Genomic DNA, 72089 nt, shown 5'->3' on the forward strand with positions numbered 1-72089 from the left:
CTGTAGAAAACAAACAAACCAAACATTGAGTTATCCAATAGAAAACACAAGCAAACAGAGAAGGGTGGTCCACATTTTGACTGAGTGGAATGAACCAACCTGTTAAGGATCCACAGACCACTGTCCAGAAAAGGAGGGTGAGGTGATTCATGGTTGCCACGGTTTCTGGGGTGTTGAGTGACAGCTCTGAGTCCTGCAGTGTTGAACTCAGAGGACTTTAAACCCTCTCAGAACCCCAGTTTCAGCTGAGCATGCAAAGCTTCCTCTATATGGAAATGACCTGTTTCCACTCATCAGACTGGGGGTGAGAGTGACTGCAGACATTCTGGGGGGACCGCTGTATCTCTTCTACATTCACACTATTGGAATACAAATTCAGATTTAATGGAAACTATTGGGATTCATAATGTATAACATTTTATCTGGTTGAGGTCGATCTTGGTTTATATGAAATCCATTTGTTTGAAAGAAATTGTAGTTACATTATAACCTTAACCCAGAATAATAGATAAAAACATATTGTTCTGTATATGATAAATGCATGGATATAACATTGGCTTGAAGGTTTTTTATTAAGTCAAATTAATAGACTTGTTTTAAAACTATAAACCGTTTGTAAGTGAGCCTTTAAAAATGTTATGAAAATAAAGTAATGATGAATATATTTCATTAAATTACTATACATTCATACAATTAATGTATATTAATTATAATATTTCCAATGAATCAAATATCGACTAATTCATCCATTTTAGTGAAAACCCAGTGTTTGTGTGTCAGTGAGATGAGTCTTTAATGGGCTGGAGGTTTTTGTACAGCCTCTTAATGAGTTTGTATCACTGTGGTACACTTTTGGTGGAGGCACCAAACTCATCGTTGACTGTAAGTACAAGGACACTTTTCTTTACCTGGCGTATTTAACTTTCTCTAAATATAATTAAGCGTGATAATCTTATCTTTTGGAACATTCTATATTTTTAATTTCTTGTCGTTTTTTTAAAGATAAGCTGAGGACAAAGTGTTAATATATTGTGGTACAGAGTTCTGACTTTTAAAATACACTGCATATGTTAGATATGTTCTACAATATGATGTATTTCATGAAAGACCTCATTATTGCTGTGGCATTATTCATTTATTGAATTGGCAAATCAGTCATATTTAAGTTTGAAGAAATTCACACTTGTCGATTAATGTTAACCCAATAAAATGCTAAATTTTGAAGTTCAATCATTTTAAATATAAACATGTTTTTACCGTTTTAATGAAGAGATTTTAAACAAAATGGTTTCCTTCCTCTTTAATGTCACCAACTGCTGGTGAACAGGAAGCTGTCCCTTCCCTCTGTGCTCCTATGAGGCTGATGTTAACTGAGCCTGTTGTCCACTCCTCTCTCTCTCTTCCAGTGGGAGTGGTGCAGCCCACGCTGAGCGTCCTCCCTCCCTCCAGAGTGGAGCTGGAGCAGGGCAGTGCTACACTAGTGTGTGTGGCCAGTGGGGGCTTCCCCTCAGACTGGAAGCTTGGCTGGAAGGTGGGGGGCAGCAGCAGGTCTGGGGGGGTGTCAGATAGCCTGGGGGTCCTGGGGAAAGATGGCCACTACAGCTGGAGCAGCACCTTGACCCTCCCTGCAGACCAATGGAGGAAGGCGGGCTCAGTGAGCTGTGAGGCCAGTAAGAATGGCCAGACGCAGCCTGTCACTCAAACCCTGAATCCTGGAGAGTGTTCAGAGTAGAGAGGCTCCAGCATGGAGGTACTGGAGGATACAGATCTCCTCTGACACGTCTGCTTTATCTCTCTCTGTCCAAGGTGGCACTGTAGCTTTTGTTGAATTACATTAAAACACGTTTTTGATTCATTAACATTATTCTCTCTGGTTTTTACCCCTTGCTTGGATTTGTCACATGTTGAACATTTAATAAAAACGCAAAAAGTACAATATTTCTTTTGATATTTTCCAATCGTGTAACTGCTGTGTCTGCGATTAATCCTTACACCAATGAGTATATCCAATAAAGGTTATCTTTATTAGACAAGCTTCATCACAATTTTGAATGAAGGCTTAATATGGTGTGTATCTCTGAATGAGCAAAGTGTTGGTTGTGTGGATGTTGTAAATGTGTTCAGTGTATCCAGTGGACCAGTGTCAGTCATAGAGCCACTGCTGCTGAAATGACCCATGTGTGTCAGACTGACTTTATGTCACTTCATAAAATAGAAGTTCAGGGGGATGTCCAGGTTTCTGCAGATACCAATTTAGAAACTTGTAAAGGTACGTCTCAAATTACATTCAGTTTCTCCCAACAAGATACAAGAACCCTATCTTCTGAGTGGTGGAAACAGTAACATATTCATAATGTTCCGTCTATGAGTCAAAGACCAAACCGACAACGTTAAAAGATGTGTTTCTTTAAACGTATTCTGTGAGCAGTGAGCTGTGGCTATTCAAATGATGTCCAGTTTAGTTCAGCAGATGTGCACCTGTGTCTCTTGAGTGACAGAAAGTCAGAGGAAATGTAGGGCTGAGACTTTCAGAAGAGTCTCTGGAGATTCCAGGGAAAGCAGCCTGTGTGCATGTCTCCATACCAGCTTAATTGCGCCCTCTAGCGCCCAACCAACGCCATTGCAATAAAGACTGATTCAGATTCAGATTCAATACTTTATTGCCCTACAACTCTGTACAAGTTGCTAGGCTTTTTTTTAGTGAGCTCATTACAGTACATAACAAAGACCCACACAAAAGACCCTTAGATACAACACATAGGCAGATTAAAGAAAATGGGACATCCCCTCACATAAGACATATAGCTCTCTTACACCTGGCTGACAGGTCAGGGTAAGTGCTGTATGTTTGATTAAAGTGGCCGGGGCTTATAGGTGCAAGTGATGTGCAAATTGGCATGGATCAAGTGTTGTGCAAATATGCATAAGGTCCAATAAATAAGTACATAGTTAAGAAAACTCCCAGTATATAAAAACAGAGTAGTAATCTGTGCGTATTATACTATACAGGGCCACTGGGTGAGTCTGCATTCCTGATGTACTGGTGTAGGGATGTAGAGTTGTTAAGAGGTGTAATGGTTCTGCAGTATGTGCTGTTGAGGAAGCGGGAGGTTTCAGTGTGGATGGCCCTTAACCTCCTACCTGATGGGAGGGGATTGAAGAGGGAGTTAGCAGGTTGGACAGTACCTCTGCTGGACAGTAGAGTTGTCATACCAGACTGTGATTGAGAACGTAAGGAGGCTCTCAAAGGTGGCTCCGTAGAACTGTTACATCCCCTTACAGGCCACCCCAAACTTGTTTAGTTGGCGGAGGAAAAAGAGCCTCTGGTGGGCTTTTCTAATAATAGCAGTTATGTTATCTTCCCATTTCAGAGAGGAGGAGATTATTGTGCCCAGAAATTTGTAGCTGTCTACCCGTTCCACCACCGCCGCATTGATGGACAGAGGCGGGGTCTACTTCCTCTTCCTTCGGAAGTCCACCACCAGCTCCTTCGTTTTTGCAATATTTCGCTCTAGGTTGTTGTGGGAACAGCATTCAGTTAGGGAAAGGACCTCATTTCTGTAGGCACTGTCATCATCCCCTGAAATCAGCCCTATCAAGGTTGTATCATCAGCAGATGTAAGCATTTTCACTGAGTCACTGTGTGATATGCAGTCATTATGTACAGAGAATATAACATAGGTGATAATACACACTCCTGGGGGGCACCAGTGCTAGTGTGTTTGGCCTGTAACAACTTGTTATTGATTTTGACAACTTGTGTTCTTTGCTGTACTGGAAATCTAAAATCCAGTGACATAAGGAGTTCTGGACACCCATGTTTTGGAGTTTATAGAAAAGTTTGCTGGGTAAAATCATGTTAAAAGCAGAGCTGTAGTCTATAAAAAAGTACCTTTGTGTAGTTGCCTGGGGACTCAAGATGTTGTAGAATAGAGTGGATACCAAGTGACACGGCATTCCTCAACAGACCTATTTGTCCAATATGCAAATTGAAAGGGGTCTAGACAGACAGCTTTGGACGGATGATCACATATGATTTTTTCAAAGATTTTCATTATGACAGATGTAAGAGCTACCGGTCTATAATCATTTAAACCAGTGATGCTGGGCTTCTTGGGCACAGGAATAATAACAGCTGACTTAAAACATGTGGGGACTCTGCATTCCCTCCGAGACCAGTTAAAAATGTCTGTGAGTACTGGGGTCAGTTCATCAGCACAACGTTTGATGGTAGTGGAGGATACGAGGTCAGGGCCTTCACCTTTCCTGCAATTCAGCTTTTTTAGTGGTCGCCTAACCTCATCCTCCTGTATGACAAAAGGTGGTGGTAGGGTTTTGATGCCCGTTGGTTGTATAAGGGCATCATCCCGATCTTTATCAAAGCGGCAATAAAATTCATTAAGACTGTCAGGCAGCATAGGGTCGTCACTGACTACAAGCGCAGTGCAAGAGAAGTTCATGGAAACGCTGACTCCATGAACTCCACTCTGTTCACCTCTTTAACAATAATTTAAAGGGGTCCTATTATGCTTTTCAGTTTTTTCCTTCTCCTATTGCGCTTTACATATATTTTGGGGTATATAAATGGTTGGCAAAGTTACAATACCATAAAAATCCCACAAGGGGGAGTAAATGACTACCGCGAATCACTGTTTGTGAGCTGCCTAGAAACGGCTCGTTGGGATTCTCTGCGGTTATCTTTTACTTCCGGTACATGGTGACGTAAACATGTACTTTTGCAGGGAGTCAATGGGAGAGCGTCATCAACATTTGCTGCGTTCCTGGACACGCTGGGGTCGGGGGGAATGGATCAGATTGCAAAATAGAGTTTGAGTAGAGAAGTAGATGGACAGAAAGACATAATACTATTTATATATTATGTATAAATTATATATATATATATAAATTATCCATAAATTATGTGTATATATATATATATATATATATATATATATATATATATATATATATAATTGGTAAGGTGAGTTATAATATATAATTGGTGAGTTATAATATATCTGTGAGTTATAATATATAATTGGTAAGGTAGCACCGAAGCCATAGTAGACAGAGTGACAGATTTCCTGTATTGACGTCAGCACCAAGATTCTAAATGCCTCAAAATTCTAAGCAACAGGGTGTTTCACATAGGGGTTGTAATACTCATAAAAGTAGGAGAAAAAAAATGCGCTGGACAACCCTTTATTGTGGTAAATCAATTCTATGAGGTCAAACTAATTAAATAATAAACAGTAAAAAATGGCATAATAGGGCCCCTTTAAATATTCCGTTGACCCTATGACCCTTGGTTCATAGATAAATCACATCAACCCACTTTTAAATCTCCTTATTGAATGTGAGCTCTCTGACTGGACAGCATTTATTATTGTTGTACGTATGGTTTGGTGACCCCAGTCAGAGTCTGGTGAAATGTTGGGTATGCTAACCCGGTTTATTATTTATATATTTGTTCATGTCTTGTGGGGGGAGTTGGCTTCGGCTGGGGATCCCCCCCCCCCCCCCCCCCCCCCCCCACCTGGTGTTGGGGGAGGTGGAGTGTGTGTGGTCGATGGCTGGTTGAAGCAGCCTCACCTGGCCTGAGTCAGGCTGATTGGACTCTGGGGCTGAGACAGGCTCACACCTGTGGAGAATCAGTAATCAATGCACGCAGGATAACCCAGCCGTCACCACACGCGCACGCGTGCACGCACAGTGGTCAGAGCTCTCTCACGTCTGTGGTCACCTCCTTCTTGGCTTGTATCGTCTTGAAACTTTCAAATGAAGGGCATTACAACATCTAGCTGTGTGTTGGTGTTGGAGGAGCCCAGCAAAGCAGTAGTAGTTTGTAATTTGATGTAGTTAAGGCAGTAGTTTTATCTAATATGTTGCAGTTGCGGTAGTAGTTTTATCTAATATGTTGTAGATGAGTTAGAAGTTATACGTGCGTCATACGTGGTACTTGAGGTAGTAGTTGTATGTAATATGTGGTAGTTGAGGTAGTAGTGGTATATTATACGGTAGTAGTTGTACATAATACGTGGTAGTTGAGGTAGTATATTATGCGTGGTTGTTGAGGTAGTACTTGTAAATATAATAATACTGAGGAATCTAATGCTGGCTCTTGGTTGAGGCCCCTGGTTAGAGCCAGCTCTGTGCTCAGCGCTCTGTGTCAGAGTCTCTTCCCCCTCAGCAGCTGCAGCAGGTTCCTGCTGTAACAGCTCAGTGTCTACGCAGTAGGACTGAGGGAGGTTTTTGTACGGCTCTCAATCACTGTGTGAACGAATCAACACTGTTTAGTTTGTGGAGACTCTGACAGTGATAAACTGCTGCATCTTCACGCTGGGCGCCGTTGATGGTCAGAGAGAAGTCAGCCATGTGTCCGCTACCACTAAACCGAGCCGGAGTTGGTGATATAAGTTGGTTTATATATTTTATGATGCGCTTGGGTTCTTCTCCAGGTTTCTGTTGGTACCAGAATAGATAATTATTATTAAAAACAGCTGGGTTTGTCTTACAGGTCAGAGTGACTGTGGATCCTGGATTAACGGACACTACTGGTGTCTGAGTCACAGTCACCTGACTGCTGGTTCCTGTAGAAAACAAACAAACCAAACATTGAGTTATCCAATAGAAAACACAAGCAAACAGAGAAGGGTGGTCCACATTTTGACTGAGTGGAATGAACCAACCTGTTAAGGATCCACAGACCACTGTCCAGAAAAGGAGGGTGAGGTGATTCATGGTTGCCACGGTTTCTGAGGTGTTGAGTGACAGCTCTGACTCCTGCAGTGTTGAACTCAGAGGACTTTAAACCCTCTCAGAACCCCAGTTTCAGCTGAGCATGCAAAGCTTCCTCTATATGGAAATGACCTGTTTCCACTCATCAGACTGGGGGTGAGAGTGACTGCAGACGTTCTGGGGGGACCGCTGTATCTCTTCTACATTCACACTTTTGGAATATGTATTCAGATTTACTCTAAACTATTGGAATTTATAATGCATAACATTTTATCTGGTTGAAGCCGATCTTGGTTTGTATGAAATCCTTTAACTTTCCATTTGTTTGAAAGAAATTGTCGTTACATTATTACCTGAACCCAGAATAATAGATTAAAACTTATTTACTTGTATATGATAAATGCATGGATATAACATTGGCTTGAAGGTTTTTTATTAAGTCAAATTAATAGACTTGTTTTAAAACAATAAACCGTTTGTAATTGAGCCTTTAAAAATGTTATGAAAATAAATGAATGATGAATATATTTCATTAAATTGCTATACATTCATACAATTAATATATTTTAATTATAATATTTCCAATGAATCAAATATCGACTAATTCCTCAATTTGAGTGAGAAGCCAGTGTTTGCGTGTCAGTGAGATGAGTCTTTAGTGTGCGGGAGGTTTTTGTACAGCCTCTTAATGAGTTTGTATCACTGTGGTACACTTTTGGTGGAGGCACCAAACTCATCGTTGACTGTAAGTACAAGGACACTTTTCTTTGCCTGGCATATTTAACTTTCTCTAAATATAATTAAGCGTGATAATCTTATCTTTTGGAACTTTCTATATATATATATTTTTTTTTTTAAAGATAAATTGAGGACTAGGTGGAGAGATTATATCTCAACACTGGCCTGGGAATAAGATGAGCACCAAGTGTAAATATATTGTGGTACAGAGTTCTGTCTTTTAAATTACACTGTATATGTAACATATGTTCTACAATATAATGTATTTCATGAAAGACCTCATTATTGCTGTGGCATTATTCATTTAATGAATTGGCAAATCAGTCACATTTAAGTTTGAAGAAATGCACACTTGTCGATTATTGTTAACCCAATAAAATGCTAAATTTTGAAGTTCAATCATTTTAAATATAAACATGTTACCGTTTTAATGAAGAGATTTTAAACACAATGGCTCCCTTCCTCTTTAATGTCACCTACTGCTGGTGAACAGGAAGCTGTCCCTTCCCTCTGTGCTCCTATGAGGCTGATGTTAACTGAGCCTGTTGTCCACTCCTCTCTCTCTCTTCCAGTGGGAGTGGTGCAGCCCACGCTGAGCGTCCTCCCTCCCTCCAGAGTGGAGCTGGAGCAGGGCAGTGCTACACTGCTGTGTGTGGCCAGTGGGGGCTTCCCCTCAGACTGGAAGCTTGGCTGGAAGGTGGGGGGCAGCAGCAGGTCTGTGGGGGTGTCCGATAGCCTGGTGGTCCTGGGGAAAGATGGCCACTACAGCTGGAGCAGCAGCTTGACCCTCCCTGCAGACCAGTGGAGGAAGGCGGGCTCAGTGAGCTGTGAGGCCAGTAAGAATGGCCAGACGCAGCCTGTCACTCAAACCCTGAATCCTGACCAGTGTTCAGAGTAGAGAGGCTCCAGCATGGAAGAATTGGAGGACACAGATCTCTTCTGACACGTCTGCTCAATGACGCTCTGTCTCAGGTGGCCCTGAAGCTTTTGATAATTGACATTAATATAACATGTCTTCTAATCAATAACATGATGCTCTCTGGATTTTACCCCTTGCTTGTGTTGGTCACATGTTGACCATTTAATAAAGATGTAAAGAATAAATCCTTTCTTGTCATCATTTGCTATCATTAATCTTTCGTGTTTCCAAATTAATGTGGATTCCAATGAACATATAAAACCTCTGCCATCTTCATCAAACAAATTTCCCCACGGGGGGAGGCTATGATGTATATCTCTGAATGAGCAAAGTGTTGGTTGTGTGCATTTCCTTGTAAAGTGTGTTCACTGTATTCAGTGGGGCAGTGTCAGTCATAGAGCCACTGCTGCTGAAATGACCCACGTGTCTGACTATCTTTCTGTCACTTCATATAATTGTAGTTCAGAGAGATGTCCAGGTTTCTGCAGATACAATCTCAGAAAGATTGAAAATTACGCCTCAAAATAAATTCAGTATCCCTCACCAAGACATTGGAACCCTAGCATGCTGAGTGGGGGGAACAGTAACATATTCTTAAATGTCTGTCTATGAGTCAAAGACCAAACCGACAAACGCTAAAATATGTGTTTCTTTAAACGTATTCTGTGAGCAGTGGCTATTCAAATGATGTCCAGTTTAGTTCAGCAGATGTGCACCTGTGTCTCTTTAGAGACAGAAAGTCAGAGTGAATGTAGGGCTGAGACTTTCAGAAGAGTCTCTGGAGATTCCAGTGAAAGCGGTGTGTGTGCATGTCTCCATACCTGCCCAATGCCGCCATCTAGTGTCCAACCAACGCCATTGCAATAAAGACTGATTCAGATTCAAATTCAATACTTTATTGCCCTACAACTCTGTACAGGTTGCTAGGTATTTCTTTTTGTGACTTCATGATAGTACATAACAAAGACCCACACAAAAGACCCTTAGATACAACACATAGGCAGATAAAAGAAAATGGGACATGCCCTCACATAAGACATATAGCTCTCTTACACCTGGCTGACAGGCCAGGGTAAGTGCTGCATGTTGGGTTAAAGTGGCAGGGGCTTATAGGTGCAAGTGATGTGAAAATTGGCATGGATCAAGTGATGTGCAAATCTGCATAAGGTCCAATAAATAAGTACATAGTTAAGAAAACTCCCAGTATATAAAAACAGAGTAGAAATCTGTGCGTATTATACTATACAGGGCCACTGGGTGAGTCTGCATTCCTGATATACTGGTGTAGGGATGTAGAGTTGTTAAGAGGTGTAATGGTTCTGCAGTATGTGCTGTTGAGGAAGCGGGAGGTTTCAGTGTGGATGGCCCTCAACCTCCTACCTGATGGGAGGGGATTGAAGAGGGAGTTAGCAGGTTGGACAGTACCTCTGCTGGACAGTAGAGTTGCCGTACCAGACTGTGATTGAGAACGTAAGGACGCTCTCAAAGGTGGCTCGGTAGAACTGCTGCATCCCCTTACAGGCCACCACAAACTTGTTTAAAGGAAAAAGAGCCTCTGGTGGGCTTTTTAAATAATAGCAGTTATGTTATCTTACCATTTCAGAGAGGAGGAGATTATTGTGCCCAGAAATGTGTAGGCCTCACCTGGCCTCACCTGGCCTGAGTCAGGCTGATTGGACTCTGGGGCTGAGACAGGCTCACACCTGTGGAGAATCAGTAATCAAAGCACACAGGGTAAACCAGCCGTCCCACACACACACACACACACCACAGTGGTAACTAAATCAATTTTCAACCGTTTATCTTCGTTCAAACCATTTAACAAATCTACACACTTGAATCTTCCATAATATCTAAACGGAATTTCGATATCATTTAAACTTTCTTCAGAGTCAGTTTTAGTTTCATACCGCTTCGTTTTCAGCTGTTTTTATTGAAGATGTCTTCCCATTCTGATACACCTACTTCTTATGACATGAGAAGACACACACACACACACACACACACACACACACACACACACACACACACACACACACACACACACACACACACACCTGCACACATGCACATATAGTCATTAATTCCCGCTTTGCACCTCCATGCCACGCAATACAAAATACAGTTCATATTGGATTCTGAGCATTTGACAATGTAGTGTAATTTGTTTATTTCATATATATTTGTGTACCAAGCATGATTTACAAGGAAAGGACATATATTTTAATTTCTTCTGTATTCATCTGTATTCATATTCACATAAACTCATACTACAACATTTTAATGCAAACCAGTGTCGGGGAGCCTCTGTCCATCCTGGCCGTACCACCTGGTCAGGAGGGAGGGAGGAACGGAGAGGTGCCAAGAGGTGTCCCCCCACACCTCTTGGTATGACAGCTGCCCAAGGCCGCAAACCAAGCCTACGTCTGACTGCAGGACGACGGGCATCAAGCTACACTGCTGCCATGGTCTCTCCTGACTCTGGTGAACCTCACCACCACCACCACCACCACCAGCTACCAGATAGATGCCTGGTTTTGTATTTCTCATTTGCCAGTTGAGGGGAACATATTTAATTATCATTACTGTTTGGTGCCCCTTCACTGCTTAGACACAGGATCTTTATAACCAGCTCTGCATTACGAGGTGCCGAGGTGCATGTGGGTCACCTGCTTGCCGCTATACAGATACGCCAACACAAGACACTTGTTCACCAGAGTCAGGAAGAAATGATCCCCTGCTGTTTGGTGTGCTGTCCCAGGTACCACCCTCCCCATCGGACTGATCAGACACACCTGCAGCCCCTCAGCAATCACGTGGATTGCTATAAAGCTGCAGGGATGAAAGCAGACGTGGCCAGTAAGAAAAGTAAAAGGCACGGGGGGACGCTAACAGCGCAGTGGGGACTAGTGCTCACCAGCGGCCAGGAGAAGGGGATGCAATGCGGATAGAGGACAAACAGTCACTCCTTGCTTTCATGGTAGATGTGGTGTGGGCAGCAAGAAACATAACCAAGAGGTCTGACGCTATTAAAATTGTGGTGGAGGCGGCCGAAAGGTTTCTTGAGGAGGTAGAAATGGGCCCAGAGGAGTTACAGACATTCATGAGGCAGAAGATTGAGGTGCAGGAGAGAGGGAGGGAGGGAGAGAGAAGGGAGGGAGAGAGAAGGGAGGGGTAAAGGCAGGAGTGAGGGAAATGGTAAAGAAGGGGAAATGGACATGACTGAATATGAGGATACTTAATCTATTGATGTTTTATTTAATGCAATGGAACGCAAGGAGCCTGATCGCAAATGGCCAAGAGTTTAAAAGATTTGTGGATGTTTTTAATGGAGAGTATGAACCAGCTTTACTGTGTATTCAGGAAACTTGGCTCAAACCTTGTTTGGACTTTGTCGTGCCAGGGTATGAAAGTATTAGACGGGACCGAAGTGGGAAAGCAGGAGGAGGGTGTGCAACGTTTGTACGGTTTGATGTGAAGTACCAGAGGGTGAAAATTAAGTCTTCTCTAGAGTGTGTGGTGGTAAAGGTGTGGGGAAATAATAAGTGGGTAAATATAGTTAACTTTTATAATCCCTGCTTGCCAGTCGACATAATCGATTTGGAGGAGATTATGGAACAGATGGGGGCACCGATTATTTGGCTAGGTGACTTTAATGCACATAATCCTTTGTGGGGAAGCAGAATGAAAGATACAAATGGGAGCACAGTGGAGGATTTTATGGACAAACATGGGTTAGTATGTATGAATGATGGCAGGCCAACTAGGTTTGAAATTAAGACAGGGGTAGGTTCATGCATAGATTTAGCACTAGCATCCAGTGAATACGCAAGAGTAGGAGAATGGGACAATATGGACATGCGCTCAATGGGTAGTGATCACTTTCCAACACTTTTGAAGTTTGGGAAAACTTTGCTAACTGATGATCAGACTAGACCAACATATTTTAACTATGGAAAGGCAGACTGGGAGAAGTTCTCTAGTAAATGTGATAGTGGCCTTGATAGTGTGAATGGAGAGGGATCAATAGATGAGAGGAACAATAGTTTCTGTGCAATGATATTAAGTAGTGCATATGAGTGCATCCCTTTAAAGAAAAACCCTAAAACTAGAGTAAGCGTGCCATGGTGGAATAGGGCTTGTGATAAAGCAGTTAGGGATAGAAACTGTGCATATAGACTATTGAGAAAGTGCCCAACAGAGAATAATGCAATAGAGTACAAAAGGCTGAGGGCTAAGGCGAGAAGAGTAATTAAGGTTACAAAAAAAGAGTGTTGGAGAGGTTATTGTGGAGAATTGGGCGTGGATACATCAGTTGGAGACATATGGGCAGCAGTTCATCGTATGTCAGGAGTGGTCAGGAAAAGGAGAATGCCAGTATTGGAGGAAAAGGGAGTTATAGCAAAGAGTGATATAGAGAAAGCAGAAATGTGTGAGAGTAAGTTTAAGGATGTACATAGGGGAGCAAACATTGGGGAGGAAGGTATTAGAAAGAGGAATGAGACGCTAAGACAACATATTTTTAAACTCGGGGTGAATGACGATAATGCTGATTGTGTTCATTTGTACTTTTCAATTGAAGAGCTGCGCAGAGCCATAAATAAAGGGGGGGAAACAGCACCAGGGAAGGACGGCATAAGCTATGAGATATTTAAAAGAATAGGTGATCTGGTGGTGGATGAAATGTTAGCACTTATGAATACTGTTTGGAAGGAAGGAAGGCTTCCATTAGCCTGGAAACAGGCAGTGGTGGTCCCAATGTTAAAGCCAGGGAAGGAAGCAGAGCATCCAGGGTCATATAGACCCATTACACCAACAGCAGTGATGTGTACAATAATGGAAAGAATGGTGACGGATAGGTTAGCATACAAACTGGAGAAGGAGGGGCGGGTCACACTAATGCAAAGTGGGTTTCGCAGAGGAAGAAGCACCGTGGATTCTGTGATCTCCCTGGATTCGGATGTAAAGAAAGCCATGGTTAATCAAGAGATATCATGGATCATGGATATCGAAAAGGCTTATGACATGTTGTGGAAGGAGGGGCTCATCATTAAGCCGTACGATGCAGGGATTAGAGGGCGTATGCTGAACTGGGTACAGGACTTTTTAAAGAGCTTATTCAGGTAAGGGTAATTCAGGTAAGGGTGGTGGTGAACTAATTCACCACCACCACCACCACCACCACCACCACCACCACCAGCTACCAGTAAGTTGCCTTGTTTTGTGTTTCTCATTTGCCAGTTGAGGGGAACATATTTAATTTAGTATTACAGTGTCTACGGAAAAGCAGGCAACATGTTCCCTCTTAGGCCTAACTCATGAGCCACTTCTGCAGCTGCTTCACCAGCTGTATGGACACATGAACTGATCTTCTAAAGGTGTATGCTGAGGTGGCTTCATCAAGAACACTTGGCTCTCATATCACTAAATCCTACTGGAGGGATAAAGGCAGATGCTGTATACTGTGAGGACAGTTCCTTGGTTAAGCAGAAGACTCCACTCATTGGTACACATGTAGACAAATCTAGGATAATAACAATAATTCTATTTCCTCAATGCACATGGCAGCCTTTGCATCTATTTGGCAACCTGTAATAGGCGAGTATGGAAGGCTGGTTAGTCAATGACGGGTAAGATCCCACCTTAAACATTGGGACAACCTAAGGCAGGCACAGTCACGATTACACTGCTTCACTCAAGTCACTAAAAGAATGACAAATGGTTACATGATAACGGTTGCCATGTGAAAAATATGTGCTTTTACGATATATGCCTTGTTATTAAAGAACTAAACTGTGATAAAATGGGAACCCACACTTTGTTGATCAACTTAAATGGGATGATAGGTAGGTAGGACAGGTAAGGAGAGATTACAATGGAGAGAAAATGTCAAAAGAAGATACAATAAAATACTTTTCTTTGACCAGCTCAACAAGAGTATTTGTTTTTTTCTTAAACCAACAGTAGTAATATCTTAGTTGGGCAGTCATTGTTAGATTTTGAGAAAATGGAACATAGAAAATGAGTGACCAGGGTGTTGAGGTTGATGTGCTGGTGAGTGAGCTAGTCGCTGTCCGGTGGTGTGGCCAGGCGTCCAGTCATGATCACAGCAACTAAACCAAAGACGCAGTACGTGAGCAGTGAACTGTAGCGACTCAAATGATGTCCATTTTTAGCTGAGGTGCACCTGTGTCTCTTGAGTGGCAGAAAGTCAGTGGAAATATAGGGCTGAGGTTTTCAAAGGAGTCTCTGGAGGTTCCAGTGAAAGCAGTATGTGTGCATGTCTCCTTAATAGCTCAATGGCGTCATCTTGTGTCCAACCAACGCCATTGCAATAAAGACTGATTCCATGAACTCCACTATCTTCAGCTTTTATTAAATAAATAGCTGGCTTGACTTGATTCATAATAATAATAATAATAAGAAAGTTGTTCCTTTCATAAGGACGCAAGCTGCTTTAACTGTAGGTGACAAAGAACAAAACAACGTGAAAGATTATATTTTGAAACAATCAAAACAATAAATAAACGAATAACTAAGAAAAGATCATGTTCCAAAGTCCAGGCCCAGTAAGTGGGTCTTCAGGCAGCTTGTGAAAACACAGGGGGGGTTTGTAGTTGAGGTTGTAGTTCTATTCAATAGGTTGAAGTTCTGGTTGGATGCAAAGCAATGTAGTTCATGTAGTACTTGTATGTAAAATCTTGTTGTTGAGGTAGTAGTTGTATGTAACGTGTGGTAGTTGAGGTAGTAGTTGTATGTAATATATTGTAGTTGATGTGGTACTTGTATGTAATACGTGGTAGTTGAGGTAGTTGTATGTGATACGTGGTAGTTGAGGTAGTACTTGTATGTTTAATAATGCTGAGGAATCTAATGCTGGCTCTTGGTTGAGGCCCCTGGTTAGAGCCAGCTCTGTGCTCAGCGCTCTGTGTCAGAGTCTCTTCCCCCTCAGCAGCTGCAGCAGGTTCCTGCTGTAACAGCTCAGTGTCTACGCAGTGTGACTGAGGGAGGTTTTTGTACGGCTCTAAATCACTGTGTGAACACCCGGACACTGTTAGGAAAGTGGAAACTCTGACAGTGATAAACTGCTGCATCTTCACGCTGGGCGGCGTTGATGGTCAGAGAGAAGGCAGTGCTGCTTCCACTGCCACTAAACCGAGCTGGTGTTGGTGATACAAGGGTACTTATATAGCGTATGATGAGCTTGGGGGCTTCTCCAGGTTTCTGTTGGTACCAATATATACCCTGTAGTACATCACTCCATCTGTACACCGCTGGGTTTGTTTTACAGGTCAGAGTGACTGTGGTTCCTGGATTAAAGGACACTACTGGTGTCTGAGTCACAGTCACCTGACTGCTGGTTCCTGTAGAAAACAAACAAACCAAACATTGAGTTATCCAATAGAAAACACAAGCAAACAGAGAAGGGTGGTCCACATTTAGACTGAGTGGAATTAACCAACCTGTTAAGGATCCACAGACCACTGTCCAGAAAAGGAGGGTGAGGTGATTCATGGTTGCCACGGTTTCTGGGGTGTTGAGTGACAGCTCCGAGTCCTGCAGTGTTGAACTCAGAGGACTTTAAACCCTCTCAGAACCCCAGTTTCAGCTGAGCATGCAAAGCTTCCTCTATATGGAAATGACCTGTTTCCACTCATCAGACGGGGGGTGAGAGTGACTGCAGACGTTCTGGGGGGACCGCTGTATCTCTTTAACGTCCACACTTTTGGAATATAAATTCAGATTTACTGGAAACTATTGGAATTTAAAATGCATAACATTTTATCTGGTTGAAGCCGATCTTGGTTTGTATGAAATTCTTTAACTTTCTATTTGTTTGAAAGAAATTGTCGTTACATTATTACCTGAACCCAGAATAATAGATAAAAACATATTGTTCTGTATATAATAAATGCACGATTATAACATTGGCTTGAAGGTTTTTTATTAAGTCAAATTAATAGACTTAATAAAAACAATACACCTTTTGTAAAAGAGCCTTTAAAAATGTTATGACAATAAATGAATGATGAATGTATTTCATTCAATTACTATACATTCATAAAATTACTATATATTTATTATAATATTTCCAATGAATCAAATATTGACTAATTCATCCATTTTAATGAAAAGCCAGTGTTTGTGTGTCAGTGAGATGAGTCTTTAGTGTGCGGGAGGTTTTTGTACAGCCTCTTAATGAGTTTGTATCACTGTGGTACACTTTTGGTGGAGGCACCAAACTCATCGTTGACTGTAAGTACAAGGACACTTTTCTTTGCCTGGCATATTTAACGTTCTCTAAATATTATTAAGCGTGATAATGTTATCTTTTGGAACTTTCTGTATTTTTAATTTCTTGTTATTTTTTAAAGATAAGCTGAGGACAAAGTGTAAATATATTGTGGTACAGAGTCCTGTCTTTTAAAATACACTGCATATGATGTTGTTCTACAATATAATGTATTTCATGAAAGACCTCATTATTGCCGTGGCATTATTAATTTTTTGAATTGGCAAATCAGTCACATTTAATTTAGAAGAAATTCACACTTGTCGATTTAATGTTAACCCAATAAAATGCTATATTTTGAAGTTCAATCATTTTAAATATAAACATGTTGTTACCGTTTTAATTAAGAGATTTTAAACACAATGGTTTCCTTCCTCTTTAATGTCACCAACTGCTGGTGAACAGGAAGCTGTCCCTTCCCTCTGTGCTCCTATGAGGCTGATGTTAACTGAGCCTGTTGTCCACTCCTCTCTCTCTCTTCCAGTGGGAGTGGTGCAGCCCACGCTGAGCGTCCTCCCTCCCTCCAGAGTGGAGCTGGAGCAGGGCAGTGCTACAATAGTGTGTGTGGCCAGTGGGGGCTTCCCCTCAGACTGGAAGCTTGGCTGGAAGGTGGGGGGCAGCAGCAGGTCTGGGGGGGTGTCTGATAGCCTGGGGGTCCTGGGGAAAGATGGCCACTACAGCTGGAGCAGCACCTTGACCCTCCCTGCAGACCAGTGGAGGAAGGCGGGCTCAGTGAGCTGTGAGGCCAGTAAGAATGGCCAGACGCAGCCTGTCACTCAAACCCTGAATCCTGGAGAGTGTTCAGAGTAGAGAGGCTCCAGCATGGAGGTACTGGAGAATACAGATCTCCTCTGACACGTCTGCTTTATGTCTCTCTGTCTCAGTTGGCACTGCAGCTTTTGATGATTTACATTAATATAACTCGTGTTTGATTCATTAACGTTATGCTTTCAGATTTTTACCCATTGATTGTGTTGGTCACATGTTGAACATTTAATAAAGATATAAAGAATCAATTCTTTCTCGTCATCATTTATTATCGTTTATCTTCTGTATTTTCGAATTAATGTGGCTTCATAAGCATATAAAACCTCTGCCATCTACATCAAACAAATTTCCCCACGAGGAGAGGCTATGACGTATATCTCTGAATGAGCAAAGTGTTGGTTGTGTGGATGTTGTAAAGTGTGTTTAGTGTGTTCAGTGGACCAGTGTCAGTCATAGAGCCACTGCTGCTGAAATGACCCATGTGTGTCAGACTGACTTTCTGTCACTTCATATAATAGTAGTTCAGAGAGATGTGCAGGTTTCTGCAGATACAAACTCAGACACATGAAAAATTACGGCTCGAAAAACATTCAGTATCCCTCAACAAGACATAAGAACCCTATAATGCTGAGTGGGGGATACAGTAACATATTCATAATGTCTGTCTGAGTCAAAGACCAAACCGACATGGCTAAAATATGTGTTTCTTTGAACGTATTCTGTGAGCGGTGAACCGTAGCTATTCAAATGATGTCCAGTTTTAGCAGATGTGCACCTGTGTCTCTCAAGTGACAGAAAGTCAGTGGAAATGTAGGGCTGAAACTTTCAGAAGAGTCTCTGGAGATTCCAGGGAAAGCAGTATGTGTGCATGTCTCCATACCAGCTCAATGGCGCCCTCTAGTGTCAAACCAACGGTATGCAATAAAGACTGATTACATGAACTAAATTATCTTCAGGTTTTATGAAATATATAGCAGACTATATTCTATTCATAATAATACAAATAAAGTCGTTCCTTTCATCAGGACCCAAGCTGCTTTAAGTGATGTGGACACAGAACAAGAAAATATGAAATATTATATTTTCAAACAATCAAACAATAAATAAATGAATCAATAAGAAAAGATCATGTTCAAAGTCCAGGCCCAGTAAGTGGGTCTTCAGGCAGCTTGTGAAAACGCAGATGGATCCAGCGTTCAGGATCTCCCGGGGAGCGAGTTCCACAGAGTGGGGGCAGCCACCCTAAAGGCTCTGTCCATAGCTGAAGTCCCTAACCCGGGGTGGGGGGGTGGGGGGGTAAAGCAGTCCGTGATCTGAGGAACGGAGATTCTGGGAGGGGGAGTAGGGTCTGAGGAGCTGTGAGAGGAGCGGGGGCTAGAGGGACTGGGGGGTGAGGAGGAGGAGGAGGAGGAGGAGGAGGAGGAGGAGGAGGAGGAGGAGGAGGAGGAGGAGGAGGAGGAGGAGGAGGAGGAGGAGGAGGAGGAGGAGGAGGAGGTGCTACAGGACCTTAATGGGACCCGGTGGAGGTGGATGAGCGGGGGGGGGGGGGGGTGGGATTGGTACACTGGAGCCGATCCAGGGCTCTGTGGGTCACCCCCCAGTGAGGGACGGCCCCAGTCTGGACATGTTTCTGAGGGGGTCCAATGTCTATCTGTTGATGGACTCCATGTGGGGAACCAGTGATAGGGATGAGTCTGGGACCCCCCCAGGTTGGGGACTGGAGAGAAGGGGCAGACGGAGCAGCCGTCCATGGAAGGACCAGATCCCCGACCTTCTGGGGCCTGGGGGCCTCAACCAGGACTCTGTCTTCTTACTGCTGAGGTGTGACTAGGGGGAGGGGGGGGGGGATGTAATATGATGAAGTTGAGGTTGTAGTTGTATTCAACATGTTGAAGTATTAGTTGTATGTAATACGTGGTAGTTGAGGTAGTGGTTGTATGTAATACGTGCTAGTTGAGGTAGTACTTGTATGTTTAATGCTGAGGAATCTAATGCTGGCTCTTGGTTGAGGCCCCTGGTTAGAGCCAGCTCTGTGCTCAGCGCTCTGTGTCAGAGTCTCTTCCCCCTCAGCAGCTGCAGCAGGTTCCTGCTGTAACAGCTCAGTGTCTACGCAGTGTGACCGAGGGAGGTTTTTGTACGGCTCTCAATCACTGTGTGAACACATAGACACTGTTAGGATAGTGGAAACTCTGACAGTGATAAACTGCTGCATCTTCACGCTGGGCGCCGTTGATGGTCAGAGAGAAGTCAGTGCTGCTTCCACTGCCACTAAACCGAGCTGGTGTTGGTGATACACGTGTACTGACACGTGTTATAAGGAGCTTGGGTTCTTCTCCAGGCTTCTGTTGATACCAGTAAAGAAAATCATTATTGTGAACCGCTGTGCTGGTTTTACAGGTCAGAGTGACTGTGGATCCTGGAGTAACGGACACCACTGGTGTCTGAGTCACAGTCACCTGACTGCTGGTTCCTGTAGGAAACAAACAAACCAAACATTGAGTTATCCAATAGAAAACACATCAAACAGAGAAGGGTGGTCCACATTTAGACTGAGTGGAATGAACCAACCTGTTAAGGATCCACAGACCACTGTCCAGAAAAGGAGGGTGAGGTGATTCATGGTTGCCACGGTTTCTGGGGTGTTGAGTGACAGCTCAGAGTCCTGCAGCGTTGAACTCAGAGGACTTTAAACCCTCTCAGAACCCCAGTTTCAGCTGAGCATGCAAAGCTTCCTCTATATGGAAATGACCTGTTTCCACTCATCAGACGGGGGTGAGAGTGACTGCAGACGTTCTGGGAGGACCGCTGTGTTTCTTCTACATTCATTCTTTTGGAATACAAATTCAGATTTACTGGAAACGATTGGAATTTAAAATGCATAACATTTTATCTGGTTAAAGCCAATCCTGGTTTGTATGAAATCCTTTAACTTTCTATTTGTTTGAATCAAACACGAGTTATATTTGGAATACAAATTCAGATTTACTGGAAACGATTGGAATTTAAAATGCATAACATTTTATCTGGTTGAAGCCAATCCTGGTTTGTATGAAATCCTTTAACTTTCCATTTGTTTGAAATAAATTGTCGTTACATTATTACCTGAACCCAGAATAATAGATAAAAACATATTGTTCTGTACATAATAAATGCATGAATATAACATTGGCTTGAAGGTTTTTTATGAAGTCAAATTAATAGACATCTTTTAAAACAATAAACCTTTTGTAAAAGAGTCTTTAAAAATGTTATGACAATAAATGAATGATGAATGTATTTCATTAAATTACTATACATTCATAAAATTACTATATATTAATTATAATATTTCCAATGAATCAAATATTGACTAATTCATCCATTTTAGTGAAAAGCCAGTGTTTGTGTGTCAGTGAGATGAGTCTTTAGTGTGCAGGAGGTTTTTGTACAGCCTCTTAATGAGTTTGTATCACTGTGGTGGACTTTTGGTGGAGGCACCAAACTCATCGTTGACTGTAAGTACAAGGACACTTTTCTTTGACTGGCATATTTAACTTTCTCTAAATATAATTAAGCGTGATAATCTTATCTTTTGGAACTTTCTATATTTTCAATTTCTTGTCGTTTTTTTTTAAAGATAAGCCGAGGACAAAGTGTAAATATATTGTGGTACAGAGTTCTGACTTTTAAAATACACTGCATATGTTAGGTATGTTCTACAATATAATGTATTTCATGAAAGACCTCATTATTGCTGTGGCATTATTCATTTATTGAAATGGCAAATGAGTCATATTTAAGTTTGAAGAAATTCACACTTGCCGATTAATGTTAACCCAATAAAATGCTACATTTTGAAGTTCAATCATTTTAAATATAAACATGTTACCGTTTTAATGAAGAGATTTTAAAAACAATGGTTTCCTTCCTCTTTAATGTCACCAACTGCTGGTGAACAGGAAGCTGTCCCTTCCCTCTGTGCTCCTATGAGGCTGATGTTAACTGAGCCTGTTGTCCACTCCTCTCTCTCTCTTCCAGTGGGAGTGGTGCAGCCCACGCTGAGCGTCCTCCCTCCCTCCAGAGTGGAGCTGGAGCAGGGCAGTGCTACACTAGTGTGTGTGGCCAGTGGGGGCTTCCCCTCAGACTGGAAGCTTGGCTGGAAGGTGGGGGGCAGCAGCAGGTCTGGGGGGGTGTCAGATAGCCTGGGGGTCCAGGGGAAAGATGGCCACTACAGCTGGAGCAGCACCTTGACCCTCCCTGCAGACCAGTGGAGGAAGGCGGGCTCAGTGAGCTGTGAGGCCAGTAAGAATGGCCAGACGCAGCCTGTCACTCAAACCCTGAATCCTGGAGAGTGTTCAGAGTAGAGAGGCTCCAGCATGGAGGTACTGGAGGATACAGATCTCCTCTGACACGTCTGCTTTATGTCTCTCTGTCTCAGGTGGCACCGCAGCTTTAGATGATTTACATTAATATAACATGTCTTTGATTCATTAACATTTCAGATTTTTACCCGTTGCTTGTTGGTCACATCTGGAACATTTAATAAAGATATAAAGAATAAATTCTTTCTTGTCATCATTTACTATCGTTTATCTTCTGTAGTTTCGAATTAATGTGACTTCTAATGAGCATATAAAACCTCTGCCATCTTCATCAAACAAATTTCCCCACGAGGGGAGGCTATGATGTATATCTCTGAATGCGCAAAGTGTTGGTTGTGTGGATGTTGTAAAGTGTGTTCAGTGTATTCAGTGGACCAGTGTCAGTCATAGAGCCACTGCTGCTGAAATGACCCATGTGTGTCAGACTGACTTTCTGTCACTTCATATAATAGTAGTTCAGAGAGATGTCCAGGTTTCTGCAGATACAATCTCAGAAACATAGAAAATTACGTCCCAAAATAAATTCAGTATCCCTCACCAAGACATAAGAACCCCAGCAGGATGAGTGGGGGAAACAGTAACACATTCATAATGTCCGTCTATGAGTCAGACCAAACCGAAGTCGCAAAAAAAGTGTATAATTAAACGTAGGCCTATTCTGTGAGCAGTGAACTGTAGCTATTCAAATGATGTCCATTTTTAGCTGATGTGCACCTGTGTCTCTTGAGCAGCAGAAAGTCAGTGGAAATATAGGGCTGAGGTTTACAAAGGAGTCTCTGGAGATTCCAGTGAAAGCAGTATCAGCTCAATGGCGCCCTCTAGTGTCCGAACAACGCCATTACGATAAAGACTGATTCCATGAACTCCACTATCTTCAGGTTTTATTTAATAAATAGCTGGCTTCAATCCATTCATAATACTAATAATAAGAAACTTTTTCCTTTCATCAGGACGTAAGCTGCTTTAAATGTGGGTGACAAAGAACAAAACAACGTCAAATATTATATTTTGAAACAATCAAAACAATAAATAAACAAATAAATAAGATTAGATCATGTTCCAAATTCAAGGCCAAGTAAGTGAGTCTTCAGGCAGCTCTAAAAAACGCAGATGGATCCAGCGTTGAGGATCTTGAGTTCCACAGAGTGGGGGCAGCCACCCTAAAGGCTCTGTCCATAGCTGAAGTCCCTAACCCGGGGGGGGGGGGGGTGGGGGGGGTAAAGCAGTCCGTGGTCTGAGGACGGAGATTCTGGGAGGGGGAGTAGGGTCTGAGGAGCTGTGAGAGGAGCGGGGGCTAGAGGGACTGGGGGGTGAGGAGGAGGAGGAGGAGGAGGAGGAGGAGGACGAGAGGGAGGAGGAGGACGAGAGGGAGGAGGAGGAGGAGGAGGAGGAGGAGAAGAGGGAGGAGGAGGAGGAGGAGGAGGAGGAGGAGAGGGAGGAGGAGGAGGAGGAGGTGCTACAGGAGCTGACTGAGAGCGGGTAGAGGTGGAAGGGGGGGGGGGGGGCTCTGTGGGGACCCCCCAGTGGGACACCATGACCCCCGTCCAGAGGGGAGGTGATGAAGGCGTGGATGAGGGTCTCTACCACGGGGGCAGTGAGGGACGGCCCCAGTCTGGACATGTTTCTGAGGGGGTCCAATGCCTATCTGTTGATGGACTCCATGTGGGGAACCAGTGATAGGGATGAGTCTGGGACCCCCCCAGGTTGGGGACTGGAGAGAAGGGGCAGACGGAGCAGCCGTCCATGGAAGGACCAGATCCCCGACCTTCTGAGGCCTGGGGGGCCCCAACCAGAGTGACAGGGGGGGGGGGGGGGGATGTAATATATTGAAGTTTAGGTGGTTGTTGTATTCAGTATGTTGAAGCTTTCGCTGTATGTAATAGGTGGAAGTTGAACAGATAGTTGTGTGTAATACGTGGTAGTTGATGTGGTTATATTGTATGTAATACTTGGTAGTTGAGGTAGTGGTTGTATGTAACACGTGGTAGTTGAGGTAGTACTTGTATGTTTAATAATGCTGAGGAATCTAATGCTGGCTCTTGGTTGAGGCCCCTGGTTAGAGCCAGCTCTGTGCTCAGCGCTCTGTGTCAGAGTCTCTTCCCCCTCAGCAGCTGCAGCAGGTTCCTGCTGTAACAGCTCAGTGTCTACGCAGTGTGACTGAGGGAGGTTTTTGTACGGCTCTCAATCACTGTGTGAACACCCAGACACTGTTTAGGACGTGGAAACTCTGACAGTGATAAACTGCTGCATCTTCACGCTGGGCGCCGTTGATGGTCAGAGAGAAGTCAGTGCTGCTTCCACTGCCACTAAACCGAGCTGGTGTTGGTGATACAAGTGTACTTATATATTTTATGATGAACTTGGGGGCTTCTCCAGGTTTCTGTTGGTACCAAAATATACCCTGTTGTACATCACTCCATCTGTAAACGGCTGGTTGTGTTTTACAGTTCAGAGTGACTGTGGATCCTGGAGTAACGGACACTACTGGTGTCTGAGTCACAGTCACCTGACTGCTGGTTCCTGTAGAAAACAAACAAACCAAACATTGAGTTATCCAATAGAAAACACAAGCAAACAGAGAAGGGTGGTCCACATTTTGACTGAGTGGAATGAACCAACCTGTTAAGGATCCACAGACCACTGTCCAGAAAAGGAGGGTGAGGTGATTCATGGTTGCCACGGTTTCTGGGGTGTTGAGTGACAGCTCAGAGTCCTGCAGTGTTGAACTCAGAGGACTTTAAACCCTCTCAGAACCCCAGTTTCAGCTGAGCATGCAAAGCTTCCTCTATATGGAAATGACCTGTTTCCACTCATCAGACTGGGGGTGAGAGTGACTGCAGACGTTCTGGGAGGACCGCTGTATCTCTTCTACATTCACACCATTGGAATACAAATTCAGATTTACTGGAAACTATTGGAATTTTTAATGTATAACATTTTATCTGGTTGAGGTCGATCTTGGTTTGTATGAAATCCTTTAACTTTCTATTTGTTTGAAAGAAATTGTCGTTACATTATTACCTGAACCCAGAATAATAGATAAAAACATATTGTTCTGTATATATTAAATGCACGATTATAACATTGGCTTGAATGTTTTTTATTAAGTCAAATGAATAGACTTGTTTTAAAACAATAAACCGTTTGTAAGTGAGCCTTTAAAAATGTTATGAAAATAAATGAATGATGAATATATTTCATTAAATTACTATACATTCATACAATTAATATATTTTATTTATTATATTTCCAGTGAATCAAATATTGACTAATTCATAGATTCTAGTGAGAAGCCAGTGTTTGTGTGTCAGTGAGATGAGTCTTTAATGTGCGGGAGGTTTTTGTACAGCCTCTTAATGAGTTTGTATCACTGTGGAACACTTTTGGTGGAGGCACCCAACTCATCGTTGACTGTAAGTACAAGGACACTTTTCTTTGCCTGGCATATTCAACTTTCTCTAAATATAATTAAGCGTGATAATCTTATCTTTTGGAACTTTCTATATTTTTGATTTCTTGTCGTTTTTTTAAAGATAAGCTGAGGTCAAAGTGCAAATATATTGTGGTACAGAGTTCTGTCTTTTAAATTACACTGCATATGTTACATATGTTCTACAATATAATGTATTTCATGAAAGTCCTCATTATTGCCGTGGCATTATTCATTTATTGAATTGGCAAATCAGTCACATTTAAGTTTGAAGAAATTCACACTTGTCGATTAATGTTAACCCAATAAAATGCTACATTTTGAAGTTCAATCATTTTAAATATAAACATGTTGTTACCGTTTTAATGAAGAGATTTTAAACACAATGGTTTCCTTCCTCTTTAATGTCACCAACTGCTGGTGAACAGGAAGCTGTCCCTTCCCTCTGTGCTCCTATGAGGCTGATGTTAACTGAGCCTGTTGTCCACTCCTCTCTCTCTCTTCCAGTGGGAGTGGTGCAGCCCACGCTGAGCGTCCTCCCTCCCTCCAGAGTGGAGCTGGAGCAGGGCAGTGCTACACTAGTGTGTGTGGCCAGTGGGGGCTTCCCCTCAGACTGGAAGCTTGGCTGGAAGGTGGGGGGCAGCAGCAGGTCTGGGGGGGTGTCTGATAGCCTGGGGGTCCTGGGGAAAGATGGCCACTACAGCTGGAGCAGCACCTTGACCCTCCCTGCAGACCAGTGGAGGAAGGCGGGCTCAGTGAGCTGTGAGGCCAGTAAGAATGGCCAGACGCAGCCTGTCACTCAAACCCTGAATCCTGGAGAGTGTTCAGAGTAGAGAGGCTCCAGCATGGAAGTACTTGAGAACACAGATCTCCTCTGACAGGTCTGCTTTATGTCTTTCTGTCTGAGGTGGCACTGCAGCTTTTGATGATTTACATTAATATAACTCGTGTTTGCTTCATTGACATTATGCTCTCTGATTTTATCCCCTTGCTTTGTCACATGTTGAATCAAATAAAAATGCAAAAAGTACAATATTTCTTGTAATATTTTCCAATCGTGTAAGATCTGTTTCTCTTTCTACCAATGAGCATATCAAACATATGTAATCTTTATTAGACAAGTTTCATCACCATTGTGAATGAAGACTTAAAGCTATGGCGTGTATCTGAATGAGCAAAGTGTTGGTTGTGTGGATGTTGTTGTAAAGTGTGTTAACTGTATCCAGTGGACCAGTGTCAGTCATAGAGCCACTGCTGCTGTAATGACCCATGTGTGTCAGACTGACTTTATATCAGTTCATCAAATAGAATTTCAGGGCGATGTACAGGATTCTGCAGTTACCAACTTATAAACAGGTAAAAGTACATCTCAAAAGACATTCAGTATCTCTCACCAAGACATAAGAACCCTAGCATGCTGAGTGGGGGAAACAGTCACATATTCATAATGTCTGTCTATGAGTCAAAGACCAAACCGACATGGCTAAAATATGTGTTTCTTTAACCGTATTCTGTAATTAGTGAACCGTAGCTATTCAAATGATGTCCAGTTTTAGCAGATGTGCACCTGTGTCTCTTCAGTGACAGAAAGTCAGTGGAAATTTAGGGCTAAGACTTTCAGAAGAGTCTCTGGAGAATCCAGTGAAAGCAGCATGTGTGCATGTCTCCATACCAGCTCAATGGCGCCCTCTTGTCTCCAACCAACACCATTACAATTAAGACTGATTCCATGAACTCCATTATCTACAGGTTGAATTTAATATAAAGCTGGCTCAAATCTATTCATAATAAGAGGAAGAAAGTCATTCCTTTCATCAGGACGCAAGCTGCTTCATATGTGGGTGACAAAGAAAAAAAAAGAAAAAGGAAACATCATATATTAAAACAGTAAATAAACAAATAAATAAGAAAAGATCATGTTCCAAAGTCCAGGCCCAGTAAGTGAGTCTTCAGGCAGCTTGTGAAAACGCAGATGGATCCAGCGTTGAGGATCTCCCGGGGAGCGAGTTCCACAGAGTGGGGGCAGACACCCTAAAGGCTCTGTCCATAGCTGAAGTCCCTAACCCGGGGTGGGGGGGTGGGGGGGTAAAGCAGTCCGTGGTCTGAGGGACGGAGATTCTGGGAGGGGGAGTAGGGTCTGAGGAGCTGTGAGAGGAGCGGGGGCTAGAGGGACTGGGGGGTGAGGAGGAGGAGGAGGAGGAGGAGGAGGAGAAGGAGGAGGAGGAGGAGGAGGAGGAGGAGGAGGATGAGGAGGTGGAGGTGCTACAGGACCTTAATGGAGCCGATCCAGGGCTCTGTGGGGACCCCCCAGTGGGACTCCATGACCTCCGTCCAGAGGGGAGGTGATGAAGGCGTGGATGAGGGTCTCTACCACGGGGGCAGTGAGGGACGGCCCCAGTCTGGACATGTTTCTGAGGGGGTCCAATGCCTATCAGTTGATGGACTCCATGTGGGGAACCAGTGATAGGGATGAGTCTGGGACCCCCCCAGGTTGGGGACTGGAGAGAAGGGGCAGACGGAGCAGCCGTCCATGGAAGGACCAGATCCCCGACCTTCTGGGGCCTGGGGGGCCCCAACTAGGGGGGGTGGAAGTTGAGGTTGTAGTTGTATTCAATATGTTGACGTTTTTGTTGTATGTAATAGTTCAATTTTTACTTCATGTAATATCTTTTAGTTGAGGTAGTAGTTGTATGTATAACGTGGTAGTTGAGTTAGCGGATGTATTTAGTAGTTGATTTAGTAGTTGCGTTTGTAATACTTGATGGTTGAGGTAGCAATTGTATGTAATATGTGGTAGTTGAGGTATTAGTTCTATGTAATACGTGGTAGTTGAGGTAGTACTCGTATGTTTAATAATGCTGAGGGATATAATGCTGGCTCTTGGTTGAGGCCCCTGGTTAGAGCCAGCTCTGTGCTCAGCGCTCTGTGTCAGAGTCTCTTCCCCCTCAGCAGCTGCAGCAGGTTCCTGCTGTAACAGCTCAGTGTCTACGCAGTGTGACCGAGGGAGGTTTTTGTACGGCTCTCAATCACTGTGTGAACACATAGACACTGTTAGGATAGTGGAAACTCTGACAGTGATAAACTGCTGCATCTTCACGCTGGGCGGCGTTGATGGTCAGAGAGAAGTCAGTGCTGCTTCCACTGCCACTAAACCGAGCTGGTGTCGGTGATACAAGCTGGGTTATGAATTTTATGATGAGCTTGGGGGCTTCTCCAGGTTTCTGTTGGTACCAGTGTAGATACTGACCATTACCATCGCTGTACACCGCTGGGTTTGTTTTACAGGTCAGAGTGACTGTGGTTCCTGGATTAAAGGACACTACTGGTGTCTGAGTCACAGTCACCTGACTGTTGGTTCCTGTAAGAAAACAAACATACCAAACATTGAGTTATCCAATAGAAAACACAAGCAAACAGAGAAGGGTGGTCCACATTTTGACTGAGTGGAATGAACCAACCTGTTAAGGATCCACAGACCACTGTCCAGAAAAGGAGGGTGAGGTGATTCATGGTTGCCACGGTTTCTGGGATGATGAGTGACAGCTCAGAGTCCTGCAGTGTTGAACTCAGAGGACTTTAAAGCCTCTCAGAACCCCAGTTTCAGCTGAGCATGCAAAGCTTCCTCTATATGGAAATGACCTGTTTCCACTCATCAGACGGGGGGTGAGAGTGACTGCAGACGTTCTGGGAGGACCGCTGTATCTCTTCTACATTCACACTTTTGGAATACAAATTCAGATTTAATGGAAACTATTGTAATTTAAAATGCATAACATTTTATCTGGTTGAAGCCGATCTTGGTTGGTATGAAATCCTTTAACTTTCCATTTGTTTGAAAGAAATTGTCGTTACATTATTACCTGAACCCAGAATAATAGATAAAAACACATTGTTCTGTATATATTAAATGCACGATTATAACATTGGCTTGAAGGTTTTTTATTAAGTCAAATGAATAGACTTGTTTTAAAACAATAAACCGTTTGTAAGTGAGCCTTTAAAAATGTTATGAAAATAAATGAATGATGAATATATTTCATTAAATTACTATACATTCATACAATTAATATATTTTATTTATTATATTTCCAGTGAAACAAATATTGACTAATTCATAGATTCTAGTGAGAAGCCAGTGTTTGTGCACTGGAAAAAGTATTCTGTTGAACCAAGTAAAAAAAATATGGGTAATGGTTCACATCTATATTACATAACTTGAGCCAATGACAAATATATAGCTTGCCTCAAACAATATTTCCTATGTTCATAAAAACAAAATAATACAACTTGGCACCAAGTATAATTCTATTCTTTGAATGAAGTTAATACATTTAAATCGTATGTTAAATCCTAAACAAAAAAAGATTGATTCACTCCAACAATTGGTTCTCATTTAAGAAATATCTATCAGAAATAATTTGGTTTATCCAATCAAAAAGATTACAATTTAATCAAACAATTGTTTCTCATTATTGTATACATCATCATCATCAGCTCGGCTCTCGCCGCTTCTGTCTGGATTCGACATCACAGCGCGACATCAGTCAGGGTTAGGTGCTTTGCCAAAGACACCTCGATTCACTGCTTGGTGAAGCCGGGGATTGAACCAACAACCTTCAGATTACCAGCCAACCCGCTCTACCACCTGAGCTACTGCCGCCAGTGGGTCATCGTCACTCTGGTCAACGGTAGTGCTTTCACCTCAAAAAGTCGCCAAAAGTCACCAATAGCAGCTGAAAAAGAAGCTAGATTTGTCGCTTGTCGCTGTTTTGAAAAAAAGTCGCCAAAGGGGTCTGAAAAGTAGCTAAATATAGCGACAAAATCGCTAAGTTGGCAACACTGCGGTTTGGTCCAGTAGTCGTAAGCGTCTTTGTATTTAATGCGCATGCGCAGGCTTGTACGTAACCTTGACATTTTACATTTGTCAAAATCGATATTTCTTAATTGAACTCCTAACTAAAAATATCTATATTTCACAGTATTTTGAAGTAAAAAAAAGTTATTTTAAAAATAAAACAAAAAATGTTTATTTGAATTGAATTACAAAATAATAATCAGATGAAGTGCGGCATAAATCCCTTTTTCCAGTGTGTAACAGTGTTTTAGGAAGAAAACAAAAAAAATTATTTGGATTGAATGACAAAATTATTAATCAGTTGAATACACAACCTTAAAATTTTACATTTGTCAAAATGGATATTTCTTAATTGAGCTCCTAATTAAAAATATCTATATTTCACAGTATTTTGAAATAAAAAAAAGTTATTTTAAAAATAAAACAAAAAATGTTTATTTGAATTGAATTACAAAATAATAATCAGATGAAGTACGGCTTAAAACCCTTTTTCCAGTGTGTGTCAGTGAAATGAGTCTTTAATGTGCGGGAGGTTTTTGTACTGCCTCTCGATGATTTTGTGTCACTGTGGTACACTTTTGGTGGAGGCACCCAACTCATCGTTGACTGTAAGTACAAGGACACTTTTCTTTGCCTGGCATATTCAACTTTCTCTAAATATAATTAAGCGTGATAATCTTATCTTTTGGAACTTTCTATATTTTTAATTTCTGGTCGTTTTTTTAAAGATAAGCTGAGGACAAAGTGTAAATATATTGTGGTACAGAGTTCTGTCTTTTAAATTACACTGCATATGTTACATATGTTCTACAATATAATGTATTTCATGAAAGACCTCATTATTGCTGTGACATTATTCATTTTTTGAATTGGCAAATCAGTCACATTTAAGTTTGAAGAAATTCACACTTGTCAATTAATGTTAACCCAATAAAATGCTACATTTTGAAGTTCAATCATTTAAAATATAATCATGTTACCGTTTTAATGAAGAGATTTTAAACACAATGGTTCCCTTCCTCTTTAATGTCACCAACTGCTGGTGAACAGGAAGCTGTCCCTTCCCTCTGTGCTCCTATGAGGCTGATGTTAACTGAGCCTGTTGTCCACTCCTCTCTCTCTCTTCCAGTGGGAGTGGTGCAGCCCACGCTGAGCGTCCTCCCTCCCTCCAGAGTGGAGCTGGAGCAGGGCAGTGCTACACTAGTGTGTGTGGCCAGTGGGGGCTTCCCCTCAGACTGGAAGCTTGGCTGGAAGGTGGGGGGCAGCAGCAGGTCTGGGGGGGTGTCAGATAGCCTGGGGGTCCAGGGGAAAGATGGCCACTACAGCTGGAGCAGCAGCTTGACCCTCCCTGCAGACCAGTGGAGGAAGGCGGGCTCAGTGAGCTGTGAGGCCAGTAAGAATGGCCAGACGCAGCCTGTCACTCAAACCCTGAATCCTGGAGAGTGTTCAGAATAGAGAGGCTCCAGCATGGAGGTACTGGAGGATACAGATCTCCTCTGGCACGTCTGCTTTATGTCTCTCTGTCTCAGGTGGCACCGCAGCTTTAGATGATTTACATAAATATAACTCGTGTTTGATTCATTAACATGATGCTCTCTGGATTTTACCCCTTGCTTGTGTTGGTCACATGTTGAACATTTAATAAAGATGTTAAGAATAAATCCTTTCTTGTCATCATTTGCTATCATTTATCTTTCGTATTTCCAAATGAATGTGGATTCTAATGAGCATATAAAACCTCTGCCATCTTTATCCAACATATTTCCGTACCATTTTGAAAGAATGGTTAAGGCTATGGTGTGTATCTCTGAAGGAGCATGGTATTGTTTGTGGGGATTTCCTTGGAAGGTGTTTTCACTTTATCCAGTGGACCAGTGTCAGTCATAGAGCCACTGCTGCTGAAATGACCCACGTGTGTCAGAATTACTTTGTCACTTCATATAATAGTAGTTCAGAGGGATGCTCCAGATTTCTGCAGATACAAACTCAGAAACTTGTAAAATTACGTCTCACAAGACATTCAGTATCTCTCAACAGGACATAAGAACCCTAGCATGCTGAGTGGTGGAAACAGTAACATGTTAATAATGTCTGTCTATGAGTTAAAGACCAAACCGACAACGCTAAAAAATTTGTTTCTTTAAACGTATTCTGTGAGCAGTGAGCTGTGACTATTCAAATGATGTCCAGTTTTAGCTGATGTGCATCTGTGTCTCTTGAGTCACAGAAAGTCAGAGTAAATATAGGGCTGAGGTTTTCAGAACAGTCTCTTGAGACTCCAGTGAAAGCAGTATCTGTGCATGTCTCCATACCAGCTCAGTTGCGCACTCTAGTGTATAACCAACACCATTGCAATAAAGACTGATTCCATGACCTCCACTCTGTTCACCTCTTTAACAATAATTAAAATATTCCCGAGTAGCATGCTTTTGTTTCATCAGGATTGACCCTTAGTTCATAGATAAATCACGTCAATCCAATATTAAATCTCCTTATTTCACGTGTGCCCTCTGACTGGACAGCACAAAGACACCGGGGAGCTATGGGGACACGGTGTTTGGATCGTATCTATTATTGTTCTACGTACGGTTTGGTGACCCTGGTCAGAGTCCAGTTTATTATTTTGGATGTTTTTTCGTGTCTGGTGGGGGGGTGGACTTCGGCTGGGGATCCCCCCCCCCTCCCGCTCCCTACCTGGTGTTGGGGGGGTGGAGTGTGTGTGGTCGATGGCTGGTTGAAGCAGCCTCACTGGGACAGGCTGCACACCTGTGGTGAATCAGTAACCAAGGCACAGGATAAACCAGTCGCACACACACACACACACACACACACACACACACACACACACACACACACACACAGGACAGAGCTCTGTCACGTCTGTGTTCACCTCCTTGCGTTGTTTGTAATTTGTTGTTGTTGAGGCAGTAGTTTTATCCAATATGTTGCAGTTGCGGTAGTAGTTGTATGTTATACGTAGTAGTTGAGGTAGTAGTTGTAAGTAATATGAGGAAGTTGAGGTAGTAGTTGTATATAATACGTGGTGGTTGAGGTAGTACTTGTATATTATAGGTGGTACTTGAGGTAGTAGTTGTATGTAATATGTTGTAGTTGAGGTAGTAGTGGTATATTAAACGTGGTAGTTGAGGTAGTACTTGTGTATGTTTAATAATGCTGAGGAATCTAATGCTGGCTCTTGGTTGAGGCCCCTGGTTAGAGCCAGCTCTGTGCTCAGCGCTCTGTGTCAGAGTCTCTTCCCCCTCAGCAGCTGCAGCAGGTTCCTGCTGTAACAGCTCAGTGTCTACGCAGTGTGACTGAGGGAGGTTTTTGTACGGCTCTCAATCACTGTGTGAACACATAGACACTGTTAGGAATGTGGAGACTCTGACAGTGATAAACTGCTGCATCTTCACGCTGGACGCCGGTGATGGTCAGAGAGAAGTCAGTGCTGCGTCCACTGCCACTAAACCGAGCTGGTGTTGGTGATACAAGTTGGTTTACATATTCCATGATGAGCTTGGGTTCTTCTCCAGGTTTCTGTTGGTACCAGAATAAATAGGTATTGCCATGAACCGCTGAGTTTGTTTTACAGGTCAGAGTGACTGTTAATCCTGGAGCAACGGACACTACTGGTGTCTGAGTCACAGTCACCTGACTGCTGGTTCCTGTAGGAAACAAACAAACCAAACATTAAGTTATCCAATAGAAAACACAAGCAAACAGAGAAGGGTGGTCCACATTTAGACTGAGTGGAATGAACCAACCTGTTAAGGATCCACAGACCACTGTCCAGAAAAGGAGGGTGAGGTGATTCATGGTTGCCACGGTTTCTGGAGTGTTGAGTGACAGCTCAGAGTCCTGCAGTGTTGAACTCAGAGGACTTTAAACCCTCTCAGAACCCCAGTTTCAGCTGAGCATGCAAAGCTTCCTCTATATGGAAATGACCTGTTTCCACTCATCAGACGGGGGGTGAGAGTGACTGCATACGTTCTGGGGGGACCGCTGTATCTCTTCTACATTCACACTTTTGGAATACAACTTCAGATTTACAAGAAACTATTGGAATTTATAATGTATAACATTTTATCTGGTTGAGGTCGATCTTGGTTTGTATGAAATCCTTTGACTTTCTAATTGAGGGATATTATTACCTAAAACCAGAATAATAGATAAAAACATATTGTTCTGTTTGTAATAAATGCATGATTATAACATTGGCTTGAAGGTTTTTTATTCGGTCAAATAATTAGACTTGTGTTAAAACAATAAACCTTTTGTCAATGAAAATAAATTACTAAATGTATTTCATTAAATCTATTCAAACAATTAATAAATATTGATTATAATATTTCGAGTGAAGCAAATATCGAATTATTCATCCATTCTAGTGAGAAGCCAGTGTTTGTGTGTCAGTGAAATGAGTCTTTAATGTGCGGGAGGTTTTTGTACAGCCTCTTAATGAGTTTGTATCACTGTGGTGGACTTTTGGTGGAGGCACCAAACTCATCGTTGACTGTAAGTACAAGGAGACTTTTCTTTGCCTGGCATATTTAACGTTCTCTAAATATTATTAAGCGTGATAATCTTATCTTTTGGAACTTTCTATATTTTTAATTTCTTGTTATTTTTTAAAGATAAGCTGAGGACAAAGTGTAAATATATTGTGGTACAGAGTTCTGACTTTTAAAATACACTGCATATGTTACATATGTTGTTCTACAATATAATGTATTTCATGAAAGACCTCATTATTGCTGTGGCATAATTAATTGATTGAATTGGCAAATCAGTCACATTTAATTTAGAAGAAATTCACACTTGTCGATTAATGCTAACCCAATAAAATGCTATATTTTGAAGTTCAATCATTTTAAATATGAACATGTTGTTACCGTTTTAATGAAGAGATTTTAAACACAATGGTTTCCTTCCTCTTTAATGTCACCAACTGCTGGTGAACAGGAAGCTGTCCCTTCCCTCTGTGCTCCTATGAGGCTGATGTTAACTGAGCCTGTTGTCCACTCCTCTCTCTCTCTTCCAGTGGGAGTGGTGCAGCCCACGCTGAGCGTCCTCCCTCCCTCCAGAGTGGAGCTGGAGCAGGGCAGTGCTACACTAGTGTGTGTGGCCAGTGGGGGCTTCCCCTCAGACTGGAAGCTTGGCTGGAAGGTGGGGGGCAGCAGCAGGTCTGGGGGGGTGTCTGATAGCCTGGGGGTCCTGGGGAAAGACGGCCACTACAGCTGGAGCAGCACCTTGACCCTCCCTGCAGACCAGTGGAGGAAGGCGGGCTCAGTGAGCTGTGAGGCCAGTAAGAATGGCCAGACGCAGCCTGTCACTCAAACCCTGAATCCTGGAGAGTGTTCAGAGTAGAGAGGCTCCAGCATGGAGGTACTGGAGGATACAGATCTCCTCTGACACGTCTGCTTTATGTCTCTCTGTCTCAGTTGGCACTGCAGCTTTTGATGATTTACATTAATATAACTCGTGTTTGATTCATTAACGTTATGCTTTCAGATTTTTACCCATTGATTGTGTTGGTCACATGTTGAACATTTAATAAAGATATAAAGAATCAATTCTTTCTCGTCATCATTTATTATCGTTTATCTTCTGTATTTTCGAATTAATGTGGCTTCATAAGCATATAAAACCTCTGCCATCTACATCAAACAAATTTCCCCACGAGGAGAGGCTATGATGTATATCTCTGAATGAGCAAAGTGTTGGTTGTGTGGATGTTGTAAAGTGTGTTTAGTGTGTTCAGTGGACCAGTGTCAGTCATAGAGCCACTGCTGCTGAAATGACCCATGTGTGTCAGACTGACTTTCTGTCACTTCATATAATAGTAGTTCAGAGAGATGTGCAGGTTTCTGCAGATACAAACTCAGACACATGTAAAATTACGGCTCGAAAAACATTCAGTGTCCCTCAACAAGACATAAGAACCCTATAATGCTGAGTGGGGGATACAGTAACATATTCATAATGTCTGTCTGAGTCAAAGACCAAACCGACATGGCTAAAATATGTGTTTCTTTGAACGTATTCTGTGAGCGGTGAACCGTAGCTATTCAAATGATGTCCAGTTTTAGCAGATGTGCACCTGTGTCTCTCAAGTGACAGAAAGTCAGTGGAAATGTAGGGCTGAAACTTTCAGAAGAGTCTCTGGAGATTCCAGGGAAAGCAGTATGTGTGCATGTCTCCATACCAGCTCACTGGCGCCCTCTAGTGTCAAACCAACGGTATGCAATAAAGACTGATTACATGAACTAAATTATCTTCAGGTTTTATGAAATATATAGCAGACTATATTCTATTCATAATAATACAAATAAAGTAGTTCCTTTCATCAGGACCCAAGCTGCTTTAAGTGATGTGGACACAGAACAAGAAAATATGAAATATTATATTTTCAAACAATCAAACAATAAATAAATGAATCAATAAGAAAAGATCATGTTCCAAAGTCCAGGCCCAGTAAGTGGGTCTTCAGGCAGCTTGTGAAAACGCAGATGGATCCAGCGTTGAGGATCTCCCGGGGAGTGGGGGCAGCCACCCTAAAGGCTCTGTCCATAGCTGAAGTCCCTAACCCGGGGTGGGGGGGTGGGGGGGTAAAGCAGTCCGTGGTCTGAGGAACGGAGATTCTGGGAGGGGGAGTCGGGTCTGAGGAGCTGTGAGAGGAGCGGGGGCTCGAGGGACTGGGGGGGGAGGAGGAGGAGGAGGAGGAGGAGGAGGAGGAGGAGGAGGTGCTACAGGACCTTAATGGGACCCGGTGGAGGTGGATGAGCGGGGGGGGGGGGGGTGGGATTGGTACACTGGAGCCGATCCAGGGCTCTGTGGGGACCCCCCAGTGAGGGACGACCCCAGTCTGGACATGTTTCTGAGGGGGTCCAATGCCTATCTGTTGATGGACTCCATGTGGGGAACCAGTGATAGGGATGAGTCTGGGACCCCCCCAGGGTGGGGACTGGAGAGAAGGGGCAGACGGAGCAGCCGTCCATGGAAGGACCAGATCCCCGACCTTCTGGGGCCTTGGGGGCCCCAAAGAGGACTCTGTCTTCTTACTGCTGAGGTGTGACTAGGGGGAGGGGGGGGGGGGCTGATGTAATATGATGAAGTTGAGGTTGTAGTTGTATTCAACATGTTGAAGTATTAGTTGTATGTGATACGTGGTAGTTCAAGTAGTAGTTGTATTTGGCAGTTGGGTTAGAAGTTGTATGTAATACGTGGTAGTCGAGGTAGTACTTGTATGTTTAATAACACTGAGGAATCTAATGCTGGCTCTTGGTTGAGGCCCCTGGTTAGAGCCAGCTCTGTGCTCAGCGCTCTGTGTCAGAGTCTCTTCCCCCTCAGCAGCTGCAGCAGGTTCCTGCTGTAACAGCTCAGTGTCTACGCAGTGTGACTGAGGGAGGTTTTTGTACGGCTCTCAATCACTGTGTGAACACAGCGCCACTATGGAGACTCTGACAGTGATAAACTGCTTCATCTTCACGCTGGGCGCCGTTGATGGTCAGAGAGAAGGCAGTGATGCTTCCACTGCCTCTAAACCGAGGTGTTGGTGATACAAGTTGGTTTACATATTTTATGATGAGCTTGGGGGCTCCTCCAGGTTTCTGTTGGTACCAGTGTAGATACTGACCATTACTATTGCTGAACACCTCTGTGTTGGTTTTACAGGTCAGAGTGACTCTGAATCCTGGAGTAAAGGACACTACTGGTGTCTGAGTCACAGTCACCTGACTGCTGGTTCCTGTAGAAAACAAACCAACCAAACATTGAGTTATCCAATAGAAAACACAAGCAAACAGAGAAGGGTGGTCCACATTTAGACTGAGTGGAATGAACCAACCTGTTAAGGATCCACAGACCACTGTCCAGAAAAGGAGGGTGAGGTGATTCATGGTTGCCACGGTTTCTGGGGTGTTGAGTGACAGCTCTGAGTCCTGCAGTGTTGAACTCAGAGGACTTTAAACCCTCTCAGAACCCCAGTTTCAGCTGAGCATGCAAAGCTTCCTCTATATGGAAATGACCTGTTTCCACTCATCAGACTGGGGGTGAGAGTGACTGCAGACATTCTGGGAGGACCGCTGTATCTCTTCTACATTCGAACCATTGGAATAAAATTTGATTTGGTGTAAACAATTGGAATTGGAATCTATAACATTTTTTCTTGTTAATTCGATCTTGGTTTGTATGAAATTCATTAATTTTCAAAATTGTGTACAAAAAAGTTACTCATTACAGCGTAACCTAAAATGTTATCATAAATAAAAACATATAATTTTTTGGAATTAAATGCATGTTTATTAGATCCATTCTTTCATTTTGAAAGCTCTCACAAGTTCAATTTTTTCAAGTTTGATTGGGAGACTCCAAAGATTGTTTTAAAATGTTATATATTTTTTTTATTCTACTAATTCGTTTGTATCACTGTGGTGGACTTTTGGTGGAGGCACCCAGCTCATCGTTGATTGTAAGTACCAGGACACTTTTCTTTGCTTGGAATATTTAACTTTCTTTCCATTTATTTAAGCTTGAAAATCTTTATATTTTTCACTTTGCTATGGTTTTAATTTCTTGTAGTTTTTTCGGAAAAAAAGCTGAGGACAAAGTGTGAATATATTGTGGTACAGAGTTCTGTCTTTTAAATTACACTGAATATGTTGCATGTGTTCTGCAATATAATGCATTTCATGAGAGACTTAATTATTGCTGTGGCATTATTTAATTTTCACATTTAAGTTAGAAGAAATTTAAACTTGTGCAAAGTCGATAAATGTTATCCCAATAAATTGCTGAATTTTGAAGTTAAATAGGAACATGTAATTACTGGTTTAATGAAGAACGTTTAAGAAAAATGGTTCCCTTCCTCTTTAATATCACCAACTGCTGGTGAACAGGAAGCTGTCCCTTCCCTCTGTGCTCCTATGAGGCTGATGTTAACTGAGCCTGTTGTCCACTCCTCTCTCTCTCTTCCAGTGGGAGTGGTGCAGCCCACGCTGAGCGTCCTCCCTCCCTCCAGAGTGGAGCTGGAGCAGGGCAGTGCTACACTAGTGTGTGTGGCCAGTGGGGGCTTCCCCTCAGACTGGAAGCTTGGCTGGAAGGTGGGGGGCAGCAGCAGGTCTGGGGGGGTGTCTGATAGCCTGGGGGTCCTGGGGAAAGATGGCCACTACAGCTGGACCAGCACCTTGACCCTCCCTGCAGACCAATGGAGGAAGGCGGGCTCAGTGAGCTGTGAGGCCAGTAAGAATGGCCAGACGCAGCCTGTCACTCAAACCCTGAATCCTGGAGAGTGTTCAGAGTAGAGAGGCTCCAGCATGGAGGTACTGGAGGATACAGATCTCCTCTGACACGTCTGCTTTATCTCTCTCTGTCCAAGGTGGCACTGTAGCTTTTGTTGAATTACATTAAAACAGCACGTTTTTGATTCATTAACATTATTCTCTCTGGTTTTTACCCCTTGCTTGGATTTGTCACATGTTGAACATTTAATAAAAACGCAAAAAGTACAATATTTCTTGTGATATTTTCCAATCGTGTAACTGCTGTCTGCGATTAATCCTTACACCAATGAGTATATCCAATAAAAGTTATTTTATTAGACAAGCTTCATCACAATTTTGAATGAAGGCTTAATATGGTGTGTATCTCTGAATGAGCAAAGTGTTGGTTGTGTGGATGTTGTAAATGTGTTCATTGTATCCAGTGGACCAGTGTCAGTCATAGAGCCACTGCTGCTGAAATGACCCATGTGTGTCAGACTGACTTTCTGTCACTTCATAAAATAGAAGTTCAGGGGGATGTCCAGGTTTCTGCAGATACCAATTTAGAAACTTGTAAAGGTATGTCTCAAATTACATTCAGTTTCTCCCAACAAGATACAAGAACCCTAGCATTCTGAGTGGTGGAAACAGTAACATATTCATAATGTCTGTCTATGAGTCAAAGACCAAACCGACAACGTTAAAAGATGTGTTTCTTTAAACGTATTCTGTGAGCAGTGAGCTGTGGCTATTCAAATGATGTCCAGTTTAGTTCAGCAGATGTGCACCCGTGTCTCTTGAGTGACAGAAAGTCAGAGGAAATGTAGGGCTGTGACTTTCAGAAGAGTCTCTGGAGATTCCAGGGAAAGCAGCCTGTGTGCATGTCTCCATACCAGCTTAATGGCGCCCTCTAGCGCCCAACCAACGCCATTGCAATAAAGACTGATTCAGATTCAGATTCAATACTTTATTGCCCTACAACTCTGTACAAGTTGCTAGGCTTTTTTTTAGTGAGCTCATTACAGTACATAACAAAGACCCACACAAAAGACACTTAGATACAACATATAGGCAGATTAAATAAAATGGGACATCCCCTCACATAAGACACATAGCTCTCTTACACCTGGCTGACAGGCCAGGGTAAGTGCTGCATGTTTGATTAAAGTGGCAGGTGCTTATAGGTGCAAGTGATGTGCAAATTGGCATGGATCAAGTCATGTGCAAATCTGCATAAGGTCCAATAAATAAGTACATAGTTAAGAAAACTCCCAGTATATAAAAACAGAGTAGTAATCTGTGCGTATTATACTATACAGGGCCACTGGGTGAGTCTGCATTCCTGATGTACTGGTGTAGGGATGTAGAGTTGTTAAGAGGTGTAATGGTTCTGCAGTATGTGCTGTTGAGGAAGCGGGAGGTTTCAGTGTGGACGGCCCTCAACCTCCTACCTGATGGGAGGGGATTGAAGAGGGAGTTAGCAGGTTGGACAGTACCTCTGCTGGACAGTAGAGTTGCCGTACCAGACTGTGATTGAGAACGTAAGGACGCTCTCAAAGGTGGCTCGGTAGAACTGCTGCATCCCCTTACAGGCCACCACAAACTTCTTTAGTTGGCGGAGGGAAAAGACTAAGAGCCTCTGGTGGGCTTTTTAAATAATAGCAGTGATGTTATCTTCCCATTTCAGAGAGGAGGAGATTAATGTGCCCAGAAATTTGAAGCCGTCTACCCGTTCCACCACCGCCGCATTGATGGACAGAGGCGGGGTCTACTTCCTCTTCCTTCGGAAGTCCACCACCAGCTCCTTCGTTTTTGCAGTATTTAGCTCTAGGTTGTGGTGGGAACAGCATTCAGTTAGGGAAAGGACCTCATTTCTGTAGGCACTGTCATCACCCCCTGAAATCAGCCCTATCAAGGTTGTATCATCAGCAGATGTAAGCATTTTCACTGAGTCACTGTGTGATATGCACTCATTAGTGCACAGAGAGTATAACATAGGTGGTAATACACACTCCTGGGGGGCACCAGTGCTAGTGTGTTTGGCCTGTGACAACTTGTTATTGATTTTGACAACTTATGTTATTTGCTGTACAGGAACTCTAAAATCCAGTGACATAAGGAGTTCTGGACACCCATGTTTTGGAGTTTATAGAAAAGTTTGCTGGGTAAAATCGTGTTAAAAGCAGAGCTGTAGTCTATAAAAAAAGTACCGTTGCGTGGTTGCCTGGGGACTCAAGAGGTTGTAGAATAGAGTGGATACCAAGTGACACGGCATTCCTCAACAGACCTATTTGTCCGATATGCAAACTGAAAGGGGTCTAGACAGACAGCTTTGGACAGATGATCACATATGATTTTTTCGAAGATTTTCATTATGACAGATGTAAGAGCTACCGGTCTATAATCATTTAAACCAGTGATGTTGGGCTTCTGGGGCACAGGAATAATAACAGCTGACTTAAAACATGTGGGGACTCTGCATTCCCTCTGAGACCAGTTAAAAATGTCTGCGAGTACTGGGGTCAGTTCAACAGCACAACGTTTGATGATAGTGGAGGATACGAGGTCATGGCCTTCAGCTTTCCTGCAATTCAACTTTTTTAGTAGTCGCCATCCTCCTGTAGGACAAAAGGCACTGCTCGGGTTTTGATGCCCGTTGGTTGTATAAGGGCATCATCCTGATCTTTATCAATGCGGCAATAAAATTCATTGAGACTGTCAGGCAGCTTAGGGTCGTCACCGACTACTAGCGCAGTGCTAGAGTAGTTCATGGAAACGCTGATTCCATGAACTCCACTCTGTTCACCTCTTTAACAATCGTTAAAATATTCCCTTGACCTTATGACCCTTAGTTCATAGATAAATCACATCAACCCACTTTTAAATCTCCTTATTGAATGTGAGCTCTCTGACTGGACAGCATTTATTATTGTTCTACGTACGGTTTGGTAACCTCGGTCAGAGTCTGGTGAACTGTTGGGTATGCTAACCCGGTTTATTATTTATATATTTGTTCGTGTCTTGCGGAGGGGGGAGTTGGCTTCGGCTGGGTATCCATCCCCCCCCCCCCCCCCCCCCCCTCCCTCTCTGGTGTTGGGGGGGTGGAGTGTGTGTGGTCGATGGTTGGTTGAAGCAGCCTCACCTGGCCTGAGTCAGGCTGATTGGACTCTGGGGCTGAGACAGGCTCACACCTGTGGAGAATCAGTAATCAAAGCACACAGGGTAAACCAGCCGTCCCACACACACACACGCACGCCCACACACACAGGCACACCACAGTGGTAACTAAATCAATTTTCAACCGTTTATCTTCGTTCAAACCATTTAACAAATCTACACACTTGAATCTTCCATAATATCTAAACGGAATTTCGATATCATTTAAACTTTCTTCAGAGTCACAGTTTTAGTTTCATACCGCTTCGTTTTCAGCTGTTTTTATTGACGATGTCTTCCCATTCTGATACACCTACTTCTTATGACATGAGAAGACACACACACACACACACACACACACACACACACACACACACACACACACACACCTGCACACCTGCACATATAGTCATTAATTCCCGCTTTGCACCTCCATGTCGCGCAATACAAAATACAGTTCATATTGGATTCTGAGCATTTGACAATGTAGTGTCATTTGTTTATTTCATATATATTTGTGTACCAAGCATGATTTACAAGGAAAGGACATATATTTTAATTTCTTCTGTATTCATCTGTATTCATATTCACATAAACTAATTCACATAAATTTTTTAATGCAAACCAGTGTCGGGGAGCCTCTGTCCATCCTGGCCGTACCACCTGGTCAGGAGGGAGGGAGGAACGGACAGAGGGTCCCCCCACACCTCTTGGTAATACAGCTGCCCAAGGCCGCAAACCAAGCCTACGTCTGACTGCAGGACGACGGGCATCAAGCTACACTGCTGCCATGGTCTCTCCTGACTCCGGTGAACCTCACCACCACCACCACCACCAGCTACCAGTAAGTTGCCTTGTTTTGTATTTCTCATTTGCCAGTTGAGGGGAACATATTTAATCTAGCATTACTGTTTGGTGCCCCTTCACTGCTTAGACACAGGATCTTTATAACCAGCTCTGCATTACGAGGTGCCGAGGTGCATGTGGGTCACCTGCTTGCCGCTATACAGATACGCCAACACAAGACACTTGTTCACCAGAGTCAGGAATAAATGATCCCCTGCTGTTTGGTGTGCTGTCCCAGGTACCACCCTCCCCATCGGACTGATCAGACACACCTGCAGCCCCTCAGCAATCACATGGATTGCTATAAAGCTGCAGGGATGAAAGCAGACGCGGCCAGTAAGAGAAGTAAAAGGCACGGGGGGACGCTACCAGCCCAGTGGGGACTAGTGCTCACCAGCGGCCAGGAGAAGGGGATGCAATGCGGATAGAGGACAAACAGTCACTCCTTGCTTTCATGGTAGATGTGGTGCGGGCAGCAAGAAACATAACCAAGAGGTCTGACGCTATTAAAATTGTGGTGGAGGCGGCCGAAAGGTTTCTTGAGGATGTAGAAATGGGCCCAGAGGAGTTACATCCATTCATGAGGCAGAAGCTTGAGGTGCAGGAGAGGGGGAGGGAGAGAGAAGGGAGGGAGAGAGAAGGGAGGGGCAAAGGCAGGAGTGAGGGAAACGGTAAAGAAGGGGAAATGGTCATGACTGAATATGAGGATACTTAATCTATTGATGTTTTATTTAATGCAATGGAACGCAAGGAGTCTGATCGCAAATGGCCAAGAGTTTAAAAGATTTGTGGATGTTTTTAATGGAGAGTATGAACCAGCTTTACTGTGTGTTCAGGAAACTTGGCTCAAACCTTGTTTGGACTTTGTCGTGCCAGGGTATGAAAGTATTAGACGGGACCGAAGTGGGAAAGCAGGAGGAGGGTGTGCAACGTTTGTAAGGTTTGATGTGAAGTACCAGAGGGTGCAAATTAAGTCTTCTCTAGAGTGTGTGGTGGTAAAGGTGTGGGGAAATAATAAGTGGGTAAATATAGTTAACTTTTATAATCCCTGCTTGCCAGTCGACATAATCGATTTGGAGGAGATTATGGAACAGATGGGGGCACCGATTATTTGGCTAGGTGACTTTAATGCACATAATCCTTTGTGGGGAAGCAGAATGAAAGATACAAATGGGAGCACAGTGGAGGATTTTATGGACAAACATGGGTTAGTATGTATGAATGATGGCAGGCCAACTAGGTTTGAAATTAAGACAGGGGTAGGTTCATGCATAGATTTAGTACTAGCATCCAGTGAATACGCAAGAGTAGGAGAATGGGACAATATGGACAGGTGCTTAGTGATCACTTTCCAATACTTTTGAAGTTTGGGAAAACTTCAATCAGACTAGACCAACATATTTTAACTATGGAAAGGCCGACTGGGAGAAGTTCTCTAGTAAATGTGATAGTGGCCTTGATAGTGTGAATGGAGAGGGATCAATAGATGAGGGGAACAATAGTTTATGTGCAATGATATTAAGTAGTGCATATGAGTGCATCCCTTTAAAGAAAACCCCTAAAACTAGAGTAAGTGTGCCATGGTGGAATAGGGCTTGTGATAAAGCAGTTAGGGATTAGAAACTGTGCATGTAGACTATTGAGAAAGTGCCCAACAGAGAATAATGCAATAGAGTACAAAAGGCTGAGGGCTAAGGCGAGAAGAGTAATTAAGGTTACAAAAAAAGAGTGTTGGAGAGGTTATTGTGGAGAATTGGGCGTGGATACATCAGTTGGAGACGTATGGGCAGCAGTTCATCGTATGTCAGGAGTGGTCAGGAAAAGGAGAATGCCAGTATTGGAGGAAAAGGGAGTTATAGCAAAGAGTGATATAGAGAAAGCAGAAATGTGTGAGAGTAAGTTTAAGGATGTACATAGGGGAGCAAACATTGGGGAGGAAGGTATTAGAAAGAGGAATGAGACGCTAAGACAACATATTTTTTAAACTCGGGGTGAATGACGATAATGCTGATTGTGTTAATTTGTACTTTTCAATTGAAGAGCTGCGCAGAGCCATAAATAAAGGGGGGGAAACAGCACCAGGGAAGGACGGCATAAGCTATGAGATATTTAAAAGAATAGGTGATCTGGTGGTGGAAGAAATGTTAGCACTTATGAACACTGTTTGGAAGGAAGGAAGGCTTCCATTAGCCTGGAAACAGGCAGTGGTGGTCCCGATGTTAAAGCCAGGGAAGGAGGCAGAGCATCCAGGGTCATATAGACCCATTGCACTAACAGCAGTGATGTGTACAATAATGGAAAGAATGGTGACGGATAGGTTAGTATACACACTGGAGAAGGAGGGGCGGTTCACGCTGATGCAAAGTGGGTTTGGCAGAGGAAGAAGTACCATGGATTCTGTGATCTCCCTGGATTCGGATGTAAAGAAAGCCATGGTTAATCAAGAGATATCATGGATCATGGATATCGAAAAGGCTTATGACATGTTGTGGAAGGAGGGGCTCATCATTAAGCCGTACGATGCAGGGATTCGAGGGCGTATGCTGAACTGGGTACAGGACTTTTTAAAGAGCTTATTCAGGTAAGGGTAATTCAGGTAAGGGTGGTGGTGAACTAATTCACCACCACCACCACCACCAGCTACCAGTAAGTTGCCTTGTTTTGTGTTTCTCATTTGCCAGTTGAGGGGAACATATTTAATTTAGCATTACAGTGTCTACGGAAAAGCAGGCAACATGTTCCCTCTTAGGCCTAACTCATGAGCCACTTCTGCAGCTGCTTCACCAGCTGTATTGACACATGAACTGATCTTCTAAAGATGTATGCTGAGGTGGCTTCATCAAGAACACTTGGCTCTCATATCACTAAATCCTACTGGAGGGATAAAAGCAGATGCTGTATACTGTGAGGACAGTTGCTTGGTTAAGCAGAAGACTCCACTCATTGGTACACATGTAGACAAATCTAGGAAAATAACAATTATTCTATTTCCTCAATGCACATGGCAGCCTTTGCATCTATTTGGCAACCTGTAATAGGCGAGTATGGAAGGCTGGTTAGTCAATGACGGGTAAGATCCCACCTTAAACATTGGGACAACCTAAGGCAGGCACAGTCACGATTACACTGCTTCACTCAAGTCACTAAAAGAATGACAAATGGTTACATGATAACGGTTGCCATGTGAAAAATATGTGCTTTTACGATACATGCCTCGTTATTAAAGAACAGCAGTACATAACTGTGATAAAATGGGAACCCACACTTTGTTGATCAACTTAAATGGTATGATAGGTAGGTAGGACAAGTAAGGAGAGATTACAATGGGGAGAAAATGTCAAAAGAAGATGCAATAAAATACTTTTCTTTGACCAGCTCAACAAGAGTATTTGTTTTTTTCTTAAACCAACAGTAGTGATATCTTAGTTGGGCAGTCATTGTTAGATTTTGAGTAAATGGAACATAGAAAATGAGTGACCAGGGTGTTGAGGTTGATGTGCTGGTGAGTGAGCTAGTCGCTGTCAGGTGGTGTGGCCAGGCGTCCAGTCATGATCACAGCAACTAAACCAAAGACGCAGTATGTGAGCAGTGAACTGTAGCGACTCAAATGATGTCCATTTTTAGATAAGGTGCACCTGTGTCTCTTGAGTGGCAGAAAGTCAGTGGAAATATAGGGCTGAGGTTTTCAAAGGAGTCTCTGGAGGTTCCAGTGAAAGCAGTATGTTTGCATGTCTCCATAATAGCTCAATGGCGTCATCTTGTGTCCAACCAACGCCATTGCAATAAAGACCGATTCCAGGAACTCCACTATCTTCAGCTTTTATTAAAGGCACCCAGTGCAACTTTCGAGGCTTAAAAATAAACATTCAATTTCTAGTCTTTTTTACACGTAGTAAGTTTCAATAACTCCATACCATCACATACCGACATTCAAGCAGCAAAGATGAGACGTCGTCGTGTGGTGAGAACTGATAGAAAATCGAACGTGAAAGATTATATTTTGAAACGAATAAATAAGAAAGGACCATGTTCCAAAGTGCAGGCCCAGTATGTGGGTCTTCAGGCAGCTTGTGAAAACGCAGATGGATCCAGCGTTGAGGATCTCCCGGGGAGCGAGTTCCACAGAGTGGGGGCAGCCACCCTAAAGGCTCTGTCCATAGCTGAAGTCCCTAACCCGGGGTGGGGGGGTGGGGGGGTAAAGCAGTCCGTGGTCTGAGGGACGGAGATTCTGGGAGGGGGAGTAGGGTCTGAGGAGCTGTGAGAGGAGCGGGGACTAGAGGGACTGGGGGGTGAGGAGGAGGAGGAGGAGGAGGAGGAGGAGGAGGAGGAGGAGGAGGAGGTGCTACAGGACCTGACTGGGGGCCTGTGGAGGTGGATGGGCGGGGGGGGGGGATTGGTACACTGGAGCCGATCCAGGGCTCTGTGGGGACCCCCCAGTGAGGGACGGCCCCAGTCTGGACATGTTTCTGAGGGGGTCCAATGCCTATCTGTTGATGGACTCGATGTGGGGAACCAGTGATAGGGATGAGTCTGGGACCCCCCCAGGTTGGGGACTGGAGAGAAGGGGCAGACGGAGCAGCCGTCCATGGAAGGACCAGATCCCGACCTTCTGGGGCCTGGGGGGCCTCAACTAGGGGGGGTGGGGGGGGCGGGGGGGGTTGTAGTTCAGGTTGTAGTTCTATTCAATATGTTGAAGTTTTAGTTGGATGCAAAACAATGTAGTTCATGTAGCCCTTGTATGTAAAATCTTGTTGTTGAGGTAGAAGTTTGATATTATATGCACTAGTTGAGGTAGTAGTTCTATTTAGTAGTTGAGGCAGTATTTGTACGTTATATATTGTAGTTGAGGTAGTAGTTGTTTGTAATATGTGGTAGTTGAGGTGGTACTGGTATGTTATATGTGGTAGTTGAGGTAGTAGTTGTTTGTAATGCATGGTAGTTTAGGTAGTACTTGTATGTTATGTGCACTAGTTGAGGTAGTAGTTCTATTTAGTAGTTGAGGTAGTATTTGTATGTTATATATTGTAGTTGAGGTAGTAGCTGTATGTAATACGTGGTAGTTGAGATAGTTGTATGTGATATATTGTAGTTGAGGTAGTAGTTGTATGTTTAATAATGCTGAGGAATCTAATGCTGGCTCTTGGTTGAGGCCCCTGGTTAGAGCCAGCTCTGTGCTCAGCGCTCTGTGTCAGAGTCTCTGCCCCCTCAGCAGCTGCAGCAGGTTCCTGCTGTAACAGCTCAGTGTCTACGCAGTGTGACTGAGGGAGGTTTTTGTACGGCTCTCAATCACTGTGTGAACACATAGACACTGTTAGGATAGTGGTAACTCTGACAGTGATAAACTGCTGCATCTTCACGCTGGGCGCCGTTGATGGTCAGAGAGAAGTCAGTGCTGCTTCCACTGCCACTAAACCGAGCTGGTGTTGGTGATACAAGGGTATTTGTGTATTTTATGATGAGCTTGGGGGCTTCTCCAGGTTTCTGTTGGTACCAGTGTAGACAATTGCTGTACACCGCAGGGTTTGGTTTACAGGTCAGAGTGACTGTGGATCCTGGAGTAACGGACACTACTGGTGTCTGAGTCACAGTCACCTGACTGCTGGTTCCTGTAGGAAACAAACAAACCAAACATTGAGTTATCCAATAGAAAACACAAGCAAACAGAGAAGGGTGGTCCACATTTAGACTGAGTGGAATGAACCAACCTGTTAAGGATCCACAGACCACTGTCCAGAAAAGGAGGGTAAGAGGATTCATGGTTGCCACGGTTTCTGGGGTGTTGAGTGACAGCTCAGAGTCCTGCAGTGTTGGACTCAGAGGACTTTAAACCCTCTCAGAACCCCAGTTTCAGCTGAGCATGCAAAGCTTCCTCTATATGGAAATGACCTGTTTCCACTCATCAGACTGGGGGTGAGAGTGACTGCAGACGTTCTGGGGGGACCGCTGTGTCTCTTCTAGATTCACACTTTTTGAATACAAATTCAGATTTAATGGAAACTATTGGAATTTAAAATGCATAACATTTTATCTGGTTGAAGCCGATCTTGGTTTGTATAAAATCCTTTAACTTTCCATTTGTTTGAAAGAAGTTGTCGTTACATTATTACCTGAACCCAGAATAATCGATAAAAACATTTTGTTCTGCCTATATTAAATGCATGGATATAACATTGGCTTGAAAGTTTTTTATTAAGTCAAATGAATAGACTTGTTTTAAAACAATAAACCGTTTGTAAGTGAGCCTTTAAAAATGTTATGAAAATAAATGAATGATAAATATATTTCATTAAATTAATATACATTCATACAATTAATGTATATTAATTATAATATTTCCAATGAATCAAATATTGACTAATTCATCCATTTTAGTGAAAAGCCAGTGTTTGTGTGTCAGTGAGATGAGTCTTTAGTGTGCGGGAGGTTTTTGTACAGCCTCTCAATGAGTTTGTATCACTGTGGTGGACTTTTGGTGGAGGCACCAAACTCATCGTTGACTGTAAGTACAAGGACACTTTTCTTTGCCTGGCATATTTAACTTTCTCTAAATATAATTAAGCGTGATAATCTTATCTTTTGGAACTTTCTATATTTTTAATTTCTTGTTTTTTTTTAAAGATAAGCTGAGGACAAAGTGTAAATATATTGTGGTACAGAGTTCTCTCTTTTAAATTACACTGCATATGTTACATATGTTCTATAATATAATGTATTGCATGAAAGACCTCATTATTGCTGTGGCATTATTCATTTATTGAATTGGCAAATCAGTCATATTTAAGTTTGAAGAAATTCACACTTGTCGATTAATGTTAACCCAATAAAATGCTAAATTTTGAAGTTCAATCATTTTAAATACAAACATGATGTTGCTGTTTTTATGAAGAGATTTTGAAACCAAATGGTTTCCTTCCTCTTTAATGTCACCAACTGCTGGTGAACAGGAAGCTGTCCCTTCCCTCTGTGCTCCTATGAGGCTGATGTTAACTGAGCCTGCATGTTGTCCACTCCTCTCTCTCTCTTCCAGTGGGAGTGGTGCAGCCCACGCTGAGCGTCCTCCCTCCCTCCAGAGTGGAGCTGGAGCAGGGCAGTGCTACACTAGTGTGTGTGGCCAGTGGGGGCTTCCCCTCAGACTGGAAGCTTGGCTGGAAGGTGGGGTGCAGCAGCAGGTCTGTGGGGGTGTCCGATAGCCTGGGGGTCCTGGGGAAAGATGGCCACTACAGCTGGAGCAGCACCTTGACCCTCCCTGCCGACCAGTGGAGGAAGGCGGGCTCAGTGAGCTGTGAGGCCAGTAAGAATGGCCAGACGCAGCCTGTCACTCAAACCCTCAATTCTGACCAGTGTTCAGAGTAGAGAGGCTCCAGCATGGAGGTACTGGAGGATACAGATCTCCTCTGACACGTCTGCTTTATGTCTCTCCGTCTCAGGTGGCACAGCAGCTTTTGTTGGTTTCCATTAATATAACACGTGTTTGATTCATTAACATGATGCTCTCTGGATTTTACCCCTTGCTTGTGTTGGTCACATGTTGAACATTTAATAAAGATTTAAAGAATAAATTCTTCATTATCATCATTAATTATTATTTATCTTCTGTATTTGAAATTGAATGCTGCTTCTAATGAGCATATGTCCACCTCTGCTATCTTCATTAAACAAATTTCAACACCATTCTGAATGAAGGCTTAAAGCTATGGTGTGTATCTCTGAATGAGCAAAGTGTTGGCTGTGTGGATTTCCTTGTAAAGTGTGTTCAGTGTATTCAGTGGACCAGTGTCAGTCATAGAGCCACTGCTGCTGCAATGAACCATCTGTGTCAGACTGACTTTCTGTCGATTCATATGATAATAGTTCAGAGAGATGTCCAGGTTTCTGCAGATACCAACTTAGAAACTTGTAAAGGTACGTCTCAAAAGACATTCAGTTTCTCCCACCAAGATATAAGAACCCTAGCATGCTGAGTGGTGGAAACAGTAACATATTTATAATGTCTGGATATGAGTCAAAGAACAAACCGACGTCAAAAAGATGTGTTTCATTAAACGTATTCTGTGAGCAGTGAACTGTAGCTATTCAAATGATGTCCATTTTTAGCTGATGTGCACCTGTGTCTGTTGAGTGGCAGAAAGTCAGTGGAATTGTAGGGCGGAGGTTTTCTAAGGAGTCTCTGGAGATTCCAGTGAAAGCAGTATGTGCGCATTTCTCCATACTAGCTCAATTTCGCTCTCTAGTGTCCGACCAACGCCATTACAATAAAGGCGGATTCCATGAACTCCCCTATCTTCAGGTTTTAGTTAATAAATAGCTGGCTTCAATCGATTCATAATACTAATAATAAGAAAGTCGTTCCTTTCATCAGGACGCAAGATGCTTTATATGTGGGTGACAAAGAACAAAATAATGTCAAATATTATATTTTGAAACAATCAAAACAATAAATAAACAAATAAATAAGAAAAGATCATGTTCCAATGTCCAGGCCAAGTAAGTAAGTATTCAGGCAGCTCTCAAAAACGCAGATGGATCCAGCGTCGAGGATCTCCCGGTGAGCGAGTTCCACAGAGTGGGGGCAGCCACCCTAAAGGCTCTGTCCATAGCTGAAGTCCCTAACCCGGTGGGGGGGTGGGGGGGTAAAGCAGTCCGTGGTCGGAGATTCTGGGAGGGGGAGTAGGGTCTGAGGAGCTGTGAGAGGAGCGGGGGCTAGAGGGACTGGGGGGTGAGGAAGAGGAAGAGGAAGAGGAAGAGGAGGAGGTGCTACAGGACCTTAATGGGAGCCGGTGGAGGTGGATGGGGGGGCACTGTGGGGACCCCCCAGTGGGACTCCATGACCCCCGTCCAGAGGGGAGGTGATGAAGGCGTGGATGAGGGTCTCTACCACGGGGGCAGTGAGGGACGGCCCCAGTCTGGACATGTTTCTGAGGGGGTCCAATGCCTATCTGTTGATGGACTCCATGTGGGGAACCAGTGATAGGGATGAGTCTGGGACCCCCCCAGGGTGGGGACTGGAGAGAAGGGGCAGACGGAGCAGCTGTCCATGGAAGGACCAGATCCCCGACCTTCTGGGGCCTGGGGGGCCCCAACTAGGGGGGGTGGAAGTTGGGGTGGAAGTTGAGGTTGTAGTTGCATTCAATATGTTGAAGTTTTTGTTGTATGTAATATGTGGCAGTTCCATTTTTACTTTATGTAATATCTTGTAGTTGATGTAGAAGTTGTATGTAATATGTGGCAGTTGAGATAGTATTTGTGTGTAATACGTGGTAGTTGAGGTAGTAGTTGTGTGTTTAATAATGCTGAGGAATCTAATGCTGGCTCTTGGTTGAGGCCCCTGGTTAGAGCCAGCTCTGTGCTCAGCGCTCTGTGTCAGAGTCTCTTCCCCCTCAGCAGCTGCAGCAGGTTCCTGCTGTAACAGCTCAGTGTCTACGCAGTGTGACTGAGGGAGGTTTTTGTACGGCTCTCAATCACTGTGTGAACACATAGACATTGTTAGGATAGTGGAAACTCTGACAGTGATAAACTGCTGCATCTTCACGCTGGGCGCCGGTGATGGTCAGAGAGAAGTCAGTGCTGCTTCCACTGCCACTAAACCGAGCTGGTGTTGGTGATACAAGGGTATTTGTTTGTTTTATGATGAGCTTGGGGGCTTCTCCAGGTTTCTGTTGGTACCAGTGTAGACAATTATTATTCGGAACCGCCGGGTTTGTTTTACAGGTCAGAGTGACTGTGGTTCCTGGATTAAAGGACACTACTGGTGTCTGAGTCACAGTCACCTGACTGCTGGTTCCTGTAGAAAACAAACAAACCAAACATTGAGTTATCCAATAGAAAACACAAGCAAACAGAGAAGGGTGGTCCACATTTAGACTGAGTGGAATGAACCAACCTGTTAAGGATCCACAGACCACTGTCCAGAAAAGGAGGGTGAGGTGATTCATGGTTGCCACGGTTTCTGGGGTGTTGAGTGACAGCTCTGAGTCCTGCAGTGTTGAACTCAGAGGACTTTAAACCCTCTCAGAACCCCAGTTTCAGCTGAGCATGCAAAGCTTCCTCTATATGGAAATGACCTGTTTCCACTCATCAGACTGGGGGTGAGAGTGACTGCAGACGTTCTGGGGGGACCGCTGTATCTCTTCTACATTCACACCATTGGAATACTAATTCAGATTTAATGGAAACTATTGGAATTTAAAATGCATAACATTTTATCTGGTTGAAGCCAATCCTGGTTTGTATGAAATCCTTTAACTTTCTATTTGTTTGAAATAAATTGTCGTTACATTATTACCTGAATCCAGAATAATAGATAAAAAAATATTGTTCTGTACATAATAAATGCATGAATATAACATTGGCTTGAAGGTTTTTTATGAAGTCAAATGAATAGACATGTTTTAAAACAATACACTTTTTGTAAAAGAGCCTTTAAAAAGGTTATGACAATAAATGAATGATGAATGTATTTCATTCAATTACTATACATTCATAAAATTACTATATATTTATTATAATATTTCCAATGAATCAAATATTGACTAATTCATCCATTTTAGTGAAAAGCCAGTGCTTAAAGCTATGGTGTGTATCTCTGAATGAGCAAAGTGTTGGCTGTGTAGATTTCCTTGTAAAGTGTGTTCAATGTATTCAGTGGACCAGTGTCAGTCATGGAGCCCCTGCTGCTGCAATGAACCATGTGTGTCAGACTGACTTTCTGTCGATTCATATGATAATAGTTCAGAGAGATGTCCAGGTTTCTGCAGATACCAACTTAGAAACTTGTAAAGGTACGTCTCAAAAGACATTCAGTTTCTCCCACCAAGATATAAGAACCCTAGCATGCTGAGTGGTGGAAACAGTAACATATTTATAATGTCTGGATATGAGTCAAAGAACAAACCGACGTCAAAAAGATGTGTTTCATTAAACGTATTCTGTGAGCAGTGAACTGTAGCTATTCAAATGATGTCCATTTTTTACTGGAGGATACAGATCTCCTCTGACACGTCTGCTTTATGTCTCTATGTCTCAGGTGGCACAGCAGCTTTTGTTGGTTTCCATTAATATAACACGTGTTTGATTCATTAACATGATGCTCTCTGGATTTTACCCCTTGCTTGTGTTGGTCACATGTTGAACATTTAATAAAGATTTAAAGAATAAATTCTTCATTATCATCATTAATTATTATTTATCTTCTGTATTTGAAATTGAATGCTGCTTCTAATGAGCATATGTCCACCTCTGCTATCTTCATTAAACAAATTTCAACACCATTATGAATGAAGGCTTAAAGCTATGGTGTGTATCTCTGAATGAGCAAAGTGTTGGCTGTGTAGATTTCCTTGTAAAGTGTGTTCAGTGTATTCAGTGGACCAGTGTCAGTCATGGAGCCCCTGCTGCTGAAATGAACCATGTGTGTCAGACTGGCTTTCTGTCGATTCATATGATAATAGTTCAGAGAGATGTCCAGGTTTCTGCAGATACCAACTTAGAAACTTGTAAAGGTACGTCTCAAAAGACATTCAGTTTCTCCCACCAAGATATAAGAACCCTAGCATGCTGAGTGGTGGAAACAGTAACCAGTGGCGATTTTGGTTTGGAAACTCTGGTGGGGCCCATGCAGGAAAATATTATAACGCAATCCAGAAATACCACATATTACTACCATCACAAAAAAAACAGTAGCAAGTGACAGAGGGGACCAAAATTGCAGCTGAATAATGCCATCACTCAAACGCGAATCTGACGACATATATTAGGCTATTATAGCAATAGCACCACCAAATGGCAGCGTTCAAGATCTCACAATATCAAAACTCAAGAAAACAACAACGTGGCAACAATAAAAACACAACGGCGCACACCCTTTACACAGCAATCAATATACAAAGCCACCACTCACAATATACCAAAAAAAGAAGAAGTATGGTTTAAGTTGCATTAAGTTTGCAGGCCACCATACTGTACAATTAACAATGAATCTAGCCTGATAGAGTGGTTGCCTATTCAGACCTGGATAATCCTGGGTGAAAATTTAAGTAAGTTTGGGCTAAGATGTTAATTACCTGTGCTTTAAGGACAGTGCTGTCTGGTCTCCTTTGTGTGGCTGAGGTGAAACACAAGCATTTTTTTCCGCTTGAACCACTCCTGGTTGAACGATCTATTCTTGTCCTTTCCCTCTTGAATAATGATTAAATCCGTCGGGCGATGTGGTCCCAAACGTTTTATCTCCAACTTCTGTTCAAGTGCTAAATCTCACATGAGACAGATCACTCAACACGATTCATCATTTAATGAATGAAACGTCCATTTGTTGTTATTTACTGTAACAGTAACTACGTTAGCCAGCTAGCAAGATCTGATCGGCTCCCGCCGTAAACCCCGCCCTTTCTACAAATCAGCCAATGAGAAGAGCTTTGGGGCACTAAACTTCTGGCCCCACCGCCGAAACAGAAGCGGGCGCTGCGCACGCGCTTGCTCGCGCAACAGCACCAGTTTTCTACACTGCAGCAGACGGGGCCATCTCGGCTGTGCCCCACCGAGCGGAACAGACGAGACGGAGCAATGAACTATTTCACACACAACTACTACACTACAACAATTGCGTTCATCAAATTAAAACTGCGGACATGTAATTAATTATTAACAATTAATGTATTATTAACTTATGCTCAATGACATTTTTGAAAAAAAAAAGAAAAGTATAATCGTGCCCTGCACGGCAGCGTTCTCTGGTGGGGCCGTGCCCCACTGGCCCCTAATGCAAAGACGCCACTGACAGTAACATATTTATAATGTCTGGATATGAGTCAAAGAACTATTATGTTCTTCAAGGAAAGAGGGGTCGAATCCAAAGGAATAGCTTTAAAGATACTTTATTTGTATAAAGTATTTTCGGTATGGTAAACTGATGCTCTGAAGTTAAGAGAGATTGAAGATGTGCCTTAGCACGTGCGAGAGTGTTCTCCTAGCTGGTCCAAGACATTAACCCACCGATGCCCTAGCGCAGCCTGAAGAATTCTACCTGTCTCCACGATGTGGAGGCTTTCTTATGGACTCGGAGGGCCGGAAGACTTGGAGAAAACCGGTGGGACGTAATCCTCGGTTTTCCTCGCTTGTTCTGTGGTGCTGCCCTCTGTGGATAAAGTATCTATTGCAGCCTTCAGTAAGGCTCCCCTTGTGGCTATGTATGGTATTTACGGCTAATATGTTTGGTCTTCATTGGGTCTATGTGTGGGTAGCTTAGATTCTTAAAATACGTAACAGAACAAACCGACGTCAAAAAGATGTGTTTCATTAAACGTATTCTGTGAGCAGTGAACTGTAGCTATTCAAATGATGTCCATTTTTAGCTGATGTGCACCTGTGTCTGTTGAGTGGCAGAAAGTCAGTGGAATTGAGGAGCTGTGAGAGGAGCGGGGGCTAGAGGGACTGGGGGGTGAGGAGGAGGAGGAGGAGGAGGAGGAGGAGGTGGAGGTGGAGGAGGAGGAGGAGGAATGCTACAGGACCTGACTGGGAGGGGGGGGGGGGGTTTAGTTGAGGTTGTAGTTATATTCAATATGTTGAAGTTTTAGTTGGATGCAAAACAATGTAGTTCATGTAGTACTTGTATGTAAAATCTTGTTGTTGAGGTAGAAGTTATATATTATATGCAGTAGTTGAGTTAGTAGTTCTATATTGTAGTTGAGGTAGTAGTTGTCTGTAATATATTGTAGTTGATGTGGTACTTGTATGTAATACGTGGTAGTTGAGGTAGTTGTATGTGATACTTGATAGTTGAGGTAGTACTTGTATGTTTAATAATGCTGAGGAATCTAATGCTGGCTCTTGGTTGAGGCCCCTGGTTAGAGCCAGCTCTGTGCTCAGCGCTCTGTGTCAGAGTCTCTTCCCCCTCAGCAGCTGCAGCAGGTTCCTGCTGTAACAGCTCAGTGTCTACGCAGTGTGACTGAGGGAGGTTTTTGTACGGCTCTCAATCACTGTGTGAACACATAGGAATCAATGTAGCTCTGACAGTGATAAACTGCTGCATCTTCACGCTGGGCGCCGTTGATGGTCAGAGAGAAGTCAGTGCTGCTTCCACTGCCACTAAACCGAGCCGGTGTTGGTGATACAAGTTGGTTTACATATTTCATGATGAGCTTGTGACCTTCTCCAGGTTTCTGTTGGTACCAGAATAAATAATTATTGCCAGCAACGGCTTTGTTTGTTTTACAGGTCAGAGTGACTGTGGATCCTGGAGTAAAGGACACTACTGGTGTTTGAGTCACAGTCACCTGACTGCTGGTTCCTGTAGGAAACAAACAAACCAAACATTGAATTATCCAATAGAAAACACAAGCAAACAGAGAAGGGTGGTCCACATTTAGACTGAGTGGAATGAACCAACCTGTTAAGGATCCACAGACCACTGTCCAGAAAAGGAGGGTGAGGTTATTCATGGTTGCCACGGTTTCTGGGGTGTTGAGTGACAGCTCTGAGTCCTGCAGTGTTGAACTCAGAGGACTTTAAACCCTCTCAGAACCCCAGTTTCAGCTGAGCATGCAAAGCTTCCTCTATATGGAAATGACCTGTTTCCACTCATCAGACTGGGGGTGAGAGTGACTGCAGACATTCTGGGGGGACCGCTGTATCTCTTCTACATTCACACTATTGGAATACAAATTCAGATTTAATGGAAACTATTGGGATTCATAATGTATAACATTTTATCTGGTTGAGGTCGATCTTGGTTTATATGAAATCCATTTGTTTGAAAGAAATTGTAGTTACATTATAACCTTAACCCAGAATAATAGATAAAAACATATTGTTCTGTATATGATAAATGCATGGATATAACATTGGCTTGAAGGTTTTTTATCAAGTCAAATTAATAGACTTGTTTTAAAACTATAAACCGTTTGTAAGTGAGCCTTTAAAAATGTTATGAAAATAAAGTAATGATGAATATATTTCATTAAATTACTATACATTCATACAATTAATGTATATTAATTATAATATTTCCAATGAATCAAATATCGACTAATTCATCCATTTTAGTGAAAACCCAGTGTTTGTGTGTCAGTGAGATGAGTCTTTAATGGGCTGGAGGTTTTTGTACAGCCTCTTAATGAGTTTGTATCACTGTGGTACACTTTTGGTGGAGGCACCAAACTCATCGTTGACTGTAAGTACAAGGACACTTTTCTTTACCTGGCATATTTAACTTTCTCTAAATATAATTAAGCGTGATAATCTTATCTTTTGGAACATTCTATATTTTTAATTTCTTGTCGTTTTTTTAAAGATAAGCTGAGGACAAAGTGTTAATATATTGTGGTACAGAGTTCTGACTTTTAAAATACACTGCATATGTTAGATATGTTCTACAATATGATGTATTTCATGAAAGACCTCATTATTGCTGTGCCATTATTCATTTATTGAATTGGCAAATCAGTCATATTTAAGTTTGAAGAAATTCACACTTGTCGATTAATGTTAACCCAATAAAATGCTAAATTTTGAAGTTCAATCATTTTAAATATAAACATGTTTTTACCGTTTTAATGAAGAGATTTTAAACACAATGGTTTCCTTCCTCTTTAATGTCACCAACTGCTGGTGAACAGGAAGCTGTCCCTTCCCTCTGTGCTCCTATGAGGCTGATGTTAACTGAGCCTGCATGTTGTCCACTCCTCTCTCTCTCTTCCAGTGGGAGTGGTGCAGCCCACGCTGAGCGTCCTCCCTCCCTCCAGAGTGGAGCTGGAGCAGGGCAGTGCTACACTAGTGTGTGTGGCCAGTGGGGGCTTCCCCTCAGACTGGAAGCTTGGCTGGAAGGTGGGGTGCAGCAGCAGGTCTGTGGGGGTGTCAGATAGCCTGGGGGTCCTGGGGAAAGATGGCCACTACAGCTGGAGCAGCACCTTGACCCTCCCTGCAGACCAGTGGAGGAAGGCGGGCTCAGTGAGCTGTCAGGCCAGTAAGAATGGCCAGACGCAGCCTGTCACTCAAACCCTGAATCCGGGAGAGTGTTCAGGGTAGAGAGGCTCCAGCATGGAGATACTGGAGGATACAGATCTCCTCTGACACGTCTGCTTTATCTCTCTCTGTCCAAGCTGGCACTGTAGCTTTTGTTGAATTACATTAAAATAACACGTGTTTGATTCATTAACATTATTCTCTCTGGTTTTTACCCCTTGCTTGGATTTGTCACATGTTGAGCATTTAATAAAAACGCAAAAAATACAATATTTCTTGTGATATTTTCCAATCGTGTAACTGCTGTGTCTGTCGATTAATCCTTACACCAATGAGTAAATCCAATAAAGGTTATCTTTATTAGAGAAGCTCCATCACCATTTTGAATGACGGCTTAAAGCTATGGTATGTATCTCTGAATGAGCGAAGTGTTGGTTGTGTGGACGTTGTTGTCAAGTGTGTTCAGTGTATTCAGTGGACCAGTGTCAGTCATAGAGCCACTGCTGCTGCAATGACCCATGTGTCAGACTGACTTTATGTCACTTCATAGAATAGAAATTCAGAGAAATGTCAAGGTTTCTGCAGATACCAACTTGTAAACATGTAAAAGCATGCCTCAAGAGACAATCAGTATATCCCACACAGACCATAGAACCCCTAGCATGCTGAGTGGTGGAAACAGTAACATATTCATAATGTCTGTCTACGAGTCAAAGAACAAACCGGCATCGCTAAAAGATGTGTTTCTTTAAACGTATTCTGTGAGCAGTGAACCGTAGCTATTCAAATGATGTCCAGTTTTAGCAGATGTGCACCTGTGTCTCTCGAGTGACAGAAAGTCAGTGGAAATGTAGGGCTGAAACTTTCAGAAGAGTCTCTGGAGATTCCAGGGAAAGCACTGTGTGCATGTCTCCATACCAGCTCAATGGCGCCCTCTAGTGTCAAACCAACGCTATACAATAAGGACTGATTACATGAACTAAATTATGTTCAGGTTTTATGAAATATATAGCAGACTATATTCTATTCATAATAATAGAAAAAATGTCGTTCCTTTCATCAGGACCCAAGCTGCTTTAAGTGTTGTGGACACAGAACAAGAAAATATGAAATATTATATTTTCAAACAATCAAACAATAAATAAATGAATCAATAAGAAAAGACCATGTTCCAAAGTCCAGGCCCAGTAAGTGGGTCTTCAGGCAGCTTGTGAAAACGCAGATGGATCCAGCGTTGAGGATCTCCCGGGGAGCGAGTTCCACCGAGTGGGGGCAGCCACCCTAAAGGCTCTGTCCATAGCTGAAGTCCCTAACCCGGGGTGGGGGGGTGGGGGGGTAAAGCAGTCCGTGGTCTGAGGGACGGAGATTCTGGGAGGGGGAGTAGGGTCTGAGGAGCTGTGAGAGGAGCGGGGGCTAGAGGGACTGGGGGGTGAGGAAGAGGAAGAGGAGGAGGAGGAGGAGGAGGAGGAGGAGGTGCTACAGGTGCTACAGGACCTTAATGGGAGCCGGTGGAATACAACATGTTGTATTCAACGTGTTGAAGTATTAGTTGTATGTAATACGTGGTAGTTCAAGTAGTAGTTGTATGTTTAATAATGCTGAGGAATCTAATGCTGGCTCTTGGTTGAGGCCCCTGGTTAGAGCCAGCTCTGTGCTCAGCGCTCTGTGTCAGAGTCTCTTCCCCCTCAGCAGCTGCAGCAGGTTTCTGCTGTAACAGCTCAGTGTCTACGCAGTGTGACTGAGGGAGGTTTTTGTACGGCTCTCAATCACTGTGTGAACACATAGCTACTATGGTAACTCTGACAGTGATAAACTGCTGCATCTTCACGCTGGGCGCCGTTGATGGTCAGAGAGAAGTCAGTGCTGCTTCCACTGCCACTAAACCGAGCTGGTGTTGGTGATACAAGTTGGTTTACTAATTTCATGATGAGCTTGGGTTCTTCTCCAGGTTTCTGTTGGTACCAGAATAGATACTGATTAGTACCATCGCTGTAAACCGCTGGGTTTGTTTTACAGGTCAGAGTGACTGTGGATCCTGGATTAACGGACACTACTGGTGTCTGAGTCACAGTCACCTGACTGCTGGTTCCTGTAGAAAACAAACAAACCAAACATTGAGTTATCCAATAGAAAACACAAGCAAACAGAGAAGGGTGGTCCACATTTAGACTGAGTGGAATGAACCAACCTGTTAAGGATCCACAGACCACTGTCCAGAAAAGGAGGGTGAGGTGATTCATGGTTGCCACGGTTTCTGGGGTATTGAGTGACAGCTCAGAGTCCTGCAGTGTTGAACTCAGAGGACTTTAAACCCTCTCAGAACCCCAGTTTCAGCTGAGCATGCAAAGCTTCCTCTATATGGAAATGACCTGTTTCCACTCATCAGACTGGGGGTGAGAGTGACTGCAGACGTTCTGGGGGGACCGCTGTATCTCTTCTACATTCACCCTTTTGGAATACAAATTCAGATTTAATGGAAACTATTGGAATTTAAAATGCATAACATTTTATCTGGTTGACACCAATCCTGGTTTGTATGAAATCCTTTAACTTTCTATTTGTTTGAAATAAATTGTCGTTACATTATTACCTGAACCCAGAATAATAGATAAAAACATATTGTTCTGTACATAATAAATGCATGAATATAACATTGGCTTGAAGGTTTTTTATGAAGTCAAATGAATAGACATGTTTTAAAACAATACACTTTTTGTAAAAGAGCCTTTAAAAAGGTTATGACAATAAATGAATGATGAATGTATTTCATTAAATTACTATACATTCATAAAATTACTATATATTAATTATAATATTTCCAATGAATCAAATATTGACTAATTCATCCATTTTAGTGAAAAGCCAGTGTTTGTGTCAGTGAGATGAGTCTTTAGTGTGCGGGAGGTTTTTGTACAGCCTCTTAATGAGTTTGTATCACTGTGGTACACTTTTGGTGGAGGCACCAAACTCATCGTTGACTGTAAGTACAAGGACACTTTTCTTTGCCTGGCATATTTAACTTTCTCTAAATATAATTAAGCGTGATAAGGTGGAGGACAAAGTGTAAATATATTGTCGTACAGAGTTCTGACTTTTAAAATACACTGCATATGTTAAATATGTTCTACAATATATTTCATGAAAGACCTCATTATTGCTGTGACATTATTCATTTATTGAATTGGCAAATCAGTCACACTTAAGTTTGAAGAAATTCACACTTGTCGATTAATGTTAACCCAATAAATTGCTACATTTTGAAGTTGAACCGTTTTAAATATAAACATGTTGTTACCGTTTTAATGAAGAGATTTTAAACACAATGGTTTCCTTCCTCTTTAATGTCACCAACTGCTGGTGAACAGGAAGCTGTCCCTTCCCTCTGTGCTCCTATGAGGGCTGATGTTAACTGAGCCTGTTGTCCACTCCTCTCTCTCTCTTCCAGTGGGAGTGGTGCAGCCCACGCTGAGCGTCCTCCCTCCCTCCAGAGTGGAGCTGGAGCAGGGCTTTGCTACACTGCTGTGTGTGGCCAGTGGGGGCTTCCCCTCAGACTGGAAGCTTGGCTGGAAGGTGGGGGGCAGCAGCAGGTCTGGGGGGGTGTCAGATAGCCTGGTGGTCCTGGGGAAAGACGGCCACTACAGCTGGACCAGCACCTTGACCCTCCCTGCAGACCAGTGGAGGAAGGCGGGCTCAGTGAGCTGTGAGGCCAGTAAGAATGGCCAGACGCAGCCTGTCACTCAAACCCTGAATCCTGGAGAGTGTTCAGAGTAGAGAGGCTCCAGCATGGAGGTACTGGAGGATACAGATCTCCTCTGACACGTCTGCTTTATCTCTCTCTGTCCAAGGTGGCACTGTAGCTTTTGTTGAATTACATTAAAACAACACGTTTTTGATTCATTAACATTATTCTCTCTGGTTTTTACCCCTTGCTTGGATTTGTCACATGTTGAACATTTAATAAAAACGCAAAAAGTACAATATTTCTTGTGATATTTTCCAATCGTGTAACTGCTGTGTCTGCGATTAATCCTTACACCAATGAGTATATCCAATAAAGGTTATCTTTATTAGACAAGCTTCATCACAATTTTGAATGAAGGCTTAATATGGTGTGTATCTCTGAATGAGCAAAGTGTTGGTTGTGTGGATGTTGTAAATGTGTTCATTGTATCCAGTGGACCAGTGTCAGTCATAGAGCCACTGCTGCTGAAATGACCCATGTGTGTCAGACTGACTTTATGTCACTTCATAAAATAGAAGTTCAGGGGGATGTCCAGGTTTCTGCAGATACCAATTTAGAAACTTGTAAAGGTACGTCTCAAATTACATTCAGTTTCTCCCAACAAGATACAAGAACCCTATCTTCTGAGTGGTGGAAACAGTAACATATTCATAATGTCTGTCTATGAGTCAAAGACCAAACCGACAACGTTAAAAGATGTGTTTCTTTAAACGTATTCTGTGAGCAGTGAGCAGTGGCTATTCAAATGATGTGCAGTTTAGTTCAGCAGATGTGCACCTGTGTCTCTTGAGTGACAGAAAGTCAGAGGAAATGTAGGGCTGAGACTTTCAGAAGAGTCTCTGGAGATTCCAGGGAAAGCAGCCTGTGTGCATGTCTCCATACCAGCTTAATTGCGCCCTCTAGCGCCCAACCAACGCCATTGCAATAAAGACTGATTCAGATTCAGATTCAATACTTTATTGCCCTACAACTCTGTACAAGTTGCTAGGCTTTTTTTTAGTGAGCTCATTACAGTACATAACAAAGACCCACACAAAAGACACTTAGATACAACATATAGGCAGATTAAAGAAAATGGGACATCCCCTCACATAAGACATATAGCTCTCTTAAACCTGGCTGACAGGCCAGGGTAAGTGCTGTATGTTTGATTAAAGTGGCAGGTGCTTCTAGGTGCAAGTGATGTGAAAATTGGCATGGATCAAGTGATGTGCAAATCTGCACAAGGTCCAATAAATAAGTACATAGTTAAGAAAACTCCCAGTATATAAAAACAGAGTAGTAATCTGTGCGTATTATACTATACAGGGCCACTGGGTGAGTCTGCATTCCTGATGTACTGGTGTAGGGATGTAGAGTTGTTAAGAGGTGTAATGGTTCTGCAGTATGTGCTGTTGAGGAAGCGGGAGGTTTCAGTGTGGACGGCCCTCAACCTCCTACCTGATGGGAGGGGATTGAAGAGGGAGTTAGCAGGTTGGACAGTACCTCTGCTGGACAGTAGAGTTGCCAAACCAGACTGTGATTGAGAACGTAAGGACGCTCTCAAAGGTGGCTCGGTAGAACTGTCGCATCCCCTTACAGGCCACCCCAAACTTCTTTAGTTGGCGGAGGAAAAAGAGCCTCTGGTGGGCTTTTTAAATGATAGAAGTTATGTTATCTTCCCATTTCAGAGAGGAGGAGATTATTGTGCCCAGAAATGTGTAGGCCTCACCTGGCCTGAGTCAGGCTGATTGGACTCTGGGGCTGAGACAGGCTCACACCTGTGGAGAATCAGTAATCAAAGCACACAGGGTAAACCTGCCGTCCCACACACACACACACACACACACACACACACACACACACCACAGTGGTAACTAAATCAATTTTCAACCGTTTATCTTCGTTCAAACCATTTAACAAATCTACACACTTGAATCTTCCATAATATCTAAACGGAATTGCGATATCATTTAAACTTTCTTCAGAGTCACAGTTTTAGTTTCATGCCGCTTCGTTTTCAGCTGCTTTTATTGAAGATGTCTTCCCATTCTGATACACCTACTTCTTATGACATGAGAAGACACACACACACACACACACACCTGCACACATGCACATATAGTCATTCATTCCCGCTTTGCACCTCCATGCCGCGCAATACAAAATACAGTTCATATTGGATTCTGAGCATTTGACAATGTAGTGTCATTTGTTTATTTCATATATATTTGTGTACCAAGCATGATTTACAAGGAAAGGACATATATTTTAATTTCTTCTGTATTCATCTGTATTCATATTCATATAAACTTATACTACAACATCTTAATGCAAACCAGTGTCGAGGAGCCTCTGTCCATCCTGGCCGTACCACCTGGTCAGGAGGGAGGGAGGAACGGACAGAGGGTCCCCCCACACCTCTTGGTATGACAGCTGCCCAAGGCCACAAACCAAGCCTACGTCTGACTGCAGGACGACGGGCATCAAGCTACACTGCTGCCATGGTCTCTCCTGACTCCGGTGAACCTCACCACCACCACCAGCTACCAGTAAGTTGCCTTGTTTTGTGTTTCTCATTTGCCAGTTGAGGGGAACATATTTATTTTAGCATTACTGTTTGGTGCCCCTTCACTGCTTAGACACAGGATCTTTATAACCAGCTCTGCATTACGAGGTGCCGAGGTGCATGTGGGTCACCTGCTTGCCGCTATACAGATACGCCAACACAAGACACTTGTTCACCAGAGTCAGGAAGAAATGATCCCCTGCTGTTTGGTGTGCTGTCCCAGGTACCACCCTCCCCATCGGACTGATCAGACACACCTGCAGCCCCTCAGCAATCACGTGGATTGCTATAAAGCTGCAGGGATGAAAGCAGACGCGGCCAGTAAGAAAAGTAAAAGGCACGGGGGACGCTAACAGCGCAGTGGGGACTAGTGCTCACCAGCGGCCAGGAGAAGGGGATGCAATGCGGATAGAGGACAAACAGTCACTCCTTGCTTTCATGGTAGATGTGGTGCGGGCAGCAAGAAATATAACCAAAAGGTCTGACGCTATTAAAATTGTGGTGGAGGCGGCCGAAAGGTTTCTTGAGGAGGTAGAAATGGGCCCAGAGGAGTTACAGACATTCATGAGGCAGAAGCTTGAGGTGCAGGAGAGAGGGAGGGAGAGAGAAGGGAGGGAGAGAGAAGGGAGGGAGAGAGAAGGGAGGGGCAAAGGCAGGAGTGAGGGAAACGGTAAAGAAGGGGAAATGGACATGACTGAATATGAGGACACTTAATCTATTGATGTTTTATTTAATGCAATGGAACGCAAGGAGCCTCATCGCAAATGGCCAAGAGTTTAAAAGATTTGTGGATGTTTTTAATGGAGAGTATGAACCAGCTTTACTGTGTATTCAGGAAACTTGGCTCAAACCTTGTTTGGACTTTGTCGTGCCAGGGTATGAAAGTATCAGACAGGACCGAAGTGGGACAGCAGGAGGAGGGTGTGCAACGTTTGTAAGGTTTGATGTGAAGTACCAGAGGGTGCACATTAAGTCTTCTCTAGAGTGTGTGGTGGTAAAGGTGTGGGAAAAATAATAAGTGGGTCAATATAGTTAACTTTTATAATCCCTGCTTGCCAGTCGACATAATCGATTTGGAGGAGATTATGGAACAGATAGGGGCACCGATTATTTGGCTAGGTGACTTTAATGCACATAATCCTTTGTGGGGAAGCAGAATGAAAGATGCAAATGGGAGCACAGTGGAGGACAAACATGGGTTAGTATGTATGAATGATGGCAGGCCAACTAGGTTTGAAATTAAGACAGGGGTAGGTTCATGCATAGATTTAGCACTAGCATCCAGTGAATACGCAAGAGTAGGAGAATGGGACAATATGGACAGGTGCTCAATGGGTAGTGATCACTTTCCAATACTTTTGAAGTTTGGGAAAACTTTGCTAACTGATGATCAGACTAGACCAACATATTTTAACTATGGAAAGGCAGACTGGGAGAAGTTCTCTAGTAAATGTGATAGTGGCCTTGATAGTGTGAATGGAGAGGGATCGATAGATGAGTGGAACAATAGTTTATGTGCAATGATATTAAGTAGTGCATATGAGTGCATCCCTTTAAAGAAAAACCCTAAAACTAGAGTAAGTGTGCCATGGTGGAATAGGGCTTGTGATAAAGCAGTTAGGGATAGAAACTGTGCATATAGACTATTGAGAAAGTGCCCAACAGAGAATAATGCCATAGAGTACAAAAGGCTGAGGGCTAAGGCAAGAAGAGTAATTAAGGTTACAAAAAAAGAGTGTTGGAGAGGTTATTGTGGAAAATTGGGCGTGGATACATCAGTTGGAGACATATGGGCAGCAGTTCATCGTATGTCAGGAGTGGTAAGGAAAAGGAGAATGCCAGTATTGGAGGAAAAGGGAGTGATAGCAAAGAGTGATATAGAGAAAGCAGAAATGTGTGAGAGTAAGTTTAAGGATGTACATAGGGGAGCAAACATTGGGGAGGAAGGTATTAGAAAGAGGAATGAGACGCTAAGACAACATATTTTTAAACTCGGGGTGAATGACGATAATGCTGATTGTGTTCATTTGTACTTTTCAATTGAAGAGCTGCGCAGAGCCATAAATAAATGGGGGAAAACAGCACCAGGGAAGGACGGCATAAGCTATGAGATATTTAAAAGAATAGGTGATCTGGTGGTGGAAGAAATGTTAGCACTTATGAACACTGTTTGGAAGGAAGGAAGGCTTCCATTAGCCTGGAAGCAGGCAGTGGTGGTCCCAATGTTAAAGCCAGGGAAGGAAGCAGAGCATCCAGGGTCATATAGACCCATTGCACTAACAGCAGTGATGTGTAAAATAATGGAAAGAATGGTGACGGATGGGTTAGTATACAAACTGGAGAAGGAGGGGCGGTTCACGCTGATGCAAAGTGGGTTTGGCAGAGGAAGAAGTACCATGGATTCTGTGATCTCCCTGGATTCGGATGTAAAGAAAGCCATGGTTAATAAAGAGGGAGCAGTGTCAGTGTTGTTGGATATCGAAAAGGCTTATGACATGTTGTGGAAGGAGGGGCTCATCATTAAGCCGTACGACGCAGGGATTCGAGGGCGTATGCTGAACTGGGTACAGGACTTTTTAAAGAACGGGGTAACTCAGGTAAGGGTAGGGGAGGCGATGTCGAATGGCACACGCATTGAGAATGGGACCCCACAAGGAAGTGGAATAAGTCCGGTTTTATTTAATGTAATGGTGAACGACATTTTTAAAGACATTGGATCAGGGTTTGGTTTCTCATTGTTTGCAGACGACGGAGCAGTGTGGAAAAGAGGCAGGAACATCAAACACATAACAGAGAAAATACAGGAGGCATTAAATAAAAGAATGGACTAGGGAAGCAGGTGGGGTTTTAAGATATCAACGGAAAAAACAAAATATGTTGTATTTGGCAATAAGAAAACTGTGTGTCAAGGTTTATTAATGTATGGGCAAGCAGTAGAGAGGTTAAAAGAGTTTAAATTATTGGGAGTAGTGTGTGATGAAAGATTGACCTTTTAAAAAGCATGTAGATAGCATTGTGAGCAAGTGTGAGAAAGTTATAAATGTCATGCGGTCCCTATCAGGATGTTTGTGGGGTGCTGGCCAGGATACACAGATAATGATTTACAGGGCAATGGTCAGATGGAGGATAGATTATGGGTGTTTGTGTTATGGGACGGCAGCAAAAACAATTCTCAAGAGACTTGATGTAGTGCAGGCAAAGGCACTGAGAGTCGTCTGTGGGGCCTTCCGTTCCACCCCAATCGCAGCTTTGCTTGTAGAGATGGGGGAGACCCCATTGGGTATCAGAAGGTCTAAGCTGGCAATGCAGTATATCTGTAAATGAAGGGGACATCAAGGGGAGAATGTGGGGCATCTGGCTTCGGAAGGTGCGTGGGACTGGGGAGGAGCAAGAGTGAAAAGGGAGTGTTTCATTTTTAGAGTTAATGAGGAGATGGGGAGGATGGAGTTTGGGGAGGAGGGGGTGGCCCCTATAGTTCACTGGCCAGCAATACCACCATGGATTCTACCGGTGCCAGAGATAGATCTGAGTGTTTTGGCGTATGAGAGAACTGCAACATTTGGGGGCATTGTAAGGGAAAGGTTAAATAACACTTGGGGGCAGTACATTCAAATTTACACGGATGGGGCCCAAGACCCAAGAACTGGGAAGTCTGGGTTTGCTTTTTGCATCCCAGGTTTGGATGTGAGCAGGTATAAGCGACTGTCTGAGGGGGTTTCAGTTCATACCACAGAGCTGCTGTATCTCTTTAACGTCCACACTTTTGGAATACAAATTCATTTTTTTCTGGAAACTATTGGGATTTAAAATGTGTTATATTTTCTCTGGTTTAATTGTGTTTGTATGAAATCCTTTAATTTTATTATTTTGTTGAAATTTATTCTCATAACATTATTTACTAAAACCAGAATAATAGATAATAATTTATTGTTCATTTTTTAATAAATACATGATTATAACATTGGGTTGAAGTTTTTTAATGAGTCAAATTATTGGACTAATGTTAAAGCAATGCACTGTTTGTTAGTGATCCTTCAACAATTTTATGAAAATATATGTTGAATAAATACATTTGTTTAATCCATGTACATTCACACAATTGATCGAAATTAAGAATAATTATTTCAGCGAATCAAATATTGAATAATTCAGAGATTTTTGTCTAAAAGCGAGTGTTTGTGTGACAGTAAGATGAGTCTTTAATATGCGGGAGGTTTTTGTACAGCCTCTTAACGAGTTTGTATCACTGTGGTACACTTTTGGTGGAGGCACCAAACTCATCGTTGACTGTAAGTACAAGGACACTTTTTTGTATATGTCATAGTACTAACCTTTGACTAGCGTACCTGTAAAGATATATCGATTTACTTTTTTTTAACTAATTAAACAAAATTCTTAGGAAAGGTAAATGATAGTGTTAACAACTTCTCTGATTGATTACAGTCATTACATGTTATTGTTGACATTGTATTTCTTTATTGTGATTATTCATAATTTATTAAGAATATAATTGAGGTACTTTGATCTTCATTAATTTGATTAAACAGTTCAGATTCAGATTCTGTTTCGGAAACTAAAAATGCAGTCGTCATTTATTTAATATAATATTTTATCTGTATTGTATTTATGTTCTTAAAATATCCCATTTATAGAGTTTTCTTTGCTAAATCCGAAATTAAATATGAGAAAACGTGAAAGAAAGACTTATTAAGAAAAGCAACCTGACGGTCTAAATGTGTCATGAATAAGGTTGCATACATTTCCACCCATGTTACAATAAACAACATCTGTTGATGACTGCTGATGTTCCCTTCTCTGTGCTCCTATGAGGCTGATGTTAACTGAGCCTGTTGTCCACCCCTCTCTCTCTCTCTTCCAGTGGGAGTGGTGCAGCCCACGCTGAGCGTCCTCCCTCCCTCCAGAGTGGAGCTGGAGCAGGGCAGTGCTACACTAGTGTGTACGGCCAGTGGGGGCTTCCCCTCAGACTGGAAGCTTGGCTGGAAGGTGGGGGGCAGCAGCAGGTCTGGGGGGGTGTCAGATAGCCTGGGGGTCCTGGGGAAAGACGGCCACTACAGCTGGAGCAGCACCTTGACCCTCCCTGCAGACCAGTGGAGGAAGGCGGGCTCAGTGAGCTGTGAGGCCAGTAAGAATGGCCAGACGCAGCCTGTCACTCAAACCCTGAATCCTGGAGAGTGTTCAGAGTAGAGAGGCTGCAGCATGGAGGTACTGGAGGATACAGATCTCCTCTGACACGTCTGCTCTATGTCTCTCTGTCTCAGGTGGCCCTGAAGCTTTTGATAATTGACATTAATATAACATGTCGTCTAATCAATAACATGATGCTCTCTGGATTTTACCCCTTGCTTGTGTTGGTCACATGTTGAACATTTAATAAAGATGTTAAGATTAAATCCTTTCTTGTCATCATTTGCTATCATTTATCTTTCGTATTTCCAAATGAATGTGGATTCTAATGAGCATATAAAACCTCTGCCATCTTTATCCAACATATTTCCCTACCATTTTGAAAGAATGGTTAAGGCTATGGTTTGTATCTCTGAAGGAGCATGGTATTGTGTGTGGGGATTTCCTTGGAAGGTGTTTTCACTTTATCCAGTGGACCAGTGTCAGTCATAGAGCCACTGCTGCTGAAATGACCCATGTGTGTCAGACTGACTTTATGTCACTTCATATAATAGTAGTTCAGGCAGATGCTCCAGATTTCTGCAGATACAAACTCAGAAACTTGTAAAATTACGTCTCAAAAGACATTCAGTATCTCTCAACAGTACATAAGAACCCTAGCATGTTGAGTGGTGGAAACAGTTACATATTAATAATGTCTGTCTATGAGTTAAAGACCAAACCGACAACGCTAAAAAATGTGTTTCTTTAAACGTATTCTGTGAGCAGTGAGCTGTAGCTATTCAAATGATGTCCAGGTTTAGCTTATGTGCATCTGTGTCTCTTGAGTCACAGAAAGTCAGGGTAAATATAGGGCTGAGGTTTTCAGAACAGTCTCTTGAGACTCCAGTGAAAGCAGTATCTGTGCATGTCTCCATACCAGCTCAGTTGCGCCCTCTAGTGTGTAACCAACACCATTGCAATAAAGACTGATTCCATGAACTCCACTCTGTTCACCTCTTTAACAATAATTAAAATATTCCCGAGTAGCATGCTTTTGTTTCATCAGGATTGACCCTTAGTTCATAGATAAATCACGTCAATCCAATATTAAATCTCCTTATTTCACGTGTGCCCTCTGATTGGACAGCACAAAGACACCGGGGAGCTATGGGGACAATGGTGTTTGGATCGTATTTATTATTGTTCCACGTACGGTTTGGTGACCCTGGTCAGAGTCCAGTTTATTATTTAGTATATGTTTTTTCGTGTCTGGTGGGGGGGTGGACTTCGGCTGGGGATCCCCCCCCCCCCCCCCCCCCCCCCCCCCCCCCGCTCCCTACCTGGTGTTGGGGGG

The 72089-nt window shown here is 43.0% G+C and overlaps 6 gene segments (V, D, J or C); all 6 read left to right on the forward strand.

Moving 5' to 3' along the window:
- Window positions 1-848: 848 nt before the first annotated feature.
- On the forward strand, window positions 849-1732 carry LOC130382947 (immunoglobulin kappa constant-like; the record flags this gene model as incomplete). The annotated part of the segment is given in 2 exon segments: window positions 849-882; window positions 1407-1732. Coding segments are annotated over 2 exon segments (360 nt in total), but the record flags the coding sequence as incomplete, so codon positions are not given.
- Window positions 1733-16617: 14885 nt separating this feature from the next.
- On the forward strand, window positions 16618-17695 carry LOC130382944 (immunoglobulin kappa constant-like; the record flags this gene model as incomplete). The annotated part of the segment is given in 2 exon segments: window positions 16618-16651; window positions 17173-17695. Coding segments are annotated over 2 exon segments (360 nt in total), but the record flags the coding sequence as incomplete, so codon positions are not given.
- A 3227-nt stretch (window positions 17696-20922) lies between these two features.
- On the forward strand, window positions 20923-21799 carry LOC130382956 (immunoglobulin kappa constant-like; the record flags this gene model as incomplete). The annotated part of the segment is given in 2 exon segments: window positions 20923-20950; window positions 21474-21799. Coding segments are annotated over 2 exon segments (354 nt in total), but the record flags the coding sequence as incomplete, so codon positions are not given.
- Window positions 21800-23350: 1551 nt separating this feature from the next.
- LOC130382166 (immunoglobulin kappa constant-like) lies at window positions 23351-26261 on the forward strand. The segment is given in 3 exon segments: window positions 23351-23479; window positions 25197-25230; window positions 25755-26261. Coding segments are annotated over 3 exon segments (489 nt in total).
- Window positions 26262-34586: 8325 nt separating this feature from the next.
- Window positions 34587-35633, forward strand: LOC130382950 (immunoglobulin kappa constant-like; the record flags this gene model as incomplete). The annotated part of the segment is given in 2 exon segments: window positions 34587-34617; window positions 35144-35633. Coding segments are annotated over 2 exon segments (357 nt in total), but the record flags the coding sequence as incomplete, so codon positions are not given.
- Window positions 35634-38541: 2908 nt separating this feature from the next.
- Window positions 38542-39460, forward strand: LOC130382951 (immunoglobulin kappa constant-like; the record flags this gene model as incomplete). The annotated part of the segment is given in 2 exon segments: window positions 38542-38572; window positions 39079-39460. Coding segments are annotated over 2 exon segments (357 nt in total), but the record flags the coding sequence as incomplete, so codon positions are not given.
- Between the last annotated feature and the right edge of the window lie 32629 nt (window positions 39461-72089).

Source organism: Gadus chalcogrammus, chromosome 5 (assembly GCF_026213295.1).
Source record: "Gadus chalcogrammus isolate NIFS_2021 chromosome 5, NIFS_Gcha_1.0, whole genome shotgun sequence".
Lineage (NCBI taxonomy): Eukaryota > Metazoa > Chordata > Actinopteri > Gadiformes > Gadidae > Gadus > Gadus chalcogrammus.